The 72,089-nt window shown below is 37.6% G+C and overlaps 1 long non-coding RNA gene across 1 annotated transcript; it reads left to right on the top strand.

Moving 5' to 3' along the window:
- The first annotated feature begins 21,907 nt into the window (after nucleotides 1-21,907).
- Nucleotides 21,908-50,478, top strand: LOC105477631 (uncharacterized). The gene is made up of 6 exons (XR_011619419.1): nucleotides 21,908-21,938; nucleotides 26,739-26,914; nucleotides 27,865-27,974; nucleotides 49,720-49,855; nucleotides 50,069-50,188; nucleotides 50,392-50,478. It is a non-coding gene; the product is annotated as an uncharacterized lncRNA (long non-coding RNA).
- The last annotated feature ends 21,611 nt before the right edge of the window (nucleotides 50,479-72,089 follow it).

Genomic DNA, 72,089 nt, shown 5'->3' on the forward strand with positions numbered 1-72,089 from the left:
CCTTCTTAGTATACATTTGGAGTATTATAAAAACCAGTGTGGTAGAAATACAGTCCACATAATCTGAATCACCTGGGATCCTGAGTGAAATGCATACACCTGTGTCTTGCCCAAAACCTACTGAATTAGTTTTCTCAAGTGGGGCCTCAGAAATTTGCATTTTAAAGAAGCTCACAAGATAATTATTATGCAAACTAATGTTTGAGGCTTTATTAGTAAATGATGGTGGAATTTGAAGTGAGTTCCAATGTTTAAACTAGGGACAATTCTGAGATCTTCAGTAGCTTAAACTATATGAAACAAAGCTAGCACTGAAAACTTGGTAATCAATTTGGGAGATAAGGAATAAAACATCCAGGGCATGATGGCTAAGATTATTGGAGTGAAAAAGACACATCATTTTTTCATTCTAGTCAGAGCTCTGAGAATGTCAGAGGATTTTAACTTTTCTGGGTATTAAAATGGGTCACCCATTCATACTAACATTCTGTGGTTATTCCACATGACTAAATTAAATGTGCTATAATATAAAACTATCTTTTATGACAATAAAGCAATTGAAATGTGCTTGATATACAGTTTTAAACTAGAATTCAAATATTTTAGAGTGGATACTTCCAGATTGCTCTTGTTTGATTATTTCTACCTATGTTCAGAGATAAATTTATTTTTCTTAGATAAGAGATTATAGAAGTATTACTTAGGAGAAGGGCATTAGGCCCCAATCTTTAGTTCATCATTTGTTTTAGTGAAGTAGCACTGGAAGAAATTAATACCACAGTGGTGATGATAATACATCATTATCTATAGTGTATTCTATTCAGGCAAATTATTGGGCTGTATAGCTAGTCAGTCAAAAGCCACAGATCAAATTCCAGAGATACTACATTCTTGTTGTATGACATTAGGCAATTTATCTAACCTTTCTGAGCATCAGTTTTCACCTATGTAATTTAGAATATTAAGAAAATCCACCTTTAAGTGTTGAGAAATTTAAATGAGAGCATTCATGTAAGCAAAGAAAACAAAGTATTGAGATTATAGTGTTTAACAAATGGTAGCTATTGTTATTAGGGTCATTATATACATACATTCAGGACATGCAGTCTTAATATGCCCAGTTAATTTTTCTCTTCTCTAGTAAACAACATGCTTCCTTTTCTTAATCCACTATTCCTTCCTCTCTTCCGTGTATTTTTTGGTAGTGCATCCAATCAAATCACCTCCTTTTTCTCTGGCTAAGAAGTAGGTACTTGACCCACATTCATTCACTCAGAATCTCCCTACCAGGAACTGAATCTTAAGAACAGAAAATGGCTAAGAAAGAGGCATTTAAAGAAAACCCCTGAAGAACTTGTCGGTAATTCCTCCTACTCAGTTTCTTGATAATGACTGTATCCTTGCCCTTCCTTAGATTCAATAAGATACTCAATTTTTTTTAGTACCTTCATTTACATTTTCAACAGAATTGGTTTCTGATGCTTATAATCATCCTCAATGAGGTATTAATATTGAGGTTTTGATATATATCAATGGACTGTTTCACCTCTGTATAGTTTGTATAAATTTTAGATTTTCATATATGTGAGTTTTTTTCTACTCTTTTATTTAATGTTATTATGTACATTTATCCTAATAATATTAAAAATATTTTGCCAGCATCATTTTTAATGGTTACATGCTATTCCACCACAGAATTTTACTGCAGTTTGCTTAATGATTTTCCTATGTTGGACATTTCAGATATTACTACTCTCTGCTGTTACAAATAAAGTGCAGGAATGTTGGTGACTAATTTTAGTACTGCAACAACCTAACTGACTGTAAGTCTTCTGTCTTAAACACAGACCAAATAAGGCCAGAGTTTGTAAAGCTGGAGATCCCTCAAGCACATGCTAAAGAATCCCATGTGCCCAGAACATCAAAGACTCTTTCGTTGTTTCCTTCAAGTTGCCCCAGTAAGCAACCAACTACATGTCCAATTGCTTTAGTGTCTCATTATATCAAGAATATAAACAGGTATTTTAAAGTGGTTTTATAATGTACAAAGATAGAAATATTTAATAGACCTGTGTTGAATCCTGAGAAGTCATGGTACTATGGCAAATAATAGTTAATTTTGAAATTTTTTTATATGAGCCCAAGTGGTGCTCTTTAACCGTACCATTTGTGCCCATATCTCTAAAGCTGGGTCTGTACTCTGGACTTCACCTGCAGAACTACAGAAGCTGAGAGAGTGAGTTTCATGAAGAGGTTGCCCTAGAATATATTTCAAGCAGCATCAATCCCAAACAAAAGTAATCTCTTAGTCATCTTATATAGAGCTATGATCATGTATTCTTTATGCTTCACATTGTGCTATTTTTATGGTTTGGACTCCTCAGGACTTTCTGAAATCTGAACCCAGAAAGATAATCATCTTTTCTTTATATGTGTAGATATTCAAGGTTCTATGGTGGCTTACTATGAATATGAAATCATAAATATCTGTTAGAGTTTGTGTAGTGCAATATTTTTTGAAAAGACGCAGTCTAAGATTTTATGTTCATTGAGAGAAAGTGATTTGATTTTTCTATTGTTTGAGGTTTGTTAAAAAGTTCTAGAAATGTTAATAATACATTTTATTAACCCAATGAAAGCAGCCTCTTGAAACATAATTCTGGTAATCAATATATTTACTGGGTATCATAAATTCATTTTAGTATTAACTCAAATTCAAATTAACTTAATTATCTTTCATTTGAAAAAACAATAACACTTTTATGTCCTGGGATAGTATAATGAGATCAAGTGAATCCAATTTGATTTGGTGATTAGATTTCCCAAGGCCAGATCTATTTTTCTTGGCATGTATTACTCCCTTGACTCCTCCTTTGGAAAGCTTGATATTTTTCTTTACTTCTAGAAACCTAAACATATTTCCTTGTTGTAACCAACATCAATGCAATAACAATGACCTGATTTGTCGGTTTTTTCCTTTCAAACATCTCTTTAATCACAATTAGAGAGGGTTGAATCCCTGATACATTAGATAAGCTGTTCCCAGGTGTTGTTTTCACAGTATCTGTTAGACTTCTGAAAATTATTGTGGAACCTAAAGAGCTTTAGTTCATGCGAATCATGCCTATTGATATTTACCAAATTAAAAATTAAATTTGACAAGAAATTAATTTTTTTGTAATTCTTATAAACCTATTACATGCTAACATTAATAACAGTTACATTAGATATAAAGCTTTAATATTTGAAAGCAAAAATTAGAAGAGTGGCATTGTTTTTTTATTTTTAAAATTTATTTAATGGCTGGCTTAATAGACAGCTAGATTCACATCTGCTTCTACATTACATTTATTTCAATATGTTATTTTGGCTGAAGTATAGGAATAAAACCTGGCCTCACACACATAGGTAGTTGAACAAGGGAGATGATTATTTTAATATCCTATGCATAGATAATTGTGGATGATCTTCTTTGATGCTATAAACAAAACTTGACAAGTGGTAGTTTCTTAAATGTTAGTTGCAATGTGGAATCTGAAATATTATCAATGAACTTTCTGAGCTCTGGTTTATTAATCTTTGATCTTCCTCATATTTTAAGTGGACCCTTTACCCATAGACAGTTTACAGCATCATGCATTGATATTTTGGAGGATTTTGGTTCACTCTGTTATGCACATTGTCAAGACTATTGCAATAGGGAGACAAGATGGAGCTCAACTCTGAGTACAGCAAGACAGTTGGGGATTTATAGCCAACAGGCAGAGTCTATGCATGGAAAATTACTAAGAGGAGACATCAAGAATAGGGAGAGTCTTGCTAAACCAACTTAACACGATTCTCTTACCGAAAGCAGGTCAAAGACTTAAACATCAGTGGGGTGATTCTCATTAAACTGACTTAGCAGGATTCTTGCAAAAACTGGGCTGTGTAGGCCTGGCAAGAATGGGAGCCAAGGCTGAGGATTAGTTGAGAAGAGAGCTCAGAGGTTCCTGACGAAAGTTTGGTCAATAAGATAATCTGTGTTAACATCTTCCAAATGTTGACATATTTCATTATACAATTTCAGAAAATCACAGTTGTTAATATCACAACTAAACTCATCAGAAAAGTCTTTTAAGTTTCGGGAAGCTGTCATGCTGATAGTGGCAGAGATTTCTAATGTTCTAATTTTGAATTTAAGGCTCAATTTTATAACTCGTGCCAAATACTGTTCTTTTCTTTTTTTTCCCTTGAAGTGACAGGCTCACTTTATTTATTTATTTATTTATTTATTTACAGAAAATATCTGTCAAATGCACAATGCTGAATAATCATACTCTGTCTACTGTTCTTTCAAGTAAAATTGGTATTCCACATGAAAGGCAGCCATTTCAGCCAGGTAGAAGAATTTTCTCTCAAGATAACCATCACATTTCGTATGCAGAAGTATGTGAAAGGATATTACTTCCAGGTATGTGACTTAAATATTAAACAGGTGTACTCAAGGGTTAAGATTTAACAACTTTTACTGCTTTGTCAAGGACAATCTTAGGTGAAACTGGCATTTAAAAAAAATTGCAAGTGTGTTTTGGTGCAGAATACAATGAATAGTAGTATGGTTTAGTTTCAGTGTTTTGATTTGTGCTAACGCAATGGTAGTCTTACCCACCATAGCTTTTGCACCAATTAATAAAAATGTCAACCAGTGAAAAAGGCCTCGACGATCTGAATATTGTTAGGAAAGTACTTTTGACATCATGGACCCCATGAAAGGGTTCTGGGAACTCCCAGGGTGCGCAAACCAAACTTTGAAAACTACTTAGATTGTCAAAATTTGGGAAATGATTTCTGCTATACCATTATATGCTAACCTTCAATTTTACTAATTTACCAGGGGACTCTGGGGGTTCCAGTAACCCATTAACATTCTTTTGAATGCCTCTCTCTCTCTCTCTCTCTCTCTCTCTCTCTCTCTCTGTGTGTGTGTGTGTGTGTGTGTGTTTGTGTAGAAAGAGAAAATAGAAAGGAAGTGTAAGAAAGAGAGTGGGAGTGAGAGTGAGAGAAAATGGGAAAGAGAGACAAGCAGAGATAGAGAAAGACAAGCAGAGATAGAGAATGCATGAAAGGCTGCTGTAAAGGAAAAGCGACCAATGAAGATGTACTTCTTTTACTTTAAGACTCATTCAGGCGTATTGTTTGCTTTAGCTTAGCTCCTGACAAATGTAGAGCCTGAGACAAATGTTTGCATACAGGTAATTTATTTGGGAATATAATCCTTTAGAAAGAAGGGAAGGTCAATAAGATCCCATTTTGATTTTCTGAGATGGCTCCTTAGTCCTGCTTTCTGAGAGACTGGTGCTCAATCTTGCCAGAATCTTTAGAAAATCCTTAGAGCCACCTGCCCAGGAAAGAAAGGGAAGCATTTATTTATTGATTCCAGTACTCCAATGGTTAAGGGTGGCTCCATAGGCATCTATCACTACGTTTCCATGTTACTTCTGTTTTTAGTCTGGTGAGTTAAGAGTGGTTCTACCTGAGCCCCATGTTATAGCACGAATGAAATCCAAAAGCAGGGAATGAAAGGTATAAGGGGCAGGCTGGAAGCCATGCAAAGGCCATAGGAAGACATGAAGGTGAGCATTTGCAAGAAGTATTCACCATGCTGCTTTTGCCTACTTCCATGACCATGAGCTTGAAGACTTCGTTAAGACCCCCTAATGAATTCAGCATCACCTTGCTAAGTCTTGGCCCATATTTTTGGAAGTACAGTGCTAAGGTGGAATCTCTGAAATAATATATGTGAAACTACCTGTCAAAGAGTAGGTACTCAATCAACATGTGTCATGTGGGAAGCTGTCCATGTCCTGCATAGAGATCTCTGAGCAGACAGACCAAGGTGCTCTGATAAGCTAGAAGGAAAGTTTATATTCGGTAGGCTTTATGAAAACAAACAAATAAATAAGAGAACAACTTTACCAAAACAATCAGTAAAGTGTTCCTAGTTAGTATCTGTATGGATTCACAATGTCATATTTTATAAATAAACATAGAAATATGAGTTAACAGCTACTGGGAGGGTGAGGCAGGAGAATCGCTTGAACCCGGGAGGCGAAGTTTGCAGTGAGTGGAGATCATACCACTGTGTTTCAGCCTGGGCAAGACTCTGTCTCAAAAAAAAAAAAAAAAAAAAAGAAATATGAGTTAATATTTACGGTACTTTCAGCTTGGTCATCCTCTCTTGAAAAGAGGGACCCTGGGCACTGCTGAGTTGTTTCCGATTTATGCTCAATGTTACTATTTGGCATTAATGAACCAATCTCCTAGTTTAACAGGCTTAAGAATGACTGTATTCTCAGAAACAGTTGTCCTAGTTTATGAATTTATTCCAAGAAATTATTCAGAGATAAGTTCTAAATTGAGATGTATAAGAAAGAATTATTTTAATGTACCTCATAATCATAATTTGGAAACAACCTAAGTGTCTCCCAAATAGAAGAAGTTTTAGATAATTTATGGTAAATGGTAGCATGAGATGTTTTGCAGACATTAAAATATTGTTTTCAAAATGGGAAAATTCCCCTAAGTGGCCTGATATGAACACAGGTTATGAAAGTGCATATTCAAGATAACAGTTGTGCTGAAAAATATGTACATGGAAACTAGAAAAAAATGCACAAATTTTAACACTGCTTACCTCAAAGGTGATTTGTGTTTCATATTACGCTTGTCAATATTTCCCCCATTTTTTATTTTGAGTATGTGATACATTAATATCAGAGAAAAAGGAACTGTTAAGAAAATACTGGGGGAAAAGCTAAAAAGAGCATGGTAAACAGCCAACTAGCCACTGTGATTGAGAGATCAAAAGCAATTCTACAGATATTAAATATTTAACATGCTAGCCTGCTTTCTGTTGCGTTCGTTCTGTCACCCATGTCAGGTTTAGACTTTGTTAGGATCCTTTTCTTCCACCAGAGTGCATTGTAGTAGAGCCGATCAAAAAAATCCATGCTCTGACTTTCTTGGAAGTCTGCTGGTGGCCGGCTATACCACCATTTCTATACTTTCAGGCACCAATAACAGCAATTTCTGCCCATGTAATAGGAAACTAGACTTTCTAGCAAGACTTTTCTCCAGGTCCGTTTGATGTTGCTGCAACATCCCAAGATTCTGGCTGGACACAAGTTATATCACATAAGGCAGGAACAAAGCCAGCAGGGGCAGTAATCAATGCTGCACAAGTTTGGTCTAATATTTCTTCTGTAGTTACACTCTGCCCTATGAAGAGCTATTTTCTGTCATCTCCTCATAACATCTAGAAAGATACCTGGCTCAATCCATTACTGGAAAGAGTGCTATGTTTCTCATATAATCTAAAAATCCAGAGGATAGTTTAAATATTTCTTTACTGTTCAAATGTGCCCTCTGTCTGTGTCCGTCCTGTTTCTCTTGAAACTCCCACATGTCCTTCTTGCCTGGATCCCTTTCCTCCTTTTTTTAATTACCCCTTCCCTTGTGAGGTCTGGCTTCTTAATTCTGCTGCCATCTCTTGCAGGTGTTTGGAAAACTCCAAACTTGCAGTTGCCCCATAAAATCAATTTGATATGAAATTACAACGTTCCTCACAGTGGACCTATAGGACAAACTTCTTTTTTTGCTAAAATTGATCACTTCTTCTAGAATATTTCTCTGGATTATAGGGAGGAAAAATTAGTACGATAATGGATAGTTCTCATAGAGAGTGAGAACAGCATTCCACTTAAAACAGGACCTTAACTTCTTCAGTCCCTCACCTCTTGATCAAACTATGATTAATGTTGCTTTAAGGAGCATACGCAGAATTTCCTATTAATTTTCAAGTATGGATATTTCTCCACAAAGAAAATGAGAGATTGAACAATTTAAAAAATATACAGACATTTATGTGTAAGTTGAAGAATCAAATTTGGAAATAGATCTATAATTGAAATTTCATATAAATGTATGTTACATTCATCAAATAATGAAGATACAACATAATTAAAGAGAAAGCAATATCATCTGAAATTAGCAATAATGGTGACTGTGTTATGAATTTCTACTTATGATCTCTGTAATGCTAAAAACTTAAAAACCTTTGAGGATTTTCCTCCTCCAAATATTTAGGATGTTTGTGTAACAAGTGTCAAGAGGAGTCTCCTCTTATTGGAGGATATAAGCCAGAGGCTTTTGCATTTTCCAATTACCTCTTAATTGTAATATATTGAATGCACATGGATAGAGGCAACATGCAGAAGGGCATCAACAACATCAAACTAAAGAAGGCTGAAGTGAAAAGTCTTGGGGATTCTTTGGAACATTAATGCATAATTATGAGACATTTTGGTTGAGAACTGACATTTGCACATAAAGCATATATGTCACCCTCAGAGTGTTCAGTAGCATTTGTCTGTATCCCTTTTAGGACTTGAACTATATTCTACTTTATAGTATCACTGTTAGTTTACTTTATTTCATTCACAAGATGCTAAACGTTTTAAGCACAGAATTGTGACTGAGCACCCTCAGGTTTAGACCTCTTGCTACCCTGGGTATCAGCGTAGCAATGTAAATGCAATCACTATCACAGCCAAGTCTATATTAGTCCAAGTGGCACTTTGGTGTGAGTTATAAAAGTCAGGTCCTGCCTCTGGGTAGATGCATCCCTTTGCTAGGGTGTGCACATTGGTGATCCAACTGTAGTCTGGATTTCAGCCCCCATCTGCTCCGCAAGTTGGGTGACCATATGCAGGGAGCAGCCTACACAGCCATGCAGATGACCCTGATCATTGCTCACTAATTTGTAAAGTAAACATGACTTCAAAGAGCCAGACCCCGGAGAATTATCCCTCAGGCGTTGGGCTAGCTTGAATCTGTGGTACCTGGTACATATTTTTAAGCTCTCTATATCCAACTAGAAATGGAGAGATATGGTTAAGGCAACTGGAAAGTCAACAGAATGCCATGTAGGATCTACTCTTCAAATCACATTGGAAATATGCTCCACAGAGTCTTGTTGCATAATTCTATAGCTACTCTTTATTCCTCCCAAGCACCAAAGTTGCTGTAGAAAGTAAATACATTAATTGAACCCTTTCTAGTCCTAAAAACCTCAAGGACAATCTGGGGCCTTCCATAGACATCAACTGTTTTTAGAGAAACACTTCCTTAACTCTTCGTTATATACCTAGCTGCAATACACTACTGATTTGAGACATATCAGGTAAGATGCTATTATATAGAGAACATAAACAGGTATGACAACCAACATGCCAATATGCTGTAATGAGGAGAAGCCTTTTTTATTATGAAGATAAAGAAGGTAATTATAAGAAATGTGTGCCTTATAAGCTTCAGTAAAGTGATCTTCCTCAGACTCAGCGCCAAAACAAAGAATATTGTTTTTCCTCTGTATGAACTTTGTCCTAAGCTCTGTCAATATCAGTTGAGCCAGAGCTTTGTTGATTGTTCAGCTGTCCAGAAAACCTACCAAAAAAGCCTGTTGATAAAGCAAAGCTGAATTTATTAGATTTACTGCAGTAGGGCAGAACACCACCTTGACAGAATCTTAGAAGTGCTTTAGACAACTGAGGTCAGAGAAGAGTAGTTTCAGGATTTTGAGGTCTAGAATCAAGAGGTTCAAGATGGATCTTTCAAGAAAGAGCAATGATTGAGATTGAGTAAAATTTGTATTAGAATAATTTAGAGTTGCTGAACACTCTAAGGTGAGGATCTTAAATGAGTCTTGATAAGTAAATTCTTGTCTGATAATGAGTAATTTGCCCAGAAAATCAATCTGTTCTTCTGAGAGAACAGCTATTTGTCCATATGAGCCCATCATTTGGGTGGGCTATTTGCTAAGATAAATTGAATTGCAATCATTTTCTGAAGTTTCTTATTTGTTTAAAATCTTATCTCTGTGAATGATAATTTCCTGGAGATAATTAAGTCATATTAACAAAGACAGTCTCAAGTCTCTGTCTTCTGTTCACATGTGTTAACCTATACTATGGGCTCCTGACCCCAGAAGTCACCTCACAACCCTCACCCAGCAGACCTCTCTCTGGTACTATGGGATTCCATTATATCTTACATGTACCCCCATTTCTGCCCTTATCATACTATATTCTAATTGCCTCTCTTTCTAGGTAAACTATGAGCAACTTAAGGGCAACAATTTTCTTTTTTTTTTTCTTTCAGTACCTCCAAAACCTGAAATATCCTGAGACATTCTAGATCTTAAAAAATATAACTGTTGAATGAATGATTAACTTACGCTATTTCCTTAAGGTCAACATTAGCTATTTGGTATTGGTCTATCAAAGGATAGTTGAAGGCAGTTGTTCCAGATTTGGACCTCACCTCTGTCATTTATGTCTCTGATGCTCAATTTCTCTAAATTGTAAAATAAGAATGCATAAAATGGTTAACACCACTGTTGCATACACAAATCTCTAATTTATTGCTGTGTTTATATTATGTCAAGAAATGTGCTAAGCATTTATATAGATGATCTACTTTATTCCTCACAATAATCCTGGGAGGCACTATGATACAAATCTTATATGATGAATAAATTGAGGCTCAGAGAAATTAAATAATTTTCCCAAATTCACATAGTCAGAAACTGTAAGACCAGAATCTTCTGATGAGAAAAGCCAGATTTCAACCACTTCATTAGATTTCCAACCACCTCATGGGTATTTTAACATGATTTTACGAATTTAGAAGTCAGAAGCCTGAATCTTTACTATATCATGTTCAGCACAAGACTTATCACGGTCTGTCTCACTGCATACCTCACATGATGGGGTTAACAGAACCTTAAGAATCAGTCTTCCACACTCGATACATTATACTTACAAAGAGGTGTTAATGTTAAGTTGAATCCAGCCACCTTGAAATTTCTACCTAGAGTGATATGTTTTACCCTTTGTATGTAAGCAGAATAAATTAAGTCATTCTCTTTTGCATATCAACACTTTACAATTAAAGACACATCTCATGCTTTCATAACCTTCCTTCTTTACCACCCTAACCAAAGCTATCTCCTCTCAGATTTAAGCATTCCCAGCTTATTCAGGTGTTCTCCATATACCACCATTGGGTTTGAGCACCTGTCTATCAAGCTGGGGACATTAATCTGGGCATGTTATAGATTAACAAAAATATTTTCTATTATGATGCTCCAAACTGGACATAATATCATAGATGTTGTTTGACCAGTATAAGACAGGGATAATAAGAGTATCTGGCAAATTATGGTTTCTGTTGCCCTTCAGGGCTAGTTATACATCCTGCCTTATTTTGGCAAATCATTATGCCACAGAGGGTTGATTTCCGTGTTCCTAAGGTCTTAATTATGGAAGATAACGTTTCTTCTTGGGGATGCTATCTTCTTACTCTTCTCTTTCTTTAGTCAAAGCCTGCTCTCTAGATTAAATGCAAAACCAGTTCCCACTCAAAGGGAGGCAGAATTTATGAACAGAGGTTTTTGTAGTGAGACTACGTAAAATTTAATCCTTTGTTTGCTACTTACTACCTCCATGAGCTTGAAAAATTCTTTGACCTCCCTGAGCTTCAGTTATTTCATCTCTGAAGTGGGAATTCTAATCCCTTACTTTTGTTGGTGGTATACGTGTTACATTAGAAAAGGCAGGTAAATGCTCATCTCAGATCTCAGTCCCTGACAAATAGTAAGAGGTAACAAGAAAGATAACTGTTGTTTTTAAATCAAAACAATTGAAAATTTAAAAAATGATGTTCTACTAACTGGGTTATATCTAAATATGTAGTCAAATAATTTATAAAGGAATTACCACAGTCTTAGGGCCTTCATCAACTCTTTGTAGTCACTGATTTTTGCAATGGCAAAAATAACACATTTCTTCAATTCTCAAGGCTTTGATAAAAAGATAAAAAACAAGGTTCCTGATACATCTATGTATTTGTACTCATGTTGATATATAACTTCATAATTGAGTTTAAAAATTTTTCCAGTTCTTCTTTGCTAATGACCCTGCACAGTGATCACATAATAAGTTATTGAGAATGTACTGGTAATAGGCCTTATTGACATTTTCTAAATTCACGTCACTGTAATCTGTCTCGTGGGCCACAATAATAATTTTTTTAACCTATGTAAATTTCTTTGAGACTCAGTAGTCCCAGGGTTTTTTGTTTGTTTGTTTGTTTTTTGTTGAGACAGGGTCTTGCTCTGTCATCCAGGCTGGAGTGCAATGGTGTGATCTCAGCTCAATGCAACCACTACCTCTTGAGTTCAAGTGATCCTCCACCTCAGCTTCCTGAGTATCTGGGATTACAGGTGCATGCCACCATGCCCGGCTAATTTTTGTATTTTTGGTAGAGACGGGGTTTCACCATGTTGGCCAGGCTGGTCTTAAACTCCTGGGCTCAAGTGATCTACCTGCCTGAGTTTCCCAAAGTGCTGGGATTACAGGTGTGAACCACTGGGCCCAGCCAGTAGCCCCAGTTTGAAATGAAAACGATAATACCTATCTTACCTGGATACTTATGAGGATTAATTCAAATTTTTGTATATGACATAGTAGATACATGGCTTATAAGTTTTCTAAAACTTAATTCTTTACCCCTACTTGTTAGGGGGAGCTTGATATTACGATACCCTGCTACCTATTATAATAAGCACAGATATATAAGCCTAACCTGATAAATATATGTCCCACAAGTGATCCCTGCCTTTTCGAATTTAACATGTACACACCTCATTATTTAGCTTTCAGAAGCCTCTTTTGTTGTTGTTGCAACTATGAGTATGAGGGCAGAAAGACAATCTTGCTTTTACACTTAGTATCATATGTTAAATATTTCCATTATTTAAGCTGCATTTTGGAACAATTGCCTGAGGTTAATAGCAGGAGATTATTGCAATTTATGTTCTGAATATGCATCTCAATTCCTATGGGGGAGGAAGGTTGGGGTAGAACTTCTTGATTGCAGTTAAAAACTCTATATTCCCTCCCTCTGCAGGACAATTACAATTGCTATCAGTGTGTCAAACATGTGTAATATGCCTCCCAAGAGAGCAGACCCCACAGTTCCTTCAAACATCAAATGCAGTGATGTGACAGATCAAAAACAGTCAGTTGATTTCTGTCTTTTAAAATACATACGACAGTCACATTCATACCAAATGATTTCAACAAGATTAATGTTATTCAAGTCAGTAACTAGAAATTAATCATTTCACCATTTTTTTAGTGTTAACGAGACACTTTAGTGGAATCATTTGACAAAGACTATTCACATTAAATTGAGAGGAGAGACACAGATGTCAAAAGCTAATTAGTACCGGACAAATTCTATAGAGCATTCTGAGTTGAGTTTTAGAAATACGATCTATGCCTTTGGAAGTTTCTCTTTTGCTTAATTTACTCTTGGGTCCTGGCCTCTGTTCTCTTAGGTAACATCCAAAACCCAGCTAGAATGTGTCATCTCCCTAGATACTCCTGTTTTAAAAAGAAGCACTTTCAGACCACAATTAAAAATAATCATCATTATCATTACAGATAACATAATAAGTGTTACCATGTTATAGAAACTATGCTTGGAATATTAGGAATACCATTATTATCCCCATTCTTCAGCTAAGATAAATAAGATAAATAGACTTGTTTAAGGTCAATTTGCTTAGGCAACAACTTGTTGCTTTTTTTTTTTTTTTTTTTTTTTTTTTTACTATTCTGAATCTTTAGTTCAATTGCTGTTTCAGGACTGTTTCTTTCTATTATGACATGTTCCTTTAGTTCAATTGCTGTTTCAGGACTGTTTCTTTCTATTATGACATGTTCCTTTAGAGAAACCCAAACTCAAGTTTCTCAAATGAAATAAACAGTGACCTGGTAGGTAGTGAAGTTTAATTTTTAGGAGAGAGCCACATATTCCTTTGAAATAGTGTATTAATCAGTCCTAGAATTTCCATTGGGTTTTATCATTTGTCCTTATCTGCTGAGATTTATCAACTTTTTGTACATTATGAGCATATTTTCCTTTGCCTCACTGAGCATAGTTATAATAGCTGCTTTATTGTAATTGTCTGCTAATTACAAAATTTACATAATTTGGATAATTGTCTTGTTTTGAATATTAGTCTTACAGTCCTGTCTCTTTGCATGTTGAATAATTTTTAATTTTATCCTGAACATTGTGGAAGTCATGTATTGTAGTTTCTGTATTCTGTTATATTCCTCAGAAGAGTGTTAAATTTTGCTTTGGCAGACAATTAACTTAGTTGGGCTCAAAGTGAATACTCTGCCTATTGGACAAAAGCTGAAAACTCAATTACTTTATCTGAAAGTTGGTTGCTTTGTGTTTGCCCCACACATGTGTGGTTTGGGGGTGAGCCAGAGATTGGGCAGAGCATTTTGGTGTTTCTTTTCTAGCTCTCTTCTTTCCATGATCCCTCTCACTTCACTTTCCAGATATTGTAGATGTCCGAAAATAATTTGTCCTTCTCTCTTCTTTCCATGATCTCTTTCACCTCACTTTCCAGATACTATAGATGTCCCAAAATAATTTGTCATCTTGTTCTTCAGGGTTTTCAACTGTAGGTTTTTCGATCAGAGCTTTAGGCTCCTTTCTTGGCTCTTGGCTCTTAAAAGCTAGAGAGAGAAAGAGAGAGAACATTGAGTGCTGTTCTTTTCTTCCAGGTTTTAATTTCTTCTCATCCTTCCCAGAATCTCTTGTTCACTTTTAGGGCCTTCAGGGAGTTCATTTTTGTTTCATATCCAGAATTCATATTTGCTGTCTATGGGAAGCTTGATTTGATAGTTGCTGAGCTGTCCTATTCTCTTTTGAGATTAAGAGCCAGCTAGAAATCTTTGCTAATAGACATAAATGTGCATGTGAAAATGAATATGCACACTAACGCATATGCAATTTATGAGGCAATTCTGTGGGGTACATGCATCCCTGTACATGTGGTGGATCTCTGCTCAAGAATCCTTGGTTCCTGTGCATAATGCTGAGATTGCAAAGTTTACCACGATGTAGTTCTCACCCTCATAGATCTGTTGTTTAGAGCAGGGGTCAGCAAGCTTTTTCTTCAAGAGCAAGAGAGTAAGAATTTTAGGTTTATGGCCTGGCTTTATGACCTCCATCACAACTTCTTCAATTTTGCTGTTACAGCACAAGAGCAGACATAGACAATACATAAATTATGGGCATAGTTATATTCAAACACAAGTTATAGTTATATTAAAATAAAACTTTATTTAAAAAAATAGGCTACAAGCCTATGGACTGTAGTATACTGTCCCCTATTTTAGAAGAAGAGAGACTGTGAATAAAAATGAAATAGTTTAGGCCCGGCACGGTGGCTCACGCCTGTAATCCCAGCACTTTGGGAGGCCAAGGTGGCCGGATCAGGAGGTTGGGAGATCGAGACCATCCTGGCTAACATGGCGAAACCCCATCTCTATTAAAAAATACAAAAAAATTAGCTGGGCGTGGTGGTGGGCGCCTGTAGTCCTAGCTACTCTGGAGGCTGAGGCAGGAGAATGGCATGAACCCAGGAGGTGGAGCTTGCAGTGAGCCAAGATCGCATCACTGTGCTCCAGCCTGGGCCACAGAGCGAGACTCCATCTCAAAACAAAAACAAACAAACAAACAAAACATAGTTTAATAAGAGCATCAGTGTTAAAGAGAAATCCAAAATAATAAAACAAGAGACTGTGATTACTAAGGGAAGATACTGGCATTGAGACTCTGTTTAAAAAGCAAAAGAAAATAGCATAAACATCATAAAATTGGTTTCATCTTCTTATAGCCAAGATCCAAACATCAAACAACAGCAAATAAACCTACCCCTGGCTTATGCATAGTAATTACTTCTTCATCAGTTCTGCAGACTGAAACTCTAAATCCTGTTTTGAATTAGCTGTGGCATACAGCTTCACACTGTTTTGTGGCTGTGTACTATCTTTATTCCATACTGGAATATGAGTTAAAAGTACAGGTGATGGTAGGGATATATTTATTTATTAGCTTGTTTATGTGTCCTTATTCTTAGTGTGGTAATTATTACTTAGTACTTGGATAAACTCATCTGAACAGATGATGGGGAAAAATTCACTTTCATCAATATCCATAACGTAGAGTAGAATAGTAATAATCTCTTAAGAGATGTATATGCAGTACATTAACATTTTATAGGAATGAAAAATCAGAATAACATATCTAAGTGAAAGAACTAGTATGAATTCCATGGGGAGAAATATTTAAGCTGCATTTTAAAAGTTGGAAACACTATAAAGCATTATTCTTCTAGTCTTTTTCTAGAAATTGAAATAATACGGACTTATATGGGAAATGTGATCCCTTAGCCCCCTCTTCTTGATCCCCAAATTCTTCTGTCCCTTTGTTGACCTCTGCTCTATTCCTCCCTCATTTCTCTTTAGGAGGAGAGAATGCTAATGTGACCTATTCACACATATTAGTGGACAGGGTCATTGTGGAAGACAGAACAAGTGCTCATGTTTTCCCATCCATGTGGCAGAATGGCAATCTAATTATCCAAACCTACATGCCTACTGGACATTGCTTTTGATTTCTGTACTTGTGTCCATTCAGGAAGTGGTAATATTTCCAAACGCAGTAGTAATATTCCCAGTTCTTGGAGATATTGAGGATTTGATTCCAGACTACTACAATAAAGCAAATATCGCAATAGTAAGTTGCACACATTTTTTGCTTTCCCAGTGCGTATAAAAGTATGTTTACACTACAATGTAGTCTATTGTAATAGCATTGTGTGCAATAGCATTGTGTCTAAAAAATACACATACTTGAATTTAAAAATACCTTTTTGCTAAAAAGTGCCAACAATCATCTGAGCCTTTAGTGAGTCCTAATCTTTTGGAGGGTGTTGCCTCAATATTGATGGCTGCCAACTGATTATAGTGATAGCTGCTGAAGTTTAGGGTGACTGTGGCAATTTCTTAAAGTAAGACCGCAATGAAGTTTGCTGCATGAACTTACTCTTTCATTCACAAAAGATTGCTCTGCAACATGCGATGCTGTTTGATAGCATTTTACCCACAGTAGGATATCTTTCAAAACTGGAGTCAATTCTCTTAAACTTTATCATTCTACCATAAAGACACATGCACACAAATATTCATTGCAGCACTATTCACAGTAACAAAGACATGGAATCAACCTAAGTGCCCATCAATGACAGACTGGATAAAAATAATGTACATATACACCATGGAATGCTATGCAGCCATAAAAATGAATGAGATCATGCCTTTTGCGAGAACATGGATGGAGCTGGAGGCCCTTATCTTCAGCAAACTAACACAGGAACAGAAAAGCAAATACTGGACGTTCTCACTTATAAGTGGAAGCTAAATAATGAAAACTCATGAACAAAAAGGAGGGAACAACAGACACTGGGGTCTACTTTGGGGGCAGGGTTGGAGAAGGAAGAGGAGCAGAAAAGATATCTATTGGGTACTGGGCTTAATACCTGGGTGATAAAATAATATGTACAACAAACTCTTATGACACATGTTTACCTATGTAACAAAACTTCACATGTACCCCCAACCTAAAATAAAAGTAAAAAAAAAATCCCCTTAAACCCTGTGATGCTTTATGAACTACATTATGTAATATTCTAAATACTTTGTTTTCATTTCAACAATATTCGTAGCATCTTCACCTGGAGTAGATCCACCTCAAGGAATTCCTTTCATTGCTCATTCATAAGAAGCAATTCTTCATCTAGTCAAGTTTTATCATGAGATTGCAGCAATTCAATTACATTTGCAGATTTCAATTCTAATTCTAGTTATCTTGCTATTTCTACCAGATATGCCATTACTTCCTCCACTGAAGCCTTGGGCACCTCAAAGTCATCCATGAGGGTTGCAATTAACTTCTTCAAAATTTCTATTGATGTTACTATTTTGACCTCCTCCCATGAATTACGGATTTTTTAAAATTTATTTTCAATTATATGGGTACATAGTAGGTGTTTATACATATGGGACACATGAGATATTTTGATACAGTCATACAATGTGTAATAAACATATCTGAGGAAATGGGGTATCCATCACCTCAAGCATTTGTTATTTCTGTGTGTTGCAAACATTCTAATTATATCCTTTTCATTATTTTAAAATGTTCAATAAATTATTTTTGACTGTAGTCACCTTGTTGTGCTATCAAATACTAGATCTTATTCATTATAACTATATTTTTGTACTCATTAGCCATCCTTACTTCCTCCACCCCTACCTGCATAATATCCTTCCCAGCCTCTGGAAACCATCATTCTATTCTCTGTCTCCATTAGTTGTATTGTTTTAATTTTTAGCTCACACAAATGAGTGAGAACATGTGAAATGTGTCTTTCTGTGCCTGGCTTAATTCATCTAACATAATGTCCTCCAGTTCCATCCATGTTGTTGCAAATGGTGGTATCTCATCCCTCTTTATAGTTAAATAGTACTCCATTGTGTATAAGTACCACATTTTTATTTATCCATTTGTTGGATAATAGACACTTAGGTTGATACCAAATCTTAACTATTGTGAATAGTGCTACAATAAACACAGGACTGCAGATATTTTGTAGATACGCTGATTTCCTCCCTTTTGGATATACACCTAGGAGTGGGATTGCTGGATTGTGTGTTAGCTCTACTTTTAGTTTTTGAGAAACTTCCATACTATTCTCCGTAGTGGCTGTATTCATTTACATTCCAACCAATAGTGTATGAGGGTTTCCCTTTCTCTGTGTTCTCTCCAGCATTTATTTATTGCTTGTCTTTTGGATAAAAGGTATTTTAACTGAGGTGAGATGATATTTATTCATTGTAGTTTTTATTTGCATTTCTCTGATGATCAATGATGTTGGGCACTTTTTATATATATATTTGTTATTTGTATGTCTTCTTTTGAGAAATTTCTATTCAGATCTTTTGCCCATTTTTAATCAGATTATTAGATTTTTTTCTGTTGAATTGTTTGGGTTCACATATTCTGGTCATTAATCACTTGTTAGATGGATAGTTTGCAAATATTTTCTCCCATTGCGTGGGTTGTCTCTTCACTGTATTGTTGTTTCCTTTGCTAAGCAGGTGTTTAACTTGATGTGAACTCATTTGTTCATTTTTGCTTTGATTGACTATACTCATGCATTATTTCTCAACAAATCTTTGCCCAGATCAATATCCCAGAGAGTTTCCCCAGTGTTTTCTTTGAGTAGTTTCATAGTTTGAGGGCTTACATTTACATATTTAATCCATTTCTATTTTATTTTGTATATAGTGATAGATGGGGTCTAGTTTCATTCCTCTGCATATGGATATTCTAGTGTCATTTATTGAAGAGACTATTCTTTCTTCAATGTATGTACTTGACATCTATGTTGAAAATGAGTTTACTGTAGATGTAAGGATTTAGTTCTGGTTTCTCTATTCTGTTCCATTGGTCTGTGTGTCTGTTTTCATGCCAATACCCTGTTGTTTTGGTTTCCATATCTCTGTTGTATAGTTTGAAGTCAGGTAATGTGATTCCTCTAGTTTTGTTTCTTTTGCTTAATATGACTTTGAGTATTCTGGGTCTTTGTTGGCTCCATATAAATTTTGGATTGTTATTTCTATTTCTGTGAAGAATGTCATTAGTATTTTTATGAAGATTGTATTGAATCTGTAGGTTTATTTGGATAGTATAGACATTTTAACAATGTTGATTCTTCCAATTCATGAATGTGGAATATCTTTCCATTTTTCTGTGTCCTCTCCAACTTGTATCAATGTTTTACAGTTTTCATTGTAGAGATCTTTCACTTCTTTTGTTAATTCCTAGGTATTTTATTTCATTTGTAGTTATTATAAATGTGATTACTTTCTTGATTTCTTTTGCAGATTGTTCCCTGTTGGCAAATAGAATGCTACTGATTTTTGGATGTTGATTTTGTATCTTGCAACTTTACGGGATTTATTTATCAGTTCCAATAGTTTTGTTGTTGTTGTTGTTAGAATCTTTAGGTTTTTCCAAATATAAGATCATATTGGCTGCAAACAAGATAATTTGACTTCTTCCCTTCCAATTTGCATGCCTTTATTTCTTTCACTTGTCTAATTGCTCTAGATGAGAATTCCAGGACTACATTGAATAACAGTGGTGAAAATTTGCATCCTTTTTTTGTTCCAGATCTTAGAGGAAAGGCTCTCAATTTTACCCCATTCAGTATGATACTAGCTGTGGGTCTGTCATATGTGACTTTTATTGTGTTGAGATATGTACCTTCTATGAACGGTTTTTTGGGGGCTTTTGTCATGAAGAAACATTTAGTTTATGAAATGGTTTCTCAGCATCAGTTGAAATGATCATGTCTTTTTGTCCTTCATTTTGTTGATATCATGTATCAACAAAATCAACATTGAATGATTTCCATAGGTTTAACCATTCTTGCATCTCCGGAATGAATTCCACTTGGTCATAATGAATAATCTTTTAAATGTGTTGTTGTATTTGGTTTGATAGTATTTTGTTGAGGGTTTTCACATCAATGTTCATCAGGGATATTGGCCTGTGCTTTTGTATTTTTGATGCATCTTTGTCTGGTTTTGGTATCAGGATAATACTGGCCTCATATAAACAGATTGGAAATATTTTCTCTTCCTCTATATTTAGGAACAGTTTGAGTAGGATCGATACTAGTTATCTCTTTTAAATGTTTGATAAAATTCATCATTGAATCCATCAGGTCCTAGATTTTCTTTGCTGGGAGACATTTTATTTTGGCTTCAATTACATTTCCTGTTACTGGTCTATTCAATAACAGGCTTTAGGATTTCCTCAACATTCAATTTTGGTAGGTTATATATGTCTCGAAATTTATTCATTTCTTCCACAGTTTCCAATTTATTGACATATAGTTGCTCCTGGTAGACTCTAATGATCCTTTGAATTTCTGTGATCTCAGTTGTAATCTCTCCCTTTTCATTTCTGATTTTATTTACTTGGGTCTTTTTTCTTTTTAGTCTGGCTAAAGATTTATCAATTTTGTTTATCTTTACAAAAAACCAACTTTTTGTTTTATTGATCTTGTATATTGGTTTCTTAATTTCAAATTCAGTTATTTCTGCTCTAATCTTTATTATTTCTTTTTTTATACTTGTTTGGGGTTTGGTTTTCTCCTGCTCTTTTAGTTCTTTAATATGCATTGTTATTTGATGTTTTTCTACTTTTTTGATGTAGGCGGTTATTGCTACAAACTTACTTCTTAGTAGTGCTTTTTTTTGCTATATTCCATAGGTTTTGGTGTGTGCTGTTTCCATTTTCATTTGATTCAAGAAAGTTTTTAATTTCCTTCTTAATTTATTCATTGACCCACTAGTCATTCAGGAGCATATTGTTTAATTCCATGTGTTTGTATAATTTCTAAAGTTCCTCTTGTTATTAATTTCTAGTTTTATTCAATTGTAGTCAGAGAAGATACTTGATATAATTTCCTTTTTTTTAAAAATTAAGACTTGATTTGTGGCCTAACATATGATCTATCCGTGACAATGATCCATGTGCTGAGGATAAAAATATGTATTCTGCAGTCATTGGATGAAATGTTCTGTAATTATCTATTAGATCCATTTGGTCCATAGGACAAATTAAGTGTGACATTTCATTGTTGATCTTCTGTTGGCATGATCTGTCCAATGATAAAAGTGAGATGTTGAAGTCTCCAGCTACTATGGTATTTGGGTCTGTCTCTCTCTTTGGCTTGAATACTTGCTTTACATATCTGAATGCTTCAGTGTTGGGTTATACATGGATTTATAATTGTTACATCTTCTTGCTGAATTGACCCTTCTGTCATTATATAATTACCTTCTTTATCTCTTTTTATAGTTTTTGTCTTGAAATTGATTTTGTCTGAGGTAAGTATAGCTACTCCTTCCCTTTTTTAGTTTCGATTATCATGGAATGCCTTTTTCCATACCTTTATTTTCAGTCTATGTCTGTCTTTTTTAGGTAAAGTGTGTTTCCTGTAGCCATCAGATTGTTGAATTTTTTAAAAACCCATTTAGCCTTTTGTCTTTAAATTGATTAGAGAGTTTAGTTTATCTGCATTCAATGTTATTATTGATAAGTAAGGACTTACTCTTGCCATTTTATTATTTGGTTTCTGGTTGCTTTTTGGTCCTGCCTGCGTGCCTGTTGTTTTTTGGTCTTCTATGCTTGCCTGCCTGCCTACCTGTTTTTCTTCCTTCCTATCTTCTTTTGTGTGAACATTATTTTCTCTGGTGGTATGTCTTAATTTCTTGCTTTTCATTTTTTTGTGTATCTGTTGGAGGTTTTCTGATTTTAGGTTACCGTGAGGTTTGCAAATAACATCTTATTACCCATTATTTTCTAATTAGAAAACCAACCAAACAAATAAACAAGCAAAGATAAAACTAATAAAGGCTCTACACTTTAACTTCATCACCCATACTTTTTAACTTTTTGCTATTTCTATTTCTATCTTATTACACTGTTATGTCTTAAGAACCTGTTATAATTATCATTTTTGATAGGTTTGTCTTTTTGTCTTCCTACTCATGATATGGGTAGTTCCTATACCACAATTATAGTGTTATAATATTCTGTATTTGTCTGTGTACTTAGTATTACCAGGGAGTTTTGTACCTTCAGTTGTTATTACTCGTTAATGTTCTGTTCTTTCAGATTGAAAAACTCAATTTAGCCTTTCTTGTAGAACAGGTCTGGTGTTGACAAAATCCCTCAGCTTTTGTTTATCTGGGAAAGTCTTTATTTCTCCTTTATCTTTGGAGGATATTTTTGCCAGATATGATATTCTAGGATTTTTTTTTTACCTCCAGCACTTCAAATACATAATGACCCTCTTTCTTGGCCTGAAAGGTTTTCACTGAGAAGTCAGCTGCCACATGTATTGAAGCTCCTTTATATGTTATTTTTTTCTTTTTTCTTGCTGTTTTTAGGTTACTGTCATTATCCTTGGCCTTTGGGAGTTTGATTATTAAATGTCTTATTTGGGCTTAATCTGTCTGGTGTTCTATAACCTTCTTGTATTGGAATATTGATATATTTCTCTAGTTTTGGAAAGTTCTCTATGATTATCTCTGAATAATCTTTCTACTTTAACCTCTCCCTCTACCTCCTCTTTGAGGCCAATTGCTCTTAGATTTGCTCTTTTGAGGCAGCTTTCTGAATCTTATAGGTACACTTTATTCTTTTTAATTCTTTTTTCTTTTATCTCCACTGACTGTGTGTTTTCAAAGAGTCTTCTTCAAACAATAATTCTTTATTTTGCTTGATCATCTCTACTATAATGAGACTCTGATGCATTCTTCAATTGGCCAAGTGGATTTTTCAACTCCAGAATTTCTGCTTGATTTTTAAAAATTATTTCAATCTCTTCTTAAAATTTATTTGATAGAGTTCTGCATTACTTCTCTGTGTTACCTTTAATTTTCTTGGAGCTTCCTTGAAACCACTGCTTTGAATCCTCTGTCTGATAGTTCACATATCTCTGTCAGTCAAGGATTGGTCACTAGTTCCTTATTTGGTACAATTGGTGAAGTCATGTTTTCCTAGCTGATCTTGATTCTTATGGATGTTCATTAATGTCTGGGCATTGACGAGTTAAGTATTTAATTTCATCTTCACAGTTCGGGCTTGTTTGTACCCATCTTTCTTGAGAAGGCTTTCCAAGTATTCAAAGGGAAGTAAGTGTTGTGATCTAAGTCTTAAAACTTTGGTCACTGCAGCCATATTTGCATTGGGGTTCCTCAAGCCTAGTAACACTGTGACTCTTGCAGACTCATAGGTGTAATGCATTGTTGATCCTACTAAGATCCAGGTGAATTCCTTGGATTACCAGACAGAGTCTCTTCTCCTCTTTCCTTACTTTCCACCAAACAAATAAAGTCCCTCTCTCTGTGTGTGTGTTGAGCTGCCTGGAATTAGGGGAAGGGTGACACAAGCACTCGTGTGACAGCCACCACTGGGAATGTGCTGGATCACTATTGAAGCCAGCATAGTACTGGGTCTTGCTTAAGGCCTGTGGTGACTATTGCCTGGCTACTGCTGTTGTTTATTCAAGGCTCAAGGCTTCCTTAGACAGCAGATAGTGAATCTCGCCAGGCCTGGATCTTTCCTTTCTGGGAAGTGGGTTCTCTTCCAGCCCAGGGTGGGTCTAGAACTGCCATCTGAAAGCTTAGGCTTGGAATCATGGATTTTATGAGTCTGCTTGGTGCTTTATTTTATTGTGGCTGAGCTGGTACCCAAGTTGCAAGACAAAATCCTTTTTACTTTTCCATTTCCTTTTCTTAAGCAGAAGGAGTCTCTCCACAAGTTACAAGCTGTACTCTCTGAAGTTGGAGAAAGGGTGATGCAAGCACTTATTGGTGGCCCCAGCTGGTGTCTCACTGGGTTGTGAGCACTCCAGGTCCATTGGCCCTAGCACAGCCTTCCACAGCACCAGACCTTACCCAGGAATTGCAGTCCTTGTTGTCTAGACTGCCTTTCAAATTTATTTAGGACTCCAGAACCCTTTAGCCCCCAGTGGTGGGGCTAACCGGAACTCGAGTTCTGAATTTAGGGATGGATGATTCCCTTTTGGCTAGGGCTGGTCTAAATACTCCCTCCACATGTGCTGGCTGAATTCTGCCTTGTGTTCTTTCCACTATCACAGAGCAGCACTGACTTCCAGTGCAAAGTACCACAATCACTTTGCTATCCTTCCCCAAGCACACAGATTCTCTCTCTATGCCACATGATGCTGCAGGGGGTAAGGGTGGGGTGGGGAGGGGCAGTGTAGATAATTCAGGACTGTCTTTTGTACCCTATTATGTGCCTCTTTGCTTGCTATGATATCAAAACCAGGTACTGTGATTGCTTACCTGATTTATGGTTCTTATGAATGTACTTTCTTAAGTGGATAATTGTTCAATTTGGTGTTCCTGCAAGGAGGATGATTGTTGGAGGGTTCTCTTCAGCCACCTTGTTTCTCCACCTCATGAACATTCTTAATGGCATCTAGAATGATGAATTCTTTTCAGAAGGTTTTCAGTTTGCTTTGCCAAGATCCATCAGCTGAATCACTATCTATGGCACTTATAGCCTTACAAGATGTATTTCTTAAATAAGACTTGAAAGTCAAAAACTCCTTAATCCATGGGCTATAGAATAGTTGTTGTGTTAGTACACATGAAAATAACATTAATCTTGTACATCTCCATCAGGGATCTTGGGTGACTAGGTGCATTTTCACTGTGCATTAATATTTTGAAAGGAATCTTTTTTTTTTTTTTTCAGCAGTAGGTCTCAACAGTGGGCTTAATATATTCAGTAAACCACATTGTAAACAGATATGCTGCCATTCAAGTTTTGTTTCATTTATAGAGCATAGGTAGAGTAGGTTTAGCATATTTTTTAAGGGCCTTTGGATTTTCAGAATGGTCAATGAGCACTGGCTTCAACTTGAAGTCACCAGCTGCATTACCCTCTATCAAAAGAGTCAGCCTGCCCTACCAAGCTTTGAAGTCAGGCATTGACTTCTCTCTTGCTATGAAAGTCCTAGATGGCATCTTCTTTGAATATAAGGCTGTTTTTATCGACACTGAAAACCTGTTGTTTAGTGTAGCCATCTTCATGAATAATATTAACTAGATCTTCTGGATAACTTGCTAAAGCTTCTATATCAGCAATTCCTGCCTCACCTTGCATTTTTATATTATGGAGACAGTTTTCTTTTTAAACCTCCTGAACCAAACTCTGCTAGCCTCAAACTTTTCTTCTGCAGCTTTCTCACCTCTACTAGCCTTCACAGAATTGAAGAGAGTTAGGACCTTCCTCTGGATTAGGTTTTGGCTTAAGAGAATGTTGTAGCTCTATCCAGACCACTCAAACCTTCATATCAGCAATAAGGCTGTTTTGCTTTCTTGTCATTCATGTGTTCACTGCAGTGGTACTTTTTGTTTCCTTCAGGAACTTTTTCTTTGCATTCGTATCTTGGCTAACTGGTGAAAGAGGCCTATCTTGGCTCTCAACATGCCTTTTTTACTAAGCTTAATCATTTCTAGCTCTTGATTTAAAGTGAGAGATGTGTGAGTCTTCCTTTCATTTGAATAGTTAGAGGCCATTGTAGGGTCATTAACCGGCCTCCTTTCAATATTGTTGTCTCAGGAAATAGGGAAGACTGAAGAGAGAGAGAGAGGTGGGGGAATAACCAGTTGCTGGAGCAGTCAGAATACACACAACATTTATCAATTAAGTTTTCCATCTTATGTTGGGCAGTTTGTGGTGCCCTAAAACAATGATAATAATAACATCAGATATCACTGATCACAAATCATTGTAACAGATATGATGATAATGAAAAAGTTTGAAATATTGAGAGAGTTATCAAAATATGACACAGAGACCTGAAGGGAGCACATGCTGTTAGAAAAATGTTGCTGATAGATTTACTTGACTCAGGGTGTCCACAAACCTTCAATTTGTAAAAAAATGCAGTATCTGTGAAATGTAATAAAATGAGGTCCCCTATGTGAAGATAGGCATATAAGAAAGCAACAGGGCCTACTTATTACTTGTACCAAATTGGGTTTTCCCAATTCAGCTTTATCTGATGCCTGCATGTAATAACTTGAGCACTGGTATAAGTAAAAATAAAATACTAGGTTGCTTCTTACTTAGTTTCTATTCTTTAGGTTAAAATCTTCCTTGGAAAATCTGGCCCCACAGTCTGTCATAATAAAATCCTACATGGAAGCCAATATCAATTAACTGAAATTAGCATGGAGGCAGAATCTATTTTCCACACTTGCTCTGCAGCCATTCTGCCTGGAAGCATATGTGCTCATTACTGTTATTTTGAACATATTAGGTATGTATTTATCTCATGCATCTGTGAGCTTTCTACTGGTGCTACTTTGAAGCTGTGGGAGGTCAATGCAGAACATCATTAAACAACTGGGAGGAAAGACTCAGTAGGAAAATTCAAATAGCAAGAAAAAGGTCATGAATCACATAAAATTCAAAGCGAAACATGCTTTGAATTCGGTAGAAGTTTCTTGAAACATTCTTGGTTGTATGTATGGGAATATCTTTGGAATGAATCAGTCATCATTTCTTCCTGAGTACCATAGAAGGTTGTATAAAACAGAGAGTCTTCTTAGAAACCAGTCAAAGAAGCTTGGCTTAATTTTCTTGATCTGGAAATGCAAGCACATCAGCAAGGATGTAAAAAGTACTGAGAAACTAATCAGTTGCTTTTGGATGAGGCAGCTATGATTTTCATTGAATTTGGGGAAAACACCAGCATTTTATTACCTTCAATATAAATATTCTTGAACTTCCAGCAGTCTTAGTATTCAGCTACCAGGTGTTTTGTGCTATTATGTCAGAGTTACTGAAGACAGATGCACCTTCTCTTCTGACTCTGGTTTATAAATGGCTGATACACACTTTAATCAGTTGCTCAAACTGTGGTTCATGAATTACTGGTAGCAGGATCATCACCTGGAGTACTTGTTAAAAATGCAGATACCTACTTATCACCCCAGACTTCCTGAATAAAAATATCAGTATGGGATGAAATGCATGAAAATCTGAAATTTTTAACAAGCATAATTGATAGTAATATTGAGAACGAGTGTTTAGACCTTTGCCTAAACTTCACCCAGTTTAGTTGCACCAAATATGCTTGTCAAATCATTGGAGTACAGATTAATATATTAGGCTTGAACTAAGACAGTTGGTGTCGTAACTCATTGGAATCTAAAGAAAATTAGTCTGAGTTTTTTCTTTCTCCTAATGTATCCCCTTTAATTCTAGTTTTTCTAGGTTCAAAAGAAAGAGGAGTGAAGAGGAGTAAAACATACATCTATTATAAAGCAAGAAGGTTAAATAAATGGAAGCTTTTTATTTTTCTTTCTCTGCCTAAGGTAAGTCAGACAGTGTTTAAAAACCTAAGTTTTTGTTTTGTTATGATGTAAAACAGGTCTCTTGTATAGCGTGCTTGTTTTAATATCAAAAAGTAGCCATTTGAAGCCTCAAGCAAGCGGGGAGGGAGTGTGTAGAACAATCTGCAAGAAGACTGTTTTAAAAATTTAAGCATCTCACAGGCAGGCATCCATCAATAAGACTGTAGTGATATCATTGCTCACTGCAATGTTGTTATAAATATATTGCAGTGAACACTGCTGCAGGTCTTAAGGCTCTGTATGACTGTCTGGGGAGAATAAAACAGGATTTGATAACATCTGATCTCAATGCATTTTGATTCTAGTGACGCATTTCTAAGCATGACTGTCAAAGAAACACATAAGCATGTGACTTTATGGCAGCATCTATAAGGAAAATTGAAGTGGGGACGTGGCAACTTTTTGGATAATTCAGGCAAGTGAGGGACATATATAGTTTGGATTCTGAATTATTTATTCAGGCTTTCTATGTTAATCCAATCCATCATAGTTGTTACTCAGTTTTACTTTTCCAGCGTAGCTGTAGGCTGTAATGTGTTCCTTTCAGTGTGATCCTAGTAGATTCACAGTCAGTGGTCTGAATGGGCTTTCCTTGTCTTCTCATTTGTATGCAATGATAATTATGGTTGTGGTAAACATTTATTGAACATTTATGTGCCAATCACAGCTCTAATTACTTTACTGCTCATTCATCCTTTATAACGGCTCTATGAGGTAGATATTAACATTTCCCTTTTATAGATGAAGAAAACAAGACTCAGACAACTCAAAAAATTTGCACAGCTACATAGTAGCAGATCTAGAGCTCAAAATTGCTTGACTAATTTCGAAGGTCTGCTTTGTATCTGCTGCAGTATGCTGAGAACTGTGAAAATGAGGTTTTATTCAAAGGCAACCTTAGTGTTGTTTTTGGTCCTCATTCTATAGCTTTATTGACAGCAAGTAGCATGTAAGAAAAAACTGTGAGGATGAAACACAACAGCACTGAGTGTGGGATCTGGTTTTCTGAAAAGCCTCAGAGTAGTCAGGTATTGCAACTTGCAAAGATGTAAGGGATGAGGATTGCTCAATGGAAAATGAAAGGTGGAAGAGACCTGGGCAGATTAATTTCTCCAGCTTCTTCTCTCTAACAGACTGCCCAAAGATGTGATTCTTCTTTGCAGTCTTTCTGGAGAAGTTGTATGTGACAGGCAAACATATCTCCTGAGTGTCCTGTTGGTCTCGTGGAAGCTTGTTGTAAAGTGGAGAAACATCGTTTCACGTCACTTTTTCTTTGCCTCACTTTTCTTCCTCTTCTTTTTTTTAATCTCACCCTCACTGTTTTGGGCTTACACCTTCCAAATAAAAGCTATGCTACCATAATGGGGTGCTTGATGGGGTGCCTCAGGTAATACTTCCTAAAGTTCTGAGGCTAAAACAGTAATCAATATAGGCATAGGCCTTGCATATGCCAGACCCATGGTGTCAGACACATTAACTCATTCCTGGCAAAAACTTAATGAAATACTATTATTATTATCATTCCCATTTTACAGATAAGGAAATTAAAGTATAGAGATGTTAAGTCCCTCTATGGAATCCAGCATAAAAAGAGGATTTTGTATATGTTTACTGCACATGGACACATGAATGAATGAATGAATGCAAGCTTGATCAGTGGAATAAAATGGGAGGGAAAATTTCAACTTCTAACATTTGCCAGACGCTACTACTTACATTATTCCATTTTCTGAAGAAAAATCGATCCAGCATCTAGCAAAATACATGTGCAGATTAGATAATCAGCATTTACTTGTTAAAATAATGCATACAATATTTTCTAAACTCCATTTTTAGGGGTGAGACAACAGATACAAAGTATTTTTTTAAATAGTAATGGATGCACAGACATACAAGGGATTGAATAACATGGCTCAAGGAGCTCAGATTATGAGGGAAGATACTAACTTGAAAGATACTTTGCTACACCTTTGCTTTGTTTACCTGAAATAGAGCTTAGATGCTGAAATTCAAATTTCCTTAGGATTACAGCACCAACAACAAATAAAAACAAATAAAAGATACTGCCATGAAAATCAATGTGGTATCCAGAAAAATAAATAGCCAAGAAATGAAGCATTTTTTTGTGCTCTCTAAATTTTCCTTGACATCATTTGTAGTTGGTCCTTTGCTAGTGGTCTTTGTTTCCTGTTTGATGTGACTGCTAGTGTTATATTGACCCATGTTCAAGTATTGATGAGAGCTTTGAGGGACTTCAGAAGGCTTAAAGATTCAGCAAGGATTGGAAACAAATGACTGGAGAATAAAAATGATACACGGGTGCCAAACCTTAACCTAAAGCTTCAGTTTTCTGATATGGTTGATGATTCATATTTCCTTAGATTTTCTGCATTTTTTTCCCTTTTTTTCCAAATTATTCCATCTGGTTTTTAAATGAGTTGATTTTGTGTAAAAAAAATGGAATATCAGAACTCGGAGTAAAATTTCAATTAAGCCTAGTTTATTTTTACCATATTATAGATGATTTCCTGAAAAGTCTTTACAGCCTTAGAGCCAAGTTTTTAAAGCCTGTCATTTTCCATTGCACTGTAATCAGACATACACCTGACAAACTATTTCTATACCTCTGTGTAAGGAAAGCTTTGGATGTGGTCCTTTCACCTTTGGGGAACTCTTGTAGACATTTTCAGGTGCTAGTTGAATCTTATCATCAGTAAAGCTAGAATATCCATGTTGATTTTTAAGATCCAGTCAAAACTTAAAGCCTCAAAATGATCTCCTTTGACTCCATGTCTCACATCCAGTTCATGCTGATGCAAGAAGTGGGCTCCCATGGTCTTGGGCAGCTCCACCCCCATGGCTTTGCAGGGTACAAAGCTGTTTTCATGGGCTGGTGTTGAGTGTCTGCAGCTTTTCCAGATGCACAGTGAAAGCTATCAGTAGATCTACAATTCTGGGGTCTGGAGGACAGTGGTCCTCTTCTCATAGCTCCACTAGGCAATGCCTCAGTGGGGACTCTGTGTGGGGACTTGCACCCACATTTCCCATCCACACTGCCCTCGCCAAGGTTGTCCTTGAGGGCTCCACCCCTGTAGCACACCTCTGCCTAGACATCAGGCATTTCCGTACATCTTGTGAAATCTAGGCAGAGGTTTCCAAACCTCAATTCTTGACTTTATGCACCTGCAGGCCCAACACCACATGTAAGCCACCAAGGCTTGGAGTTTGCATACTCTGAAGCAACAGCCTGAGTTCTACAATGTCCACTTTTAACCCATGGCTGGGTTGTAGGGCATCAAGTCCTAAGACTGCACAAAGCAGCAAGGCCCTGGGCCCAGCCCACGAAACCATTTTTCCCTCCTAGACCTCCTGGCTTGTGATGGGAGGGGCTGTTGTGATGACCTCTGACATGCCCTGGAGACATTTTCCCCATTGTCTTGGTGATTAACATTTGGTTCCTCATTATTTATGCAAATTTTTGCACCAGGGAATTTCTCCTCAGAAAATGAGTTTTTATTTTCTATCACATCATCAGGCTGCAAATTTTCTAAACTTTTATGCTCTGCTTCCCTTTTAAACATGACTTCCAATTCCAAACCATATCTTTGTGAATACATAAAGCTGAATGCTTTTAACAGCACCCAAGTCAATTCTTGGACACTTTATTGCTTAGAAATTTCTTCCACCAGATACCCTAAATCATCTCTCTCAAGTTCAAAGAGTCACAGATCTCTAGGGCAGGGGAAAATGCCACCAGTCTCTTTGCTTAAATATAGCAAGAGTCACCTTTATTTTAGTTCCCAACAAGTTCCTCATCTCCATCTGGGACTACCTCAGCCTGGACTTCATTTTCCATATCACTGTCAGCATTCTGGTCAGAGCCATTCAACAAGTCTGTAGGAAGTTCCAAACTTTCCCACATCTTCCTGTCTTCTTCTGAGCCCTCCAAACAGCTCCACCTTCTGCCTGTTACCCAGTTCCAAAGTCACTTCCACATTTTCGAGTATCTTTATAGCAGCATCCCACTCCTGGTATCAGTAAGTTGGTACATTCTCATGCTTCCAGTAAAGACATATCCAAGACTGGGTAATTTATAAAGGAAGTAGGTTTAATGGACTCATAGTTCCATATGGCTGGGGAGGCCTCACAATCATGGTGGAAGATGAAGGAAGAACAAAGGGACTTCTTACATGTTGGTGGGCCAGAGGGCTTGTGCAGGGAAACACTCATTTATAAAGTCATCAGATCTCATGAGATTTATTCACTATCACAAGAACAGCATGAGGAAGACCCACCCAAGACCTCCCACTGGGTCCTTCCCAAGACATGTGGGAATTATAGGAACTACAATTCAAAATGAGATTTGGGTTGGGACATGGCCATACATTGTCACCCACTATGATGGTGGATTTATCTAATTTATTTTTAACTTTTTATTTTAAAATAATAGAGTGATAGGAGTTGCAAAAACAGTACAGAGAGATTCTGCCTATGCTTCACCCAGTTTTCCCCAATGATTATATTTTTGTATAACTATAGTGTGTAATCTCCACCAGGAAATTGACATTGGTACAATGTGTGTGGCTAGACCTGTGTCATTTAATTGCATGTGTAGATTTCTCAACACTGATTCCACTGCAATTAAGACACAGATCTATTTAGGGGAATAGAAGATTAAGGTCTTCTATTCTTTTTTATAATTAGACTGAAATCCTGCTTACTGCCATCCCTAACCCCTGGCAACCACCAGGCTCTTTTCCATCACTATAATTTTGTCATTTTGAAAATGTTATATAACCTGAACCTCAAAGTATGCAACCTTTTGAGATTGGCTTTTCAATTTCAGCATAATGCTTTTGGGACACACCCAAATTTGTTGTATTAATAGTTTACTGTTTTTTATTGCTGATAGTAGTGTATGGTATGGATGTACCACATTTTGTTTAATCATTTAGCTGTTGAGCGACATGCTCTCAGTTTTTGGCTATTGAAAATAAAGCTGTTACTAATATTTGTTACAGGTTTTGTATGGGCATACATTTTATATTTTCTGGATACATGTCCAGAAGTACAATTACTGGGTCCTCTAGTAAGTATATGCCTAGTTTTTTAAGAAACTGTCAGACAATTTTTCCAGAGTGGCTGTACCATTTTACATTCTGCCAGCAATGTATAACAGACCCACTTTCTCTGCATCCTTGCCAGCATTTTCTATTGTCAATATTTTTTATTTTACCTGTTGTAATAGAAATTTTTAACAGAATGGATCATCATTTCTTATTATGGTCTTTATGTACATTTCCCTAATGAATAGTGATACTGAACATCTTTTTATGTGCTTATTTGCCATCTGTATATCCTCTTTGCTAAAATGTCTCTTCATGTCCTTTGCCCATGTTCTAATGGATTTCTTGATTTTTACTGTTGAGTTTTGAGACTGTTTCATCTTACCTAATCTGCACCTGGAGTCACCCCAAATGGGCAGCAGAAGAGTTCCCACAAAGGAGTGCCCAGGCCATCCAGAGATGAAGCTGGTTGAGATTCCAAAAAAAGGAAGCACTGAATGCTGGGGTGATGAGTTCAAAGCATTTATTAAGGGAACTTACAGCATGCTGCAGAAGTCCTCACTACTGACAGCAAGAGAAAAAGGGTGTTCTACCTAGGATGTCCACAGTGAGGAGTTCAGGGCATGGACTTTATATGAGGGTTTAAAGAATCTGACTCAGGACCAGGTTAATTTCTTTCAGTGATTTGGGCAACAACCTAGATGCCTTTATTAGTACCTGAAAATGTTCAAGGCTCTAGTTTGGTCAAGCCTGCTGGGAAAAACCTGCAGCTCGCTGGGTCACAGAGCTGTCAATGCACTCTGTGATGTTTGGTCAGGAGATGGAAAGAAAGTTGGGGGACTACAATTTACACCCCTGACTGGCTCTTATAATTTCACACACCCATCTCTTCTGAGATGTTCCCTGAGCTGGCAGGAAAGGATGGAATTGCTTGTAAGGTCCTTTTCCCTAACTTTATGACACGTTGCCAACAAAACAGCAACAGTAAATACAGGTGCATGTGACGAGACCTAAAATCACAGTTCCCCAAAGGCTTACTAGCAGTGCTTTCCACTGAGGCTCCGATTCTGAAAACTATGATTGTATTGTAAGCCACCAAGAGTCAAACCCCTGTGGTCTATTAGCTGTAATTGCTTTTGTAAATGAAGGAGGGATTGATTAACATCAGCTTCTTTGGCATCGTTCAGGTTTTAAAGGGGCACAGATTCCTCCCTGCTCAGCTGTCAGCATGTCTAGAGCTATTGAGTTCCGTAGGACACTTTTCTCAATGTGGCTGTTTCAGTGTTCAAGGACTCCAAACCATGCTCAGTGTCATTCAGAGCTCTGAAGACATATCTTTGAAGGCTTCCACCTTCTGCACAATAGCAACAGAGCCTTCCAGGGGTACAAATACAGTCAATCAGTCATCCCACCAAAAACAAGCAAACAAACAAAAACAGACCTACTTCACCAGCCCCTACAGATGGACTCAGTGAGGGGGACAGGGATGGTGTCAGAGATCCTGAAGGGCACCTACATGAAGCCAAGGGTATATCATCCAAGCCATCTTAGGGGAACCCAGGGCCAGAGGTGAGTACTACTGAGCTACTAGGTACCAATCAAGCAATCCAATATGTTGCTGCCCTACAAAACCAGTCTGTGGCAAATCAGTCTGTGTCTCTAAGTATAACAATGTGTTGGCTTCCAGCAGTTGGGAGGAGCCCTAGGTATCTGGTATTGTTTACCTGAGTGTCTTTGGAATGATTGCTTTGTTCCCGACAGATCTCTCTAACCCCAGAGAGCATCCCTGCTGTAGGGGTGAGGCACAAAAATCCATCCTGCATTTGCCAGTATGATCCCTATTGCCAGGATGGGATTGTCTTCAGGGAAGTCTTGGCTTTGGTTGTTGCCTCCCTGTGGGACGTGTTCAGGGAAAAACTTACATTGTGTTCAGGGTTGCCCGATGTCGCATCCCTATCACATTTGCACACATGTCAGAGGTATCTAGAGTACCCATTCCCATGTGTTGTTCAGTTATATGGGTTTGTACATAGTGGCTCAGTCTACCAGGGCATTCCTCCTTAGCTACTCAGGGGCATAAGGCCATGTATCTGCCAATTAGATCAGCCTTGGCTATGGACTGTGCAGTGGGTCCAGGCCAGTAAAACATTTTCACGGGATATCCGAGCTCTGGAGGGGATGATATAACAGTAAAGGAGAAGGCAGCTCAAGCAAACAGCGAAAAGACAAAAAATGTTTAGGAATACAGGGTGGGACCTCCTGTCCCACCTGTATAATAAAACTTGTGTTAGATCCTCCCTCTGCAATAATCTCAGAAGCCTTGGGAACATTTCCGGGAGGGGTGTACAGACCTTCTGTCCCAGTGCGAGAAGTGTTGTAGACTCCACAGTGATAGTCTGGGTGAAATTCACTGTATTAGTGCCACTTTGGTGCCCAGCGGTATGGAGGCACTGCCTGCCTACTACCAGTGTATCTCCCCAGGCCCTTCATGGAAAAGGAAAGTGGGGGTCAAGTCCAGGGCAGTGGCGGCCTCCCACCTCAGGGGAAGAAGGATTGCTAGTCCAGCCCAGTGGTACTTTCTACCGCAGATCTCACTTCAGAATTCCCTGCCCAGGGTTTATGGGACAAGCGGAGCATAAAATCAGGCCAGTCCATGTGGAACTGAATTCCAGGCTTAGTTTTTTTCCATACCCCTGTGGCTTGCACCTGGCTGTTTATATTCATTACATGTTCATAAGCCAACTTTCCTCCCATGATGGGAGCTTCATTCAAGGCACATACAACTTCCATTTAAACCACAGTCCAATTTCTCAATGAGGGGAGTCCTGTCAAGAGCTTAATTTGTTCTTTGAAGAGGTCATTTTTTCCTCTCTAACAGTCCTGCTCCCTGTGGGCTGTAGGGCAGATGAAATTGTCATGTCATGCGCTCCTTCCCTGCCCAATCTTGGATGAGGGAGCCTGGGAAATGCTTCCCTCGGTCACTATGATTGTTTTTAGGGTACCATACATTAGTTGCAAGCATTGCAGACTCTGTATAGTCAAGGTCTGATTTGCTTTTCAATGGAGGAAAGCTTGCAAGGGGCCACTCAGTGTTTATGCATGTCAGTGTATATTGATATCCCTTACCAATTAGGGAGTGGGCCAATATAATCTAGTTGCCACGTGTTGATGGCTCTCTCCCCTCTTTTTACATTTCCAGTGGCCTCTGGTGCTTGCTGAAGAGGGGCCTGGCAATAGTTGGGCCAATTTTGTATTGTCTTTTCTCTGTCTTGTTTGGACACTAGTAAGCCAGAGTGCTGGACCAATTTCCAAATAGTATGCAGCACCCCTATGAGCTCCCTTCTGATGTATCCAGTACCTGCTTTTTCAGGTGACCACTGACCAGGCTCGGGACAGAGTTTCTGCTTTCATATTTCTACAAGGGGTGACTGTTGGTGAGCTGCTATGTAGAACACTGCGACTTTAGCCTTGGTTGTTGTAATCAGTCTTAAATGTCTGTTCGTAGTTCTGCCCCAACAATGGCCTTCCATTTATGGACCATTGATCCTTTTCCTATAGAGTTATCCACAGTATCAACCTTTCACGGATGCTCAGGAATCAGTACACAGAGCTACTAGGTGTGGCTCTTTCATCATCACTATCCAGACAGCTCAGGGCTCTGCCTACTGGCTGTTATACCCTGTTCCAGACTGCACCCATATGGTGTGGATACTTGGTTGCATAGCCACGGAAGTCCGTCTGTGTAGCTAACCCACATTGGAGTTATCTGTGCACCAAACACCCTTGGGTGGGTTTTTTCTCCTTCCTTTATTTGATAAGATTTCTCTGGGGGTGGTGGTGGGACTGATTTTAAATCTACAGCTTATTGTCTAGGTCCCAACCGGGCCTATAGTTTTATAGACAGATGGTTGGATGTAAGATGCCTGCTCTGCTGGAGATCTGTGTGACCCCTAACCAGAGTCCCATTTTGTGCTACAGATGATGTGGACATGGCAAATAGGCCATCCACTCAACACTTAATAGGGTAAGCCGTTTTAAATTCCACCAATGTGTCTCCAGTTAGTGACACTGTTTGCAAGAGGGCCTGGTTAACTGCAAGGAACTATTTTTCCAACAGGATATAGCATTGCTTTTAGGCCCTCTGAACAATTGCGAGCAGAAGCTAAAGGGCATTTGTTGGTTGCTCTCCCTCTGCCAGAGGGCCCAACCTATTCCTTTCTCAGTCACAGAAATATCTAATTCAAATGGTTTTGCAGGGGTGAACATTTGTAGGGCTTGTGCTTACATCACTAAGGCCTCTGCCTGAGTAAACACTTCTTTTTTAATGCTCCGGTCCCAATGTGCCCCCAATCTTTATCAGGCAGTATAATGGCCTGAGACATTCGGCCAAGGGGAAATGAAGGTCCTTCAATATCCTAGATGACCTACAAAGGGTTGTAGTTCTTTAACTGTTTGGGGCCATGGGTATACCTGAATCTACTGAATCACAGCTGGTGGCAAACCCAAGTCTTACTCAACAAACCATGCCCAGGAATTTTATGATGCCCCCTGGCCTCTGGAGTTTCTGTGGGTTGATGGCCCATCCTCTGAACCACAGGTGCTCTAGAACCTTTTGGGTAGCCTGTGCAAAATACTCAAATCTGTATAAATTAGCAAAATCTGTATATAATGTTCCTGGTGAATGCTGAGCATATCACCTACTATGATTTGGATATGGTTTGTTTGGCCCTGCAAAGTCCATGTTGAAATGTTATCCCCCGTGTTGGAGTGGAGCCTGGTGGGAGGTGTTTGGATCATGGAGGGGGATCCTTTGTGAACGACTCGGTACCATTGTTGAGGTGGTGCATAACTTCTTGTAGTTCACATGAGAACTGGTAATTGAGAAGGGCATGGCACTTTCCCTCCCCTCTCTCTTCCTTCCTCTCTTGCCGTGTGATGTCTGCCCGCCTTCACCTTCTGTCACGAGTGGAAGCAGCCTGAAGCCCTCACCAGGAGCAGATGCTGGCACCAGAATTCTTGTACAACCTGCAGAACCATGGGCCAAATAAACCTCTTTTCTTTATAAATTACCCACCCTCAGATATTCCCTTTATGGCAACACAAATGGGCTAAGATATCACCCAAAACCGTGAGATAACCAGCCATCAAACCAGGCAGACGGTAAGGCAATAAAAACACCCCAGGAAAGCACTTTAAAAATTAATCGTTGGCTCTCCTAGATGAAGGCAGGCATGTCCTGGGACTTTGGATCTAAGGGTATGCTAAAGAAAGTGTTTGCTAAATCCAGGACAGTACACACATACCTAAACAAGTAGTCAGCCTATACACTATATGAACCACATTTAAGACAGCTGCATGTATTAATGGAGTCACCTTATGCATTCCCAGTAATCAACTGTCATCCCCCAGGTGCCATCAGGATTTCACACCAGCCATATAGGGCTGTTGTATGGGCTCTGCGCTGGATGCATGATCTCCACCTTCTCCAGTTTCTGAATCATTGCTGTTATCTTTCTGTGCCTTCCTGGGAGATGATAGTGTTTGATACACACCACCTGTCTTGGGCAGAATAATACCACCAGCTCCCATCTAGCCTCCTTTTGGAGCATGACTCTTAGTACCCTTACCTGGAGATGGAATTAACCTTTAGTTGTTTCAAGGGCAGCTCCCAGGAGAGTATCTATCCTCACAATGTTCTCAGGGGTTTGGGAGATACAGAACCACCATGGGGTTGGTGGAACATGCCTAATTTGTAACAGTAGATGTACTCATCTCGCAGGGATGCATGTATCTCTGTATCCATCTACATACATCAGGAGCAGTGCATTCAGCTCCTGTATCTGCCAGAACTGAAATTCTTTGTTTTAAGGGTACCAGTGAATCACTATTTCTACATGGGGCCTTTGGTCCCCCTAAATGGCTCTATATTAAGAAGAACTTTGACTGTCCTGTCATGGTAGGAGCTGTGGTGCTCACTACCCTTTTACCTTGGATTCTTCTTCCAGAGGTATTGCTGAGGGTTTAGAATCAATCTTAGGCACACTACTGCTTGGGCTTTAGGACTTTTCAAAGTCTAAGGAAAACTTCACTGAGTTGTTTGTCTATTTTCTCTCTTTCCATACCTGTCTTCAGAAGATCTTGCCATATTTTACCCCTTGACACCCATTTTGCTGTATCTCTATATTTTCCCTTTCCTTGTCTCCTTAAGTTTCCCCCATTATTACAGCACTCCTCACTTTAGCTGCACTGCCATAGTTTTGAATTCCCTTATTTCAACCAGAGCCCCTGCTAAGGGACTTAAGATGGGAAGAAGTGTTTGCTTCCACCCAGGCAGAGCGGCCTTTAGGAACATATTGCACATACTGGCCATGAATGTGGCATTATTATGCCCCGGAAAGAAGGGGCATAGACGACCACCTGCATTGCCAGTTCGTGAACAAAGCCTGGGTCTCTTCGATTGTCTTCCAAGGTGCTGGATCCCCAGGTGTATGTATACCCCTTGGATGGCCAGGCTTCCCTATAGGTTAGGATGTGTTGGTCTATCGCAGGAGTAGCACAGGAACCATGTAGGCATTGCCCAATAGAAGGATATGCTGTAACAATGATAATATTTTCAGCTTCATTTCCAGACAGAACCACCCAGTCGGTGCCACCATCCCATAATCTTCCCAGCCAAGTGGCTAAGAACTCCTTTGGGTTCTGGCAAAAATGGCTAGCCAGATCAATTAACTCTATAGGAGTATATTTGCTTAAGGGATATGTTTGATTGGCAAGTAGTGGAGGGCCTCAGGCTCCTGCCTTGTGGGCTTACTTTAATTTACTCTGTGTGAGGGAGTGAATCCTCAGAAGTTCCCCTCCATTATCTGGATCTGTCAGACTCACTTTCACTGTCTAGGGGTTCCTATTTTTTGGCATCCCAGTTGGGGGACTGGACGATGGCAGGGCTTTAGGTATTTTCTTACTGCACCATTTGGCATAGCAGCATGCTGTGTGTTCAGTCTCCCCTTCTTCCACTTTATCCACCCTGTTGGGAACTAACAGAGTGGAGCGTACGTCTCTTTCCAGTTGTAATTCCTCCTCTAACTTGCCCACCTGGCTTTCTGCTGCCAGAGGATCCTCTGTTGCTAGGTGGATGGCCACAACAGAGGTCAGCCTTTCCCGGTTGCTAGAAACCTGGCCTCCTTGCTGGCCAGTTGCAATTTCAAACCCTCCATAAGGCTAATCAAGCCAACTGGAGTTTTTGGAGCATCTTGGTATTCCCAGGGAGGCCTGCAAGCATGGAGCAAGCCAGCCACAGAAGCCTCACATAGAACCTTGCACCATTACAGGACGTACCCCATCAGTTCCTCTTTGCCCCATTTCTTTGGAATCCTGTTGACTATGCCAATTGTTTCATCCTGCCTAACTGCTTTTGGGACTCACCCCAAAAGCAGCAGCAGGGGAATTTCCACAAGAAAGTACCCCAAATTGTGCTGAGATGGGGCTAGTCGGGATTCCAAGAAAGAAACACTAAATGCCAAAGTGATCAGTCCAAAACATTTACTAGGGGAACTTAGAGTGCTGCAGTGGTCCTCATGATGAAGAGCAAAAGAAAAGCGGTGTTCTACCTAGGATGTTTGCAGCCAGGGGTTGAGGTATGGACTTTACGTGAAAGTTCCAGGAATTTGGCCAGGGCTGAGACCACTTTCTTTCAGTGTTTTTGGCAACAACATAGATATCTTTATCAGTGCCTGGGAATGTTCAAGGTTTCCCCCTGGGAAAAATCTGAAGCTGGCTGGTCGCAGAGCAGTAAAGGCACTTCATGATTTTTGGCCAGGACACAGAATGAAGGTGGGAGGAACTGGAGACCCTGCAGACTTCTTTATATGTTCCAGATAATAAGAGTGCTTTACCAGATACATGGATTGCAAATATTTTCTCCCAGTCTATAGCTTGTCTTTTCATCCCCTTAATAGGGTCTTTGGCAGAGCAAACATTTTAAATTTTGATTAAATTCAATTTATTGATTTTTTTTCTTTTATGAAATGTGCTTTTGTTGTTGAGCCTAAGAATGCTTCACAGAAGTGTAGGTCCTAAAGATTTTCCCTTATGTTTTCCTTTAAATGTGGAAAATCACCTGTCCATTTTGAATTAACTTTTCTATAAAGTGTGAGTTTTACTTTGAATTCTTTTTCTTTTTAATCTGTAAATAAGTACTTGCTCCAGTAACAATTGTTGAAAAGATGATTTTTTCCCCACAGAATAGATTTTGGACCTTTGCGAAAAATCAGTTGGCTATACTTTTGTGGGTCTATTTCTGGGTTTTATTTGTATAATTCCGTTAATTTCTGTATCTACATCTATAGGTACAAACACATTTGGAATTGTTATGTCTTCATTTGTATTAAGCTTTTTATTCATAGTGTGGTTACCCTCTTAATTTCTGGTAATTTCTTTTACCCTAATGTCCATTATGTTTTATATTAATATAGACGTTATAGATGTTTCAGCTTTTTCAAATTAGTATTTGCTCAATAAATCTTTCCAATTCTCCTTCTTTTGAACTTCCTATGCCTTAATATTTTGATTTGCCTCTTATAAACATCATGTGGCTAGAATTTTATTAATTTACTTTGACAATTTAGTTTATTTTATGACACAGGGTCTCACTCTGTTGCCCAGGCTGGGGTGCAGTGACACAATGTCCACTCCCTGCAACCTCTGCCTCCCGGACTCAGGTGATCCTCCCACTTCAGCCTTCCCAGTAGCTGGGACTACAGATGCACAACACTAGACCTGGCTAAATGTTGCATTTTTTGTAGAGACAGGGTTTTGCCATGTTGCCCAGGCTGGTCTCAAACTTTAGACATCAACTGATCCTCCCGCCTCAGCCTCCCAAAGTTCTGGGATTACAGGTGTGAGCCACCCTGCCTAGCCAATTTATGATTTTTATCTAAAGTGTTTAATCCATTAAAAAAAAAACTACTTGTATTTTGGGATGTGCTTCCATCATCTTATTTTGTGTTTTTTTATTTGTCTTAACTTTTCTGTTGCTCATTTTTTTTCTTGTCTTCTTTTATATTTTCTTTTATAATTCAATTTTTCCCTATACTGTTGTGGAAGTTAATTTTATTTTTATTCTGTTATTGTCGCTCTAGTGTCTTAACATGCACACTTAATTATTAAACATAAAACTAATCAACTTTTACCCTTCCTTGCAACAGAAAGATCTTAGAACACTGTAAGTACAATTTATACAATATTCTTTTCTATTTGTGATTTCTTAATCTTATAGGATATTGTTATATATGATTGATGTTTATGTTTCCCATCATATTTTCAACATTTATTACTCATTATTTTTCCTTATTTTTTTCACCTTTCATCTGGAATCATTTTCCTCCTGTCTATAGTATACTTTTCGGAAGTCCCTTGAATACAATCTGTTGGTGACAAACTCTTGGTTTTTATTCATTTCAATAGGTCTTGATTTTACCTATGTTTCAAAAAGATATTTTTTGATTAGTATACAATTCTAAGTAGCGTTAATTACTCTGAACACATTGAAGACATTATTACAGTCCTAATGGATTCTGCTGTTGCTTTTGAAATGCCAGCTGCCAGTTCAGTTTCATTCATTTGAAAATAGTACACCTTTCCTGTCTAACTGATTTTAGGATCTTCTTTTTGTCTTTGTGTTCTGCTTAGTCAATATCATGTATACAGGTGTGGGTTCTGTTTTTACTATTATTTTATTTCTTTCCTTTTTATTGGCATTGTGAAATGAATAAATTGCCTTTGCTCGATTCCAAACAGTTTTTTTCTGTAATCTTTTCAGATATTATCTTTTTATTCTTTCTTTCCTCCTTTTGAAATTCTGATTAAATGTATTTTATATATTTCAATTCCATTTTGTCCTATTTGTATTGTATTTTCTATTGATATGAGCTAGTCCTTGTTCTTCTTTGCAAAAAAAAATGCTTAATCCTTTTGCCATCATTTGTTCTGACTCATATTTTCAATTTCTTATTTCATTCATCATAGTCATCATTTTATAATCTGTATTTTATAATTCTAATACACAATATCTTTATCAATCTATTTCTGCTGTTTCTTCCTCTGGTGTTTTATTTCCTGTGTGTTTCATGATTTATATTATTTTAGTTAACTTTGTGGAAATTTTTGAGGCTTCAGTTGAAAGTGAATTCTCCTAGAAAGAATTTGCATTTGTTTTATCCAGGAACCTGGGTGGTACTATGAAAACTTTAATCAAAATTTTAGACTTGAGGTTTTTAGGATCAGTTAGGGAGTACAAATTGGTCTTCAAACCCACAGGGTCTGATTTGAGGACATAGACTTTCAGAATGAATTTCTTTTACTTCTGCACTTCATACTACATTTTAATGTGGGTGGATTTTTTTTGCAACTTCCTGCAGAGCTAGGCTTATTTATGATTACCCTAAAACTCATTTTAGCTTAATGCAGGGAGTTTCTAGCAAAATCCTTTTCCTCTGGCAAAATGGATGAGAATTGTTCTATCCTATACAAACTGAGAGGTAGTGATCATTAAAGTTGAAGTTCACCAGGATCAGCAAATATTTCAAAGTTTAAAGCCAGCTTCAGTCTCTTTTAATTTACTTTTTGATCTTTTGAGTATTCATTACTTTGTTTTAGCTTATTTGTACCTTTAAAAAGTTTTATTTAAAGCCAGATGTTGTGTCACCTACCTGCAGTCCCAGCTGAAGCTGAGGCAGGAGGATCACTTGAGCCCAGGAGGTAGAGGCTACAGTGAGCTATGTTTATGCCACTGCACTCTAGCCTGGGCAACAGTGTGTGAAAAAAATAATACTAATTACAAAAAAACCCCAAAAAACAAAAAACAAACAAACAAAAAAAACACCAAACAAACAAACAACACACGTTTTTTAAAATATTTTTTTCTTTCTCTTTTTTTTAGTGACAACTTTTTTATTTTGTTTTATTTTTTAACTTTTAAGTTCAGGGGTACATGTGCAGGTTTGTTACATAGGTAGACTTGTATCATGGGGGTCTGTTGTACAGATTATCTCATCACCCAGGTATTAAGCCTAGTACCCATTAGTTATTTTTCCTGATCCTCTCCCTCCTCCCAACCTCCACCTTCTGATAGGCCCCAGTGTGTGCTGTTCCCCTCTATGTGTCCATGTGTTCTCATCATTTAGCTCCCACTTATAAGTGAGAACATACAGAGTTTGGCTTTCTATTCCTGTGTTAGTTTGCTAAGGACAATAGCTGCCAGCTCCATCCATGTCCCTGCAAAAGACATGATCTCGTTCTTTTTTATGGTTGTGGTACTCCATGGGTGATATGTACCACATTTTCTTTATCCAGTAAGACTTTTTTTCACATAATACACAAAAACTGGAAACAACTGAAATATCAATCAGATGAATAAATATATCATATTGTATTCATACTATATAATATGATATAGCAATAATTTAAAAAGAACTAACTACACACAACAGCCAATTACACACAAGATAGATGAAGCTCTCATCTTGTTGAGTGAAAAAAAAACTAGATGCAAAAATACATATCGCATAATTCCACTCAGATGATGTCTAAGAATAGACAAAAACAATCATTGATAATAGAAGCCATATTATTGGTTATCCTGAGTTTGGGGAGTGTTGGTTATTGACTAAGGGGGACATGAAGGAGATGTATGGAGCTCTAGAAATATTCTAGGTCTTGATCTGGGTGGTGGTTATATAGGTATACAAACTTACCTAGTTGTGCACTCAGGATTAGTGCACTTTACACACTTTAACGTGTGTATCTTGTACCTCAATAAGGTAAAAAATATATATAATGCTCGTTTTAGTTGATTTGGCCAAAGTATCTCATCTGCCTTACTACTGCACATAAAAATCCAAGTGCTCTACAAATATAAAGCATTTATATTCATTACCTGTATTGCCAGTATGAAGTAAAAGATTGGACAGTTATTTAAAGAAGGCAATGAGAATGTAAAACTACCACCTCTCCTTTTTTAGCAATAGGGTTTTTAAAATCATAACTTTAACTCCACACTTCATTTTGCTTTTATAGTCAGTATCTGAATCACCAGAAACATTTCCTAGAGAAAACGTATTAAAACAAAGTATTAACTAATATAATTGCAGATATAATTTCTAAAGGTATAGTGAAGCTATGATTTTTGTAACAAAAGTCTTGAAAATGAATGTACTTTTAATTCTTTAATAAATGTTACCAGGAAGGCCACAGGCAGTTAGACCTGGAAGAATGTGATTAATTTTTCTAGTGTCTCCTGTTTCTAGAAACCTATATAATTTCTACCACTGCACACTCAGGGCATTTTTTCATGTCTAAATGCAATTTATCTATAAACTATTTTTGTGTATAGCCATTTATTAATAGAGAAGGAAAGATTTATTTTATTGGCAAAAGGAAATAAGTAGCCAAATGGGTATATTTATGTATTTAATAGCCATTGTTTACACATTTGCTAACAGGATCATTAATTGTTTTTGCAAATGAGACTCATGAAGTGGGTAACAAATTGTAGATGAGACAAGATGCTTATCTCAGCATAATGAAGCTTGAAACCAACATTTATTAGCAGGATTATCCATGTCTTTATATTTATACATCTTTGTCTTCCTCAGCATGTTCAGCAAAGTGCCTAGCACATAACAGGCTCTCACAATGTTTGTCAAATAAATAAACAATAATGATAACATACCTCTCCTTTTAAATCATCTTATTTAAAAAATCATGTTCCTATTATTTAATAGCTCTCAAATAAGTTTTACTGTAATGGAATGGGAAAAGAAGAATATTATAACTAATATTTTCATGGATCCAAAATAACCATCTACTACTACCATTTTTTCTAAAGCAAAAAACGCCTCAGGGGGTATGAAAGAATACTTTTGTCAATGGAAAATAATTGTTAACCACTTGATGCCTGGGCATCAAAAATTGCAAGAAACAAATGTTTACTAAGTACAGTATTTGCAAGACATTCTGCCAGATGCCGGGATCCTAAAACACATGGATCATTACCTCAGTTTACTTGGAAACTGGGGCCCTTGAAACTAAGTCATCTTAACCAACTTTTGGTGTGGATCTCTAAGGGCAACATCAGGCAAAATAGGTCTGGCTCTTTGACTTAACGATTAAATGACAATGACATTCCCCAAGGAGTTCTATAATAGTGTTAGTAGAAGAAGTTATGACTTTTGTATTTAGTTTGCTTTTATTTGGTTATTTCCCAAATTACTACAAGCAAACAGGGCTATTCATTGTATTTTGCTATTTAATTTCTTCCTATTCCTTTGATTCATCAGAAGCCAGACTAATGCACAGTACCTGCTAGGTGAAATTTGGAAGCACTGGTTTTGCTATAGCAGAGAGACCCACCCTATTCATTGAGACCACACTGAATGATCTTTCATAAGGCATAATTTCCAAATACCTTAATTTTAATCATCTAATAATCAAGGGTGGCAGCATTGTTAACCTTGCATGATGATTGTTCTAATGGAACAAGATTATAATCTATGTCAAGTGCCTTGCACTTTACCTGAAATATAAAAAGTTGCTCAATAAATATTAACTATCATCATTATTATCTTCTTCATTATCATTTATATTAAGTAGCAGCTAAGAGTCTATACTTTGGAGTTAGACCTGAGATCTTGTCCTGGATCTCTCTCTCAAGAGGCATACAACCTTGAAAAATTCTTCATATCTCTTATATTCAATTTTCTCACTTTAAAATTGAGAATAAAAATAGCCCTAATATATTCAATTGCTGAGATAATCAGTTGAGATGATGCCTACCAACCAAGCCTTTAGTGTGGTGCCTGATACACAGTACATGCCCAATCTATGAAAGTAATAATGACAATGAGAGCAGATTATTCATCTCTATTATATGGTTCATCTCTGAATTCACAAGGCGAGACCTGGAATAGATTCCCCCACCCCAATACAGTGTTGGTTGAATTAAACTAAATTGAGGAACAGACATGGAGGAGAGATAAAATGTGAGATAGCCTTATGTGGCATGGGAGCAGCACCTTTTAGATCAAGGAACGAGAGAAAAGGAGAGTGATAGTCTGATTTGATTAAAATAACTTGTACGGGATTATTTACTACTCCAAGAAAGCCTTGGAAAGTCCTTTACCAAGAACTTCAGCAAATCACGTAGGCTTGGAAAACATTAGTGATAGAAGAATTTATTTCCAATAACGCATTGGAAAAACACACCTAAGAATCAAGACATCTGTAAGGTTAGTTCAGATTCAAGATTAACTTGGCTTGAGTTACCTGGATATTTGACCCAGTATCTCATCTGAAATCCATGTATTCTTAATGACAACCCTGTGAACTGTCTGAGCATAAACGTACTTAGCTGCAAAAATGAAGACATTGATGACTCTGCCAAAAGATAGCAGAAAAAAAAGAAAATAGCAAAGAACAACGGCCTAAATTTGTGCCTTGGCTGTTTTCTTTCCAGTCCTGAGATTTTCATTATCCTAGCAAAAGGCTGTTTACATACCTTAATATAGTTGCCTTTTCACTTACATTCTTAGCTTGGAAATATTTTCCAACAACAAATGCATCTGGGTCTTTGTCTTGATGGCAAATGCCTCCTTTTATGGCCATTGTCACTTCCTGCCCCTTATTCCTCCAAATCTTCTTTTTTCTTACAGTCCACTTACATTTTTGACAGTGAACACCCTTGTGGACAACTTCAAGTGGTGATGCATATTTATATATACCCAGCCTTCTACTTAAACATGCTTTAATAAACTATATGATACTGAGAAATGGGGGAAGAGCTTTGCTGTTGGAAGGCTGAATTCTTACCCTTGTCAATATCTTACCCTGAATTAGAGGGTCTTTTCCCCTTACTGCTGTCACTCATAGTTTCTCACATCACAAAGGCAAACCTGGGAAAACACACACACACACTAAGATTTCTCACTATCCTGTGGTAGCTGATCTTATTGAGCAAATGAAATCACTTGGAAAATGAGTGGAGAGGGGCACCAGTCATAATGTAACTCCTGAATTCATTGTTCTTCCTAGGCATTTTGTTGTTGGAGAAAAGTAAGTTACTCAAATTAAATAAGTAAAACAATTTTTTTCTCTTTATTACTTGACTGCTGAATGTTTTACAGCTTTGTAATTTGGAAAGAGTGGTTCAACTCCTTTTGTGCCTTACTTTATCATGCTATATAATTACATCTGCTAAAGCCCAGCATTAAATTCTGCTTTTTGTGCGTGCATACCGTTCATCATCATAAATGACATTTGTTTTGGATGGTGCTGGTTGCTTAGCACTTTTATTTTGTATTTCTTTCCATCAATATCAATCCCAGCAATCAGTTTTACAAGGCATCTTTTTATTGAAATTTGCCTTACTTCCATAAAGAAAAGTTCATTGCAAATGGTACATTATAAAGTCTGTACATGGGGTTTCAAACCAACTGTTCATTTATTTTTCGTTCTCTTTTCCTTTCTCCTTTTTTCCTTCCCTCCCCTCCTTTCTTGTCTGATAAGTGTTGATATGTTTCATATACATTGAATTTGAATGAGTGGCCCACATTTTGAAATTGGGACATCTCAGCTGGAGTAGAGGCAGCTCTTTAGAGGGGCAGATGGAGCATGCATCCTCATTTCTCCATAGTTTTCATCTTTTCCTCCAGGTTCCCTAACACCTTGCTTGATTAATTCACACTCCCTGTCAGAACCAAGAGGACATGTAGGGTTGTGATCCCCACTCTATGATGAAGTGAGAGTTGCCATTCCTTTATATTTTTTTTCAAGTTAAAAAACCTTCATACATGTATGTTAGATATCCTCAAATGGTTAAATCCATTTCAGGGTCCATTACTTCCTTAACACCCTGTAGTGTCAACCTTGTGTTGAAACCATTGTATTCTTACACTATGTCTGACAGAGTGAATTACCCAGCACTTTTGGAAGACAATACATTGTTTCAGAGACACAATTCTATGGTGTTTTGGTCTGTGTGGCATAGATATGCAACTCCTAGGGACTTAAAGCATCATTTCAAAACTAAAAATAGATAAGCGGGAAAATATTCATTGAAATATTATCTATAACAGCTAGGATTTAAAACAACTGGCAAGGTTCTTAAATGTTAATTAGAAAGACTGTGTTGAAACTTGTAAAACATGTTAAGTGAAAAGAACAAATGCAAAAACAGCACACACATTATTACAACTAAGCCTCTAGAGATATATGAAAATATGGAGTGGCCGTGTTAAACATCAGACGAACATCAATTTGTCTTTTTCAAACAAATTGCCCTTAATTTTATTGATTAGCTTGTTTAGTAATACATGCTGGGTGAATGCATTTCATCAAGCAGGAAACATGCCTCCCAGAGGAATTTCCATCCTAGAAAGTTTGGCCTAAGGACCATTTAGGATTTTGCTGAGAAATGCAGACCTCAGGCACTTTCATTCACTCAGAACTAGAGACCTCTTTCTAGTGCCTATTCTCTATTCTCTCCCCAGACATATAAAGTCCTGTGTGCAAATGAAATCTTGCAATGATTATCAATTTCACAGATTCTTCTCCCTGAAATTGTTTTATCTTGTCACTCTTTTGAACAGGGAGATGCCATTGCCTTTCATCCAGAAAACATGTCAGGAGATCTAAATGTAACAAATACTCCCCCAAAGAATTGGAACTTCAGCAATGGGAAGAAGCAGAAGCTCTGTCAATCTTAACAAATTAACAGGCAGATTGGTGAGTGTGAGCTTTCTCATCCAGTAAGCCTTGGTGCCCCTGAGGATATTGTGTGGATTGGCATTTTTGAATTGTGAATGATAAAATCTTTTTTCCCTTAAGACTGCAATACAAGAAAAGGAAAAAACTTAAGAAAAGTCAGATCTCAGATGGAAGAGGGTGGAATCTTTGTTTATAAATAAAAACAGCAGCTGTCTTTTTTTTTTTTGGTAGATCTATGTTATTTAATAAATCAGGGATTGAAATTATTCTCAGAAGGGGAGTGTTTGGCCTACACAGAGAAGAACTTGGAGTTGAAATCATGCTAATGAAGCAACACAATGTAATCAGTGAGTAGGTGTTATGTCTTAGATGTCTAAGAAAATTTGTCCACAAAAACATATAAAGAAAAGAGTTGTTTTTCTTGGTTCCCTAGTAGAAACCTAAATCTATTTTTTAAATCTACCCAAAAATCTACTCCCCCTGATTCTTGTGACGATGTTCTCATTTTCTTTTGGGAAACTGTCTGTCGTCCATTATCTATTTTGGTATTTCAGGTGGTTGCTGCGTGGTAGAAGCTTGGCTCATCAGAAAGTTCCAGCCTCCAACCACAGTTGAAACGGCCCACATCCATTGGAGCAAAGAAAAGGTCAGTAATTTGTTAGAATTTTGAGAAAAGAGGGTTTCTTTGCACTAGGATTGTGGAATTTAGTAGGAATACCATGGTTTAGGAAAAGTGTACTTGAGATAGAAAAACTCCATAGAAGAGAGAAGCCCAGAGATGGGAAAAGAGCCCCAGGTCCCAGCCGGGCCTAAAACCAACCAACTGTGCACATTTGTTTCATTTTGGCTTAATTCAGTTGGAGTTTTTATTTTAAAATCACCTGATTAATATAGGATTTTATACATTGTCAAACTGAAAGGAAGCTCAGAAACTGACTTTTTGCATCCATTTTTCTGCTCTGAAATTTTCAATTATACTCAACAAAGAGGGAAATACAATTTTCAAAGTAGAAATCTTAACTGATAATACACATTTTTTTTTTCTGGTATGGTTTTACTTATCAAGTATGGAGTTACGTGAAGACCAGTTGTGAGTAATTTTCAAGACCCTTTACCTGTATCCCAAAGTTCCTTAATGTAGTCTCAAAAAGATGTCATATAAGACTTTCTTTTAAAACCAGTCTATGTGTCTATTTTACATCTACTTATTACCGAGGATGGTTTTAATTTTCTGAGACTAAATTACACTGATGGGGTAAAATTATTATTCATATAAATATTAGGAAGCAAGTGGGAAACAGCCTACCTTTTAAAACTCAAATGTCCACATATAACCCTTATTTTGGTAGTGAAAATGACAGTAGTCAGTGCGAAAAGGAACAGGAGAATAAAAAATGAAGGCCTGCAAATTGTATTTGCCAGTTTATAAATGTAGTACATTTCTGGGGGGAAAAAGAGAAAAGTTTTATGATTTATTTTTCTCTAGGTATCTAGAAGTCATAAGAGATGGGCTAAGTCTACTGAGATAAAACAAAGTAGAGGCCTGAGAGAGTTATTTAATTAGTCCAAAAGACAGTTATTATAGAGAAAGGACATTCATTTTTAGAGGGAATTATACTAGCCATGCAAATTGATTAAATTATCTGGACAATGTAATTAAGCTTGCCAGAAAAGCTCATGACTCATAAATTTTCCAACACAGAACCTGGTGTAGCATAGGCTTAAAAATTGGTGACTATAGTCAGTGTCATTGTTGTATTATTGATGTATCGATCAGGTGAGGAAAAAAAAGCTAAGAGCTATTATCTCTTTAGGTAACTCTCCCCATGTCTATATCTATGTCTAATCTATATTAAAATAAATTAAATATACAGTGAGATATATATATATATTTTTTTGTGTGTATATATATGTGTGTGTGTGTGTATATATATATATTTAGCTTTCCAGGTAAATGTTAGTGGTCACAATTCATAGGTTAGTGCAGATGGCAGTGAGAATTGGGGCACTGGGGCAGTTGGTAGTAGAGGGTACAGAGTTTAGAGATGAAAAGTTTGGACCAGCTACCATGAAATGATTACTTCTTGGGAATGTATGTATCAGCTTTATCTCTTTGTGATTTACACAAACTCTCTGCCCAGAGATCTTTTTCCTGCATGCATGGTCCATTACTCAGGGCTGACCAATCTCTAAGGAAAATGATCATTTATCATTCTTACATTTTTTTTTAATCCTTCAAACTCCAGTAAATCAATGGCATATTCCTTCATCCCCTTTAAAGGCCCATTGTGCACTCTCTCCCTGAGGCTTTTATAGTGGATCCATTGTCAAAGGACATTTTTCTCATCTGCAAAACAGCCAATCTCCACTTAAGGACTTAAGCAGTAAGGACTACAAGTGTTTTCCATTCTTGAGGATATTATCATTCAGCTTCAAGGATACCATATTTTCTGTTGTTCTTTTTTCCTCCTACCTCACTGATTGTTTTCTCTTTGTCTCATTTTCTGGTTCTGTGCTCAACTTTTAACACTGGAGTGCTCTGGGTTCAATCTTTTAACTTATTGTTCTTTTTCAAAATGAGCTGATTTTGTCCCATGGATATAAAGTCACCTATGGGTAGACTTACAAATTATATCTCTGGTCTTGACTGTTCTCCAGCTCAGGACTCAACCACTCATGTGACATTACCACTTGCCTGTCTAACATGTATCTGAACAAATATAGTATAGAACTATTGATTCCCCTGCCCCAGCTCCTTCATCTGTGTCCTCCCTAGACTTCCCCAGTTTGAAAATGGCACCAACAGTATTTGGGCCAAACAACCAAGGATTTTTGAGTATTTTAGTGCACCTTTTTGCACCTTTGTCATCCACCATGAAGTTCAATTGATTCAATTTCCAAAATACATTTCCAATTCCAGAGCTTCCTTTCATGTATACTACTGTCACCCTAACTGGAGTCGTTATTTCTTGACTTGGCTGATGAATTTAACATCTAATTGGTTTTTCCTTTCTGCTTCTTGCCCTTGATACAATGCTCTCAGCAGCCAACAACTTCTTAAAATGAGTATAAAATTTATTTTCATACTACTTAAAACCCTCCACTGACTTTCTATCGCTACCAACTCCTTTACACTTCCACCAAATCACATGTAACCTGGCTCAGCCTTCCCTCCAAACTCCCATATTTCCTTCTTTGTCTCCATTAGCCTCATCTTTTTTCTCTGCCTCAGTCTTAATACCTTTACTCCTATGTGAGCCTTTGAACCTTTATTTTCACTCCTGGAATGATTACATAATTCTTCCCATTGCTGAGTTCTAACAGTTCAGGTTCCAACCAACTGGGGAGCGTTCGCTGTGCCTCCATCTAAAATAGGGATATTTAGTAATGTCCTATCACATTACCCTATTTTACTTTATTCATTTTATTTAACATCAGTTGAACCGCAATAAATTACTAATTTTTTTAAGAAATAATTGGGCCTGACCCGGTGGCTCACGCCTGTAATCCCAGCACTTTGGGAGGCTGAGGCAGGCGGATTACAAGATCAGGAGATCAAGACCATCCTAGCTAACACGGTGAAACCCCGTCTCTACTAAAAATACAAAAAATTAGCCAGGCGTGGTTGCAGGTGCCTGTAGTCCCAGCCACTTGGGAGACAGGCAGGAGAATCATTTGAACTTGGGAGGTGAGGTTGCAGGGACCGGTTTGCACCACTGCACTCCAAGCTGGGAGACAGAGGAAAACTCCATCAAAAAAAAAATTATTGATTCGTTATGATTCAGCCTAGTATATCTAAAATGTTTTTATTCGTTAAGAACAGAGACCTGGTTTGTCATTTATGATATGTTCTCCAATGCCAAGAACAATGCCTAACACAGAAGAAGCTTAAAAAGCATATTCCCCAAGTTGAATGAATGAATGAATGAATGGAGACTATGAGTTAATTGTAGGGGCATTTGGCATAGCTAGAGAAATTAGGAGAGCTTCCCTGTGAAAGGGAAAATTGAATAATGACTTGACTTTGTAGGCATAATGTGGTTTTCTTTCTAAGAGTAAGTGGTGGGGAGCAGAAAGTTGAGGATGGAGTTAGTATTTCTGGAAAGAGCAATGGTCTATGCAAAGACCCAGAAGCAAAAGGAATCTTGTTGCACTGGAGGAACAAACAGAATGCTCACAATGCAGGAGCTAACAGGGCAAGAGGATCGGTGGTGATCTGTTTCCAAATTATTTCTCAGGGAAATACTTTTTCTTAAACAATTTTTTTTTTTCTCTGTCACCCAGGCTGGAGTGCAGTGGCATGATCCCAGCTCAGCCTCCTGAATAGCTGAGACCACAGGCATGCGGAACCAAACCCAGCTAATCTCTATTTTTTTTTTTGTAGAGGTGGAGTCTCACTATACTGCCTACCCTGGTCTCAAACTCCTGGGTTCAAGCAATCCTCCTACCTTAGCCTCCCAGAGTGTTGGGATTATAGGTGTGAGATATTTTGTGGAGCCTTAAACGAAACTATGTGGAAATCTAATGCATTTTCAAGACCCACCCATACCCGCTGAACATTTGGTTCCTTCAGGGTCCTAAGAAATAAGTATAGTCTACTGATTAAAAATGCCCAGTGTGAGAATGCATAATTTTCTACTAGGGAAGACCAACTTTCTGGGATTTGTTTATCGGGCTGTACTCCTTTGGAAGGGAGGGGCCTGCCTCATGTACAGTGCCAAGCCCAGCCCTGGTGCATCAGGAATTTGTTATACAATGCTCTCACGGTGTGCTGGGATGGCAGCTCTCACCTGGGTGTTGAACACATGGGCTTTTATGCCAAAGTTTCTATGTAAGACCAGGACTCACCTGCCAGAATATTAAAACACATTGAAACCCATTGGTCTGGTCTATCTCTGTGGCTCATGCATATCTTATCTCTTGGAGTTCCAGCTTTCTAAAAAAGAGAAAAAGAATGAGTCGCAGAGGATGATGAACTTGAAATTGAATCCTAACTCTAATATTACCACTGTGACCATGAATAAATAATCTCATTTGTCTGAGTTGTGAGAATTAAATGGAATTATATACACACAATCTTGGTGCATTGCTTAGTACATAGTGATGTGATAATTAGTTATTGCTGTTGTTGTTATTAATATTAACTCTTCACAATAATGTCTCCTAAACTAGTCAAGCCTTAATTCTGAGGTCACTCTACAACAGTGGTTCTCAAGTAGGGGTAATCTTGCTCCCGCAAGAGACATTTGGCAAGGCCTAGAGAGATTTTTGTTGAGACTTGAATCGGGGGGTGTGCTACTGGCATTTAGTAGATAGAGATCAGAAATGCTGCTAGCATATACCGTGCACACCTCCAAACCCCAACACAGAAGTATCTTGCCCCAAATGTCAATAGCGCTGAAGTTGAGAAACCTTACCCTACAAAATCAGTCTCTGTAACTTTCCCATGGGAGCATACGGGTTGCATATTTGTCTTTCTTTCCTACTTTTCCTTACCTCTCCTGGCTCCCACTAACTCCAGCAGTTGCACTTTGCCTGGAACACAGTGGGCAGTCAATAATATTCTGATTAATCGAATGCAGCAACAGAAATGATTTGTCTCCTCCTGCCCCACCCCAGTTAACCTTTGCAAAGAATCTTTGGTAAATAGAGACTGCATCTGTAATTAGAACTCAGAATTCAGTATCTCGAATTAAATTAGCCTCCCAGGTGCTTTCTCTTAATTTACCAAGTATTTAGAAGCAGGAGTAAATTTTAATAACTGCAAATCTCTTAGACAAAAATTTCGCTTATAGTGTATGCCATCAATTTAGCTGCATGGCTAAATTGGTTTACTTTATTTGCTCTGCTCAGATCCCTGCAAAAAAGACACATTTGGAAGATAATTTCTTCTTGAGAGACTGTTACAAAAGTGGCCTGTCATCTTGTCGAAGGGGAGGATGCTGTGTTAAGGGAAATAACAAGTTCATATGCTGTTCCTGAGGTTTAAGAAACTCACCTGAAGTCAACCAAAAAGCCTATTTCCAGGAGCTAGAGAGAAGCACTTATGTTCTAATGAGGCTATAACAAGCTGAGACCTATGCTTCTCACCCCTGGTTGCACATAAGAATCACCTAAGGAGATTTAAAACATACAGATGCTTGGGCCGCCTGCCCACACAATTTAAACAGGATCTCTAAGATAAGCCTGGATAGCAGAGCATTACAAAGTTCCCATGTCATTTGTACATCCTGCCAGGGTTGAGAGCTGCCAGCTCAGGTGAGGAATTAGATGAGCAGTCATAATAACAGTTGAGCTGTTCTGACAGAGGTAAATCAGGCAACATTGCTAGGTTTCTATTTTGCAGTATTAGTAGGTGCCTTGGTCACTGCTATGCTGAAAACCAACAAATCTTACACAGCATTGTTAATAATAGTACCTTGCATTTGTATTTTTATTGTCAACTTTCAGAGGTACATTTTTATTACATTTCTCAAATCCACCCTCAAGAGTAATCAGAAAATATATTCTGGTTTTATTTTGTTTTTAGATGAACAAATGGGTTCAGAAAGCTCACTTGACCTACCCAGGTTCAACTTGGTTTGTCTACTTCTTTCTTTTGATCATTTATTTAATAACATATACTGAGTGTCTGCCATGTGACAGAGACTTAACTGGTTTGGAAATAGCAGTGGCAGTATGTAGAATTCCAGGTAGCAGAAGTGGTGGTAGTGACAGGAATGTGATATCATCAAGCAACTGAAAGAATAGGCTTCCTATGAAAAGTTTTCTGTGGTAGGGTGCTGTGGCAGGGATGAGCTTACAGTTTTGAATTCGTTGACACTGGGGTTGCCTGCTCTGTTATTCCCAGTTCCCTGTCTTCAGCATTTCTGCTGTTCTCTCCATTGTTAGAGTTCATTCTCTAGTTTCAAAGCATGGTCCTCTTTTTAAGATTTTTTTTTCTTTCCTGACTGTGGAATTGGCTACCACTATACAGTTGCCTCTGCCACACACCTCAATCAAAGTGTTGAGTACTTGTCCAGCCACCATATGGGTCATGTAACCAACTGCTAGCCAATCATGGTAATTGTTTCCTCTGTTTATAGTGATTGGTGGGTATGTGTTTATAGTAGGGTCAGTCATAGATCTATGAGATATCACTTGAGGATACCAGGAGACATTGTGGCTCTCTTCCTTGTAATTGTGAGCTGTGAGGTGCCTTCTATCTTGCCTGTTGAAGAGAGAGCTGTCCTTGGCAAGAGGTACTAAGGTCAGCTCACAAAGAAAAAGGCTCAAAAGCAGAACCAAGAGAGATGGAGAGAGTGGGAGCTTGGGACATATTGTATTATCCTCTGGATACACCTGTGCCTCAAACTTCCCAATTACACAAGCCAATAAATTCCTCTTACTGCATCAAGGAGTATAGATTGTGTGTGTGTGTGTGTGTGTGTGTGTGTGTGTGTTTTAACAGAAAATGATCTGATTACAATACCACACATTCTAAAGCTTGGGACATTTGAAAATGCTTTCAACTCAGGGTAGGGTTATTCACTGAAAATTTTACAGACAATACTCCTCCAAACATAGTAGTCAGGCTTGGCCACAAAGTATACCCCTCTGGGCATCACGGAGTGTGAGGCATGCTCTAGTGTAGTGATTCTCAGCATGGAGTCCCCGATTGGCGGCATCAGTATCACTGGGGAACTTATCAGAAATGCACATTCTTGGGCCCTTCCCCAGACCTATTGAATCAGAGACTCTGGGGCCGGACTCAGCAATCTGATTTTTTCTTTTCTTTTGTTTTTTTCTTTCATTTGGATTTCATTTATTTTTCACTTTTTCTGGTCTTGGCTCTCATCTAAGATATCACATTTAGTCCTCATGTCTCCTAGGCAGGCTGTGACAGCTTCTCTGGCTTTCCTTGTTTTTTATGACCTTGAGAGTTCTGGAGATTGTTTTTATTTTTAATGGAGGTGTAATTTACATATATTGAAATGCAAAGATCTCTACTTATAGTTGTAAGAGTTTCAACTGCAATCAATGTTTTAACAAGACCTCTAACATATCCTGATACACACTAAAGTTAGAGAACCACTATTTTGGGGTTCTCAGAATTTTCTCCATTTTTTTTGAAGACAGCCAATCAAGGAATATCTTGAATGCTGATTATGGAACATTAACACATACAAATTTTTCATGTGATAATTTTCATTATCATATGAAAAGTTGTGTAAACAACTTGCCAGACAAGTGTCTCAACCTGTTTCTGTTAATATGACAATAAACAATAATGCTAATGATAGCTAACCTTCATTGTGCACTTATATATCAGGAACCTTACCACCTTCTTTACATATACAGGCATACCTCATTTAATTGTGCTTCACAGATGCGTGTTTTTCAAAAGCCTGTGTTGAGCAAATCTATCAGTGCCATTTTCCCAACAGCGTGAGTCTACCTTTTTATCTCTGTCACATTTTTGTAATACTCTCAATAAGTCAAACTTTTTCATTATTAGTGTATCTGTTACGGTGATCTGTGAGATCTGTGATCTTTGATGTTACTATTGTAATTGTTTTGGGGTGCTATGAACCATGCCCACATAAGATGGTGAACTTGCTTCATAAATGTTCTATGTGTTCTGACTGCTTCACTAATTGGTAGTTCCCTGTCTCTTTCCCTTTCCTCAGGCTTCTATATTCCTTGAGTCACAACAGTATTGAAATGAGTCCAGTTATTAACCTTTCAAAGGCCTCTTAGTGTTCAAGTGAAAGGAAGAGTTGTGCATCTCACTTTAAATCATGAACTAGAAATAATTAAGCTTAGTAAGGAAGGAATAAGCAGAGATAGACTGAAAGCTAGGTTTCTTGTGCCAGTTAGCCAAGTTGTAAATGTAAAGGAAAAGTGCTTGAAGGAAATTAACAGTGATACTCCAGTGAACACACAAATGATAAGAAAGCAAAATAGCCTTTATTGCTGATATGGAGAAAATTTTAATGGTCTGGATAGATCAAACCAGCCACAATGGTTCCTCAAGCCAAAGCATAATCCAGAACAAGGCCATAACTCTCTTCAGTTCTATGGAGGCTGAGAGAGGTGAGGAAGCTGCAGAAAAAAAGTAGAAAGTTTGCAGAAGTTGGCTCATGAAGTTTTAGAAAAGAAGCTGTCTCTATAACATAAAAGTGCAAAGTGAAGCAGCAAGTGCTGATGTAGAAGCTGCAGAAAGTTATCCAGAAGATCTAACCTAGTAGTATTGATGAAGGTGGCTACACTAAACAACACATTTTCAATGTAGACAAAGTTGCTTTATATTGAAAGATGCCTAGGAGAAATATCTAAGAGTTTCATAGTTAGAGAGGAGAAGTCAATAACTGGCTTCAAAACTTCAAAGGACAGGCAGATTCTCTTGTGAGGGAGTCTGGTGACTTTAAATTGAAGCCAGTGCCCATTGGCCATTTAAAAAACCCCAGGGCCCTTAAGAATTATACTAAATCCACCCTGCCTATGCTCTATAAATGAAACAACAAATCCTGGATGACAATGCATCCAGCATGGTTTACTCAATGTTTTAAGACTTCCGTTGAAAACTACTCTTCAGAAAATATTTATTTCAAAATATTACTGGTTATTGACAATGTACCCAGTCACCCAAGAGCTCTGTTACAGATGTACAAGGCAATGAATGTTGCTTTTCTTTGCTAACACAACATCCGTTCTTCAGCCCATAAATTAAGGAGTAATTTTGACTTTCAAGTCTTATTATTTAAGAAATCATTTTGTAAGGCTATAGCTGCCACACATAGTGATTCCTATGATGGATCTGGGCAAAGCAAATCAAAAATCTTCCGGAAAGGATTCACCATTCTAGATGTCATTAAAAACATTCATGATTCACAGGAGGAGGTCAACATGTCTGTATTAACAAGAGTTTGAAAGAAGTTAATTGAAACCTTCATGGATGACCTTGAGGAGGTGAAGACTTCAGTGGAGAAAGCAACTGAAGATATGGTGGAAATAGCAAGAGAACTAGAATTAGAATAGGGCCTGAAGATGTGACTGAATTACTGCAACCTCGTGATAAAATTTGAGCAGATGAGGAGCTGCTTCTTATGGATGAGCAAAGAAAATGGTTTTTTGAGATGGAATCTACTTCTGGTGAAGATGGTGTGATTATTGTTGAAAAGAAAACAAGTTATTTAGGATATTACATTAACTTAGTTGATGAAGCAGTGGCAGGTTTTGTGAAGATTGATTCCAATTTTGAAGGAAGTTGTGCTGTGGGTAAAATGCTATCAAACAGCATTGCATGCTACAGAGAAATCTCTTGTGAAAGAAAACGTCAGAGATGCAGCAGACTTAATTGTTGTCTTGTTTTAAGAAATTGCCACGGCCACCCCAATCTTCAGCAGCCACCACCTTGATGAGTGAGCAGTCATCAACATCGAGGCAAAGCCTTTCACCAACAAAAGGATTATGACTCAATGAGTGCTCAGATGATCATGAACATTTTTTAGTAACAAAATATTTTTAAATTAAGGATATATATATGGAGGATATGTATTTACATAATATATCCTCTTTCTATATAATATATAAATTACATATAATATCCTCTATATAATACAAATTGTATATAATATATAATATATATCCTCCATAAATATATCCTTATGTATATAATATATCCTCCATATATATGTCTATATATATATATGAAGGATGTATCATGTACATATTAGAGATAATGTTATTGTATGCTGTAGGGTAAATGCACCTGAAAGCCATACCTTAACTATACTTTTAGAATGATCCTGTATGATAGACACACCAGAATGTGTGCTCTGAGCAAGGGAATCCAGGAGTGGCCAACCCAGAGATTCATTGCTCATTGACTATGAGGAACATCTGAGCCTCTGGCCTTTCCCATGGAATATAGACTGTACAGGGAATCATGGCGCTGAGTTTTGGGATAAACGAAGGTTGCTGGGTGAAGGTCATTAAGAGGAGCGTGTTAAGTGAAAATGGCATATAAACTGTATGCTGTTAATAAGGGGTTGCAGTTTTCCTTCCCAGCCCACTGCCACTGGACCATGCAGATATGTTGTCTAGCCTGCTGCCACTGGACTTTAGGTAAGGCAGGTATCTTGTCTAGCCCACTGCCACTGAAATGTTTTTGTATGTAAGATTGTTTTCCTTTCTAGACTGGCACCACTATACTCTCTCCCTTGTATGTAGGCTCCTAATAAAAAATCTCACGACTTCTTTGCTGGCTCTGGGTCTCTTCTTCAGTCCCTTAAACCTGGTGTCTTCCCTATTGAGGTTAACAGGGGTTCGGCACAATACCCTCTTAATAGACTATAGTATAGTGTCAACATAACTTTTATATGCACTGGGAAACAAACCTAAGAAACTTGTGTGACTTGCTTTATTGTGATATACACTTGATTGCAATGGTCTGGAACCAAATTTGCAGTTATCTTGAAGGTATACCTTTATTACCTCCATGTTGAAAGTTGGTAGTGTAAAATTTGTTTTTTTGGTTTCAATGTTTCCTTGAAATGAGTTTTCAATACCTTGGTAACCAGTCCTGGAAATAGTGTCTCAGTATCCTCATCTGAGAGTCTAGACCCCCTGTAGTGCATCTCACGTATTTGTGGGATGTATTTTCAAGGGGCATTTGTGGCCCCTTTTATTCTCTCAGAAGAGATAATATCCTTTGAAAGAACTACTGGAAAAGGAGAAACTTTTGAGAAGAGAATAGGAATGGAAAATCCTTGCAAGTAATTCCATGATTTGCCTCCTATTGCTTAAGCACATCTAACCCAGGTGGAATGATGGTGCAATTTGCAAGCCATCTGTTTTTAATATGGTAATTTGAAGCTAATAAAAATAATATGATACTGTGGAGAAGGAATCATATGTTATTTGGTGGTGGTTGTCTTTTTGAGCACTTGAAAAGTATTAGAGAGGTTCTACTGTAGTAATTCCAAACACCAATTCATAGCGGACAGCTGGGTACCTTAAGAATTCCCAGAGAGCTTGCAGAAAGTAGAATTTTCTGTGTTTAGCCCCTTGAGATTCTAAGTCAGTAGATCTGGAGTGGAGCCCAGGAATTCATGTTATATAAAAAGGCTTTTCAGTTAGGTTGGAATACTCTCTAAATCAAGCTCATTGGTTTACAAACTGTGTACTAATTGTTTAAGGGAAGCATCTTAAGGGCTACTGGAAATCCATCAAGTGCCTGACACTTTCATCCCTTTATATTCTAAATTTTGGTGTGAGGCTTCATTTTTAAAAAAAGAATGTGTTACAATTTTTAAAAGTTATTAGTTTTGTTTATCCCTTTGTTTTCGTTTGTGGGGGAATTGGGACTGAAGTCTGGACCTTGTGACTTCCATAACAGTGTTTCTTCTGCCTGCACCAGAGAGCCAAGGAGACCCCAGGACCCTGGAGGTCTGAGGGCTTTCTCAGAACTGTCCAACTTTTCAGCCACAAGGTAAGTTTAAGGAGATATGATAATGTGGCCAGCTCCTCGGTGGCTTCTAACCTGTGATATTCACTTCTTAAATCCTGACCCTTTCTGAACCTGACTCATTCATTCACAGAAACCTGTTGAAGGGCCACTTTCCTCTGTTCACAGCTTTGGGTGACAGCTAGAGGGAGAATTGGTAAGGCTATGATAGACTTAGGGCTTAGAGAAGAGAACCATTAACTGTCCTGTCTTCCTCTTTTGGGGCATCTGCTTGGATCTAGTTTTGTTTCTTTTTGAGGAACTGCACTAGGATACAGGTTTTAAGATTCCTGTTCTGAAAATAAAAGTCCTATTTTATAAATCTCCAGGAGGGTCAGTTTCTACTTAAGAAATATCAGTGTTAATTTTGGAGAACGAAAAAGCATAAATTGACAAGTATAGGTATGAAAATATAGAAGGCTGAGATTCATAAACTGGGATTCATTGGGAACCAAGAAAGAGATTGTGCCAATATATGCATGGAACCCCTGTAACCCTACCCATCCTCCACATAGCTACACATTTTCTGTTCCAAGTTTTCTATGTAAATATGAAGCAGGCAAAATAAAAATAATTGTTATGGTCCCTGTTAACAACTGGGATACCTTTTGCTGGTATCGACATATATCCTTCTAGTAATTTGCAAAGAACTCATTTTGTGCCCAACAGATGAACATAGAGCAATGTTATCCTCCTTGTAGAGCACTGTTTTTTTTTTTTTAAGTGAGAAAATTCTTTGACTTAATAAATCATTAAAATGGTGTTTTACTGAGGAAATGTTCAAAAACTTGCCCCAAACAGTACCAAGTCAGGCTGTCAAGAGCTGTGCTTCTTACTTAGATAACACGTTCCATTATTATTTTAAGGGAAGGGTATTAATTGGGATTCTTCTGAGAAACAAGAAAAACCAATAAAGTATGTGTGTGTGTGTAATAAGTATGTATATTTATAAGGAAATGTATTCTAAGAAATTGGCTTACATAAGTAAGGAGGCAAGTAAGTCCAAAGATCAGCAGCATGATTCAACAAGCAGGAGACCCAGGAGAGCTGACGGTGTAAGTTTCGGTGCTAAGACTGGCAGTGTCAAGACCTAGGAAGCATTGATATTTCAGTGTAAGCTCAAAGGTAGGAAAAGACCAATGTTCTGCATCAAGACAGGCAGGCAGGAGGAGTTCTGTTGCTTCTAGGCCCCACATTAGAGCGCACAATGTGCTTTACTCAGTATATCAATTTAAATGTCAAACTCATTCCAAAACATCCTCATGGAAACCCCCAGAATAATGTGTGACCAAATATTTGGGCACTCCATGACCCAGTCAAGTTGACACATGAAATTAGCCATCACACGAGGACAAGACCATAAAGAAGGATGCCTTCAGAGGAAATTCCAAGAGACTTCTGTTCAATTTTCTAAGTCCTCTTTCTCACCTGTTTCCATTCCAGCCTTCTAGTTAAGTTCAGTGTCTTTGGATCCTTTCTTAGGACCCATCCCTCTCCCCACAGAATTAAGATGCCAGGTGCTTCTTGTGTTTTGCAGACAGTTTCTTTAGACTTCCCTTGGCAGATAGATAGAGCAGGTAATTCGAATTTGATCTCTCTTTTTCCTGAAGCTATAGTTTCCTTCTGGAATAATTTGAATGAAAACATAGCCTAATACCATAAAGATTAATTTTCTCTTAAATATATCTGCTATATTCTGTGAGTGGGATGAATACCCCATTTAGTCTGTGGGAAGAGTGAGTATCTCTTCTCTGGAGACTACTTTGACACTACTTGAGACTACCTTTGCAAAAATTTATAACTGAGGAAATTATGACAATGAAAGAGATCAGACCTAACCAACTCCATCTTGCTTCTGACGTTTAAGCTGTGCTAATTCATTCTTGAGCATAGGCCGAACTAACCTTGGGAAGGAATTTAGCTTTTAGTTTAACTCTGAAACAAAATTGATAATAGCCCTTTCCCCAAAAAATCCCCTTCTTGCCTGGGGAGCTGTCTGCCTTTGTAGGACTAACAAATGAGCTACAAGATTAGAAATTATGGTTTAGGGGCCATGAAGCCTCTGGCGGCAAGAATCTGAACATCTCCAAATTGTTCCTGGGGATGATATCACTATTGTAAAACCTAAAATCAGTGCTTGAGATATTTTGCAGTCCTTGCACTTGATGCACCAGCTGACACCACCCAGACTGGTAATCCGGCTCAACCAGTTCTGTGATCCCACCCAGGAACAGAAGACAGCAAGAAAAACGCATCTTGATCAGCTATGATCATATCTCCAACCTGATCAATTAGCACTTGCCACTTCCTTAGCCCCTAACCTACCAAATTGTCCTTAAAAACTCCAATCCCTGAATGCTTGGGAGACTGATTTGAGTAATAATAAAACTCCAATCCCCTGCGCAGTCAGCTGTGTGCGAATTACTCTTTCTCCATTGCAATTCCCCTGTCTTGATAAATCAGCTCTGTCTAGGCAGTGGGCAAGTGAACCCACTGGGTGGTTACATTCTTATACAAAAGTATCTCTGGTCTTATTACTTGTACATATTTCCCATCTGCTAGAGCCACTCTGGAGGAATGGAACCAGCCTTAAACATTTTTTTTTCCTAACCCCTGGAGGGGTATAGAAATACTTAAAAGATCATTCTCCTAAAAACATGACTTTTTTTTGAGTAGGGGGTACATATTAGGTATTTGAACATCAAAGGGGTCTATGACCCCAAGATGTTTTTAAACAAGTTGATGGGTTTCACAAGTGAAACTTCACAACTCCCTAAATAAAAGAATATGCAGAAAAATTTTCTGCTTTTGCCTTTATTGATACATGTGTTCTACCCAGAATATGGTGTTTGATTAAACAGGGCAATAAAAATAATTCTGCAGTGGAATTCTACGGTAGAACCAAGTCCTCTTCCTTCTGCCTATCATCTCTCTTTGCTATGGGACAATTGACAGACAAATGTAATTACTTTTGATACCATAAAGTTATTTGGAAAGCTGTATTAAACTGCGTAAGTCCTAATATGTGCATGCCAAAGGTTAAAGGTCACAGAAAAAAAATAATGTAAATACTATTGTGATTTTAATTTCCTAACTCTGCGGATTGAAGGACTCAGTATAACGTAGAATGCTTTCTACAATTTCACTTAACCTTTGAGTCTACATGTTAAGACCTGATTGTTTTCTATGTAGATGGAGGCCCATAAAAGCTCTACATCCTTCTCTTGGTAAGGATGCCATAAAAGTTTAGACTTGAGCCTATAGTCAACTTGGGTAAACCGGAAAAAAAGGCCCATATGATATAACATTTTACGTGACTTTAAGGAATCAAAACCAATCACATTTGTCTGTCAATTGTCCCATAGCAAGGAGAGATGACGGGCAGGAGGAAGAGGACTTGGTTGTATAGTAGAACAGTAATTCAGTTTTACTTAGACCTGTAATACATTGTTCCTTCTACTGCTTCCCATTTCCGACTCCTAGTATGGACCCCGGAATGTAGTGCCTGAGCCTGACCCTAGGAGATCATCTTTAAACAGTTTTTTTGAACTTGCTCCATAAATTATTCTTGCCAGACTTTGAATGTGGTGTAGGTGTCAACCCCTAAATAAGAAAGCAGGTTCTGACACAGGTATATAATCAAAAGTAATTTTCCTTTTGCAACATTCCACAAAGAAAAATAGAACATTTGAAGTTGTTGAGATACTTTCATTGTCTTACATGGGTACTTTTGTGTGTGTGTGCGTTGTCATATAAAGCTAGGACAGAGTTACAATAATAATATCCTGTCTCATTCCATTTTTTATTTTTGTGTTTTTCCCCCTGCCTGTCTCTTTTCAATATTCCCACCATCCTTTCATATTGCCTGCTGGGCCAATCTTTTCTGAAATCAAACAGTAGAATTTTCTTATTATGTTTCAAGTATTTTAAAGATGCTGCTGAATTTCCAGAGCCCCTTGCAACTAGGCTACAGTCCTCTGAGCTCCAGCCCACATGGGGAGAAAAAGAGTGTATAGCTCTGGGTCTTCAGAAATGATTCAAAGACTTGAGCCCTAGGATCTCCCCTTTGTGGACTTTGGCTTTGGGGATGAGTGAGCCCAAGGTGAGGATAAAGAAATGTCACAACGGAAGAGTCTGGAGTTTGTTTACAGAAAATGTGGTGCAAATATATCTTCCAATGAAAAAAAGGGAAGATAGAAATATCAGCTTAAAAAATAAGCATTTGGGAAGGCAAATTTCTCATTCCCAGTTTCTGATTTGGGAATCAGAACACGGCACGCTTTAAATTCAGAGCAGAGGGGCAAATGTTATGCTTTCGAAAGTCAGCAGAGGGAGGAAATGAGTCAGGGCAGCAGTGAGACTTGTGGGTTCCTTTGGCTGAGAATGTGGGCGCCTGTGCTACTGGGAAGTTGAGGAAACAGGCCTAGAACATATTTCATGGATGGGGAGTTCAGAAAGCGTGCAGACACATTTTCCATAGAACAAGAGCGATTGGCCTTGTGGCCTGGATCATATTTTCCATATACTGCTGTCATTATTCCCTGAGCTGGGATGATACAGCTATAAGAATAGATGCAGTGTACCTGCCTGACCCTCCAGGTAGTTGGCAGCATTCCCCTGTGCCTCACTATCCAATATAACCTGTAACAATGAAGACAAAAGCCAACCTTTATTATGGACTTAATATTCGTCAGGCACATCGGTAAGCACTTTGCATGCATTATCTCACTGAATCTTCCCAGGAGTCTGATGAGCTAGATGCTACCACTATTACCACTTCACACGTGAGGAGACTAGGTTGAAAAATATTAAGTAACTTGTCCATTCAGGTGCAGAATATAGAAAATAGATATGATTTCGGCAGGACCAGCTACATTTGCAAGGCCCCCTGTTAGAAAATTATTTCAAGATGGTAGTAGAAACATTAAAACAAGCATGGGGACCATCTAAGTGCAGGCCCTGTGCAGTTGTGCAGGTTGTACACCCATGAAGCTGGCCCTGGTTTCCAATCATGGCTATTAACCAAATTTCTGTTCATTTTTCTCCTTGCCACCATTAATTATATTCATTATGCATCCTCTGTTCTTTTTTTCCCCCCTTTTTTTGTACCTTTTGATTTTTGTTTTCCTCATTTCCAGCATATTCATTTGATATGGTTTAGCTGTGTCCCCATTCACATCTAAACTTGAATTGTATCTCCCAGAACTCCCACATGTTGTGGGAGGGACCCAGGGGGAGGTAACTGAATTATGGGAGCTGATCTTTCCCATGCTATTCTCATGATTGTGAATAAGACTCTTGCCACCACCATGTAAGAAGTGCCTTTCACCTCTTGCCATGATTCTGTGGCCTCCCCAGCCATGTGGAAATGTAAGTCCAATTGAATCTCTTTTTCTTCCCAGTCTCAGGTATGTCTTTATCAGCAGCATGAAAATGGACTAATACATCATTTGTCATTTATCTAATTTTTTGTTAATGTTTCTGTGGCCCAGTATCTGTGACTCTTTAATGTCCAGTTATAACATAGAAGAGACAGAAAGCTTTGAAGTATAATAATTCAGTTTTTAGTTTTTCAGTCACAAGGCACGCATTAAACCATGGGAGTGAGCGACGTCCTTCTCAAAACCTAAGTCAGAGGTGGACACTTGTGAAACTTCTAGTTTTATTCTAATTATTCTTCCTTCCCTCATGAAGGGAACCCACCTGAGAAGGGTTTAGAAGAAGAGCTTTCTGATGCCTACTTCTCAAGGGAAACTTTTTCCTCCAATTTGCCATGAATTTAAGTCCTTTAAAACAGACTATGCCAGACTCTGAAGCACCTTGGACCGTGAAACCAAAACTCAAAGTTACTAATCCTTTGCATACATGGGAGAAGAAATATATATCCTCTGTCCTTTTCTAACTGTACTATGGTAAGTCCCAGTTGCAGTGGTCTGCAACCAGCCTCAAACACAGAAACCCTCAGAAGTTAGCAGTTCTAAAGCAGCTACCAGAAACCAGTAGAAAATCAGCTATGAAACTACCTGGTCATTGTCATTTATGATTGTTCCTGATTGAGGAGCTAAAGCAGCTACCAGAACCCATTAGAAAATTATCTATGAAACTACCTGATCATTATCATTTATGACTGTTCCTCATTAAGAAGGGAATGTCAGAGCAATTAGAAAACAGAGTCTTGGTGAATGCCAAAGCTAGCTGGTCTTCTAAATTTACTCCAATTTAACTGACTAATTGTCTACAATATATTTTTCTCTTTCTTTCTTATCCTCTATCTTATTTTTCTCTTCTATTCATGCCTAATCCAACCCTTGGTTCTATCTTACCCATGTATTCTGTATATCTATATGGCAACTTCATTTCTGAAAAATGCCATCTTCCTCCTTCTCTTTCCTCTGAGTTATTGCTTCCTTCACTATCAGTTTGTCATTCTTAGGGACCCTATTAGTTCCTAAGAGAAGACATTCGCCTCCAAATCAAATTTTACACTTGAAGCAATTTTGTTCTGATAATCTTGGAATTTTCCAGTATAAAAACGGTGGAGTTAAATGAGATATATCAATGTGTACATGCCCTTTGAGCTTTCAGGAAGAGAGGCCCTGTATAAATCAAATCAGGTATTTCCAACCTCACAACTTTAATAGCAGTAACCAGCAACCGTCCGTCCTTGAAGTGTTTATTCTCACCTAGATCTGACCATGCATTTGTGAGTTCATACTTTAATGCTACAAGGCTTGTATTTTACTTTATTTGAAAATAGCAAAGTGATTTTTGTCTTTTTCTTCCCATTACAGGGGTACTCTAGGTGGTACCTACTGTGGCCCAGACATGCATATTACGGGAAGATGTGTGCTATTTTTATAACTTGTGGCTTGGAGTGCTCAGACACTGCTAATGGGATGAAGTGATATGCTTTCCTATAGTTTCTGATGTATAGTGGTTTTCAGATCAGTTTCAGGATCTAAATGAACTTGCAGAAAGACATCAGTGAACAGTTATTCCAGGCAGCTTGGCATGTTTTTTTTTTTTTTTTCATTTTAATGTATTTACTTTGAGCCTCTGTGGGTCATAAATTTCTCAATGCAGTTAGGTTTACTTCAAGGAAAGTCAAAATGATTACCCTCAAATTTTAGAGGTGGAGGGCAGACAGAGAGAGACACTAGGAAGAAAAGGAGTATGATGATTGCATAAATGAATTAGCAGGAGATAAGGAAGATTTCAGAAGAGACATATTTCAGAAGAGACATGGCATCAGTCAATCAATTTTCTCCCCCTTTGAAAAGCATAGAAATGCAATTTTATGTCTTTAAAACTGGTTCTAAACTGTTTTCTTCTAAATTAAAAACTTGAAAAAATAAAGAAAAAAGAAAGAAACTAGCTTTTGCATTAAACACACCTTAGTAACGAGATGACCCTGGGTGGGAGGAAGAAAGAGGAGGAGCAGGTTTTAAAAAGTAATATTTTTAGTTTTGTTTTAGAATTGAGCCACAAGTTAACATTTTTGAATCAGTTACTAGTTTCTTAAGCTTTTGAAAGTGAAAGGAATCTATTTAACTGGCTTTATGATCATGATCAAATATTCTAGGCATCCTTATGCTTGAGATTTCAATTTTACATGAGGTACTTTCAATTGCAATTGCTGGAAGGGATTGGTTTATGAGATGTGAGCAAACTCAATTTGAAAAAAAAAAATCTTTGAGCTCTTTTTCTATGCATAGCACTGGGCCTCGTGGAGCATTAAAAAAAAAAAGGAGACGTCATGATGAGGCACACAATCAGTATATGCAGAACATTCATTTCAGAGCAGGAAAGAGAGGGACACAAATGTGGCACCACTCTAAGGCACTTAGGGTGATTGGAGGGAAGAGGGATTAAGTCAGGTGGGGTGGAGCTTGAGCAAATGTTATAAAATAAAATATTTCTAATAAGTACCAAGAGAAAAAAAGAGTTATAGGTGCAGAAGGCCCCTAGGACCAATGGGTAAACCCTACCTGTGTCTATAAGCTACAGTGGGAATTTCTGCTGGATGACTTAGATAGTGTGAGCTACAGAGTAGGCAACAATGAGATTGTAGTATATTGAACATTTATTAAATGCCAACTGTATGCCGGATACCACTTTAAGAATTATGGTTATAAAAATAATTAGAATTTGGTACTCAGTAATCTCACTGACTACTGAAAGAATCAAACAAGTAACTTAGTCACTAAATAAGTAACACACAATAACAGAGATATTAAGATCTCTTTGTAGGAATAAGAAAGGGTAAAGGATATCATCTAGGTGGGGGTTCCTGGAAATAAATATAATTTCTTCCCCATTATAGTGCTCAGATCAGAAAACTGGATTCAGGCAAATCTGTGTAAATGTTATGGAAAAAATTCCAAATGGTCAAACTGTCAATTGTCTTTCCTGCAAATCAACTTCTAATGTGTTCTGATTCGAAAGTCATGGTTCTTTTATCTGTACTATTTAGCCCTACCATTGCAGCTGACAATTTGGAGGTTTGAGACACTTAGGAGAAAAAAAGAAAGATCCATAATCAAAGAGTTTTTAAACTCTTTGGGAAGCATTTATAATAGTACACACCCCCGTTTTGAGCAATGTAAGCACTGCAGACTCATGCTTCTGTAGTTTGAAAGCCAAATGGATTGTTTGAGGGAATCTGGTTTCTGCTGATAATTGGAAGAAGGATAAGAAGGTTATAAGCAAACAATAGGCTAAAAAGTAAACAACATTTTGAGAACAATTTTATTTGGTATTCCTAGTTCTTATAATTAAGTCTCAGCTCAGTAATTTGTTTGGAACTTAATTTTCAACAATTATTTGCAAGTCATAGGATGCTGGGCCTATGGATACACTAACAACTGTGTTAAACTGTAGAAATTCAGAAAGGTCGTGGTGAAGTTTTGACTATCATGTGCTATTTACACTGGAAAATTGTTGTCATATGGAGATGAGGGGAGATAGGTTGCCTTATTTTCCGGCATTAACGAAAAATATCAACATTCAATCCTTCACTTCATTCATTCATTTGCTAAATATTTGAGTGCCTTCCATCACTTAGACATTAAGTTTCTTGTCAAGATTTTAGTATCAAGCAAGTTTTGTCTTTGAAACCCAGCTAAGCAGTTTGGAATACTTTATTGTAGTGATAACAATGCTAGCTAACATTTGTTGTATACTTACAATGTTCTAGTGGCTTTATAAGTATTAACTCATTTAATAATCTTACATATTTTATGAGGTGCTATTAACTTTTATTTTACAGTTGACCCAACTGAACCTTAGAGGTAGTAAAAAACTCACCAAGTCAATACAGTCAGATAGTGTCCAATTCAAGCAGCCTGACTCCAGGTTCTAGACTCTGAAATACTTTAACAAATATAGTGCATATCTTGTCCATCAGTCAACAAGAATGTATTGAATATATCCACCTATCTGTGACTCTTTCAAGAGCAGAGATCTTTTCTTCCTTTTCTTCTTATGTCCAGAACTTAACATGGAAACCTATCATAGATATTTATTAAGTGGTATAGAATAAATATTGCAAGAAACATTCAAAATATAGAAGATAAAATCCCTACTTCACCCTGTTCATAGCCTAATTACCAGTATAAATATATCTGTTTAAAAATGTTTGAAACTTAAAAGTAAAGCAAAAATGTGTATGGTTTGTTTATTCAATGTCACACTGGTGCATTGTTTAACAGGCCCACCCAAGCATTATTTATTACTTTAGGAAAAGGTACCCATTTACTGATT

This window comes from Macaca nemestrina, chromosome 2 (assembly GCF_043159975.1).
Source record: "Macaca nemestrina isolate mMacNem1 chromosome 2, mMacNem.hap1, whole genome shotgun sequence".
Classification (NCBI taxonomy): Eukaryota; Metazoa; Chordata; class Mammalia; order Primates; family Cercopithecidae; genus Macaca; species Macaca nemestrina.